This window comes from Coloeus monedula (genome assembly GCF_965178545.1).
Source record: "Coloeus monedula genome assembly, chromosome: Z".
NCBI lineage: Eukaryota > Metazoa > Chordata > Aves > Passeriformes > Corvidae > Coloeus > Coloeus monedula.
Window position 1 is genome coordinate 63,480,010 of NC_138822.1, and position 60,948 is coordinate 63,540,957.

At 39.8% G+C, this 60,948-nt stretch overlaps 1 protein-coding gene across 1 annotated transcript; it reads left to right on the plus strand.

Annotated features, from left to right (window-relative positions):
* Window positions 1-27,238: 27,238 nt before the first annotated feature.
* Window positions 27,239-55,825, plus strand: LOC309585160 (interleukin-6 receptor subunit beta-like; the record flags this gene model as incomplete). The annotated part of the gene is made up of 15 exons (XM_082301692.1): window positions 27,239-27,342; window positions 28,896-28,951; window positions 29,614-29,725; window positions 32,950-33,116; window positions 34,144-34,283; window positions 39,121-39,262; window positions 39,424-39,506; window positions 40,563-40,773; window positions 42,860-43,018; window positions 44,073-44,195; window positions 44,765-44,917; window positions 47,676-47,819; window positions 50,831-50,927; window positions 52,896-52,959; window positions 55,349-55,825. The coding sequence occupies 15 exons, from the start codon at window positions 27,239-27,241 to the stop codon at window positions 55,823-55,825; spliced, it is 2,232 nt and encodes a 743-aa protein (XP_082157818.1).
* Between the last annotated feature and the right edge of the window lie 5,123 nt (window positions 55,826-60,948).

The window sequence follows — 60,948 nt, forward strand, 5'->3', positions numbered from 1 at the left end:
AAATGGTTGTGTAAAACACAAGCACATTAGATTCTTCCAAAATCACCCACAAGCCACCACTGAAAAGAAAATGCAATTTCAAAATACAGACTTTGCTAGAGGACACCTGTACTGGGGATGACTGAAGGGGAGCAGTAAGTTTGAAAAGGAATAGAGAACAGCATAGTTGAAAGGTGAGAAGGGAACATGTGGAGGTGCAACACACTTTTAACAGCAGAATAAGCCATCTAGCTGATCTCTCAGGCAGAAACTGTTGAGGAACACTTGACTGCTCCAGGGCACTACATGTTCTCAGGGAGTAGCTGCAGCTAGAGAAGGGGAGCTCTCATATCAGTGACCATTGCTGTGGCTCAATTAAGATTTTTAGAAGAATTGCGTCTCTCTTCCTACAGCTGAGCTGCCATTGCCAGTTATCACACTACTGCAAACACACACTTGTCCTGTTGGCTCCTGCTGGCTGTGTGCTGGGATATGTGGTTAGACTGCTGAACAGTTCTTTCCAACGAGGGCAGAGCTAGAAAAATGCCACTATTAACTATAAACTGGCATAGCAGAGAGATATGAAGTATACATCAACTCAAAATAGATGAAGTATGGCTCTTAGATCAGATAAGTACATCAATGCCTCCTCACTGTACAAACACAGCCTGAGAGGAGGAACAATTTCTGAGGTGCATCTGTTTATAAAACTTCTCTAAGCAGCACTATTTTGTGTCAGGGTCCCTCCCCTGCCATGTAGCCCTGGCAGAGGGGCCCTGAGGGCACAGACACGGGGTTTCCCTGCCCCTGCTCAGCCTCGTTCCCATGGGTTGGTTTGTGTTCCCTGCGCGGGCAGAAGGACCCTCGGGTCCCGTGACTGAGCAGTTCCTCGGCAGAGCCCCGGCCATGCGGCTGGGGAAATAAACATCTCTCTGAAACAGCTATCAGGAATCTGTATGTATATATTTCTTTTCCACTGGACTCCTTGTTTGGTACATTGTGTTACAGTATCCCCACTGCAACAATTATGAACAATTCTACAGTATCTACCACATTGCTAGTTATATCCAAATCAGTTTTATAGCAGGTAATTCAGGTTCTTATAGTGGAGAGCTCAACAAAGGATTTAAAACCCACCCATGAAATCAGAGTACTTGGATGAATAGCAATATTGCTAGCATTTCCCAAAGTCATTAATTTAAAGCTATTTTGGTTATTTCTGTGTTGTAATACAGTCACAGAAGCGATGACAGAATTTGCATCAGCCATATGTAACTTCCTGGTCTTGTGTGGGTATGTAGTGGTTAAATCCTACGTCTCTGCCATGCTAGCTTACAAACACTGGGGTTATATTCCCTTAAACAGATGTGCAATTTTATGCTTGTTCATGCCTCTACTTAAGAGTACAGAATTCTATACAATATTGTTAAGTGCCGAGTTTTAACTTATTGGGACAAAACAGGGCTTCCAAAATTCACGAGCTGTTTCTGCCCTGCTCAACACTTGACAACTGGGCACCAATTTAATAAAGTTTCCCCATTGTCCTAGCATTTGACAACATCAACGCTCAAATGGTTTCTAGTTCTGTGGGAAATGCAGTCCCAAAGACTTCTCATAATTTTCAATGCTAAAATGGGGATGTAGCAACTTGCTCCTCTGTCCATGACCCTCTGCCTTAGGATTTGAAGGTCTTTTACCAAATGTATCTATAAAAACTTACTCTTCTTCCTTGCTTTCTGAAATTCACCTTCTTCTCCTTGTGTGCCTCTTTGGGCTGAGTTGCAAAATGCGGCTATGGAAAATAGAGTCCTTAGTTCTTTCTAAGGTTTTTTTTCAGGTTGTGGTACTACCATATTCTCTATTTGCAGATGCAATGGACTCTCCGGGGATTGCAGTATTTTCAAGTCTGTCTTGGTATTTTATTCAATAGGATAAAAGGTATTCACTGTTCCCTCACTTACCAATCTTGGAATCTCTTAGTAACCTCCAGTTCTTGGTGCAGACACTCCATTATATTAATACTACAGAAGACAGATTTAGTAGAAAATGTACTAAATCCTCCCCATACAACTTGTTTCAGCAATAGCTGTTCTTGCTGTCAGAGTCATGCGTATGCTTAAACTCCTTTGTTCACCTCATGCCTCTGTGCAGCAGTTCCATCTCCATCTGACAGTGTTTCCCTAATGCTCTCAAGACTATAGTTTCATCTTTCTGTAAAGTATGTATGCAAAGTGCTAGGCTTCAAAAGCCTTGTAGGTCACTTGAACACCTAGTGCAACTGAGTGCATATGGGTAAAGGATACTGGCAAATTACCAGGGCAAAAAGTGTAGTTGTGAGACTATGCTACACAGCCTAAAGCAAGATGCAATGTGGTACTGTTCATGAAGGAAAGATCTGTTTTACTTGGATATATTGTCTCTTGTGCTTCTACCCTGGAGATAGCTCATATTACTTAGCCACCATTTGCTTCGCTTAGTGGAGTTTATATTCCACGCTCCTGAGATTATGAAGATTTGGACATTTGAACACTGGTCTGAACAAAACACTATTCACAGAAGTTCGGATGCACAAACACACACTCATGAGTTCACAGTTCATGAGCACTTTATGCAGTTATTTACCCTGTACGCGGATTCAGAACAGGAAGATCCTGAAACAGGATCTATTATTTTCTTAGAAGAGTGTCAGATAGCCAACTGTCAGGTGAGTGATTTTTCTTAAAGTGTGTGTATCAGACGTGGAGAATGCTATTTCAAGTGTCTTGTTATCCTTGCCTAGTCATGGAAATGAAGCTGTAACAAGTCTTGGCAAGAACACAAGACTCCCCTGCTTGGAAAGGAAATGTAAACCTGGATTCAGTGGATTTGAAGAAGCCGCACAGACTTATAAAACTCCTACAACTGCTGCTTTGGCTTCACTTTGGAAATTACTAGTATGGCAGCAGCTCAGAGGAGCCCAGGCAGAGGACTAGACCCTACCATCAGGAGGGTCATGGAAGTAATGAACAGAGCAATTACTTCTTTATTTCCACCCTTGTGAAAAGGAAAGATCACAGTGAAAACAGGGAATGCTGTGCACAGAAATAACATTTGCAATGATAGGGTGTTTTTTAAACAGATCTAAGAGTTGCATGTGGATTCCTTTATTAAAAAGAACCAAATCCAAATCATCTTTTTTAAAAACTGTTTCATTGAAAATTATTAACATCTGCTTGTTACAATGGTTGGGTTTTTTCCGCATTGTGAGTCATATACAAGATATTTTATCTCCTTGTTATGTGATTTCCTACTTCAACCTGCTTTTAAAATTAGCTAACATAACAAGCTCCAGGATAAGTACTTGAACACAAGGTTTTATTTTTGCAGCTGAAAACTAATTTATAATAATACATACAAAATCTGCACCAGTTCACACTGCAGGGCCCTGGAAAATAGCATCTTCCAGAAATGCTAGCATAGTGCAGCTCTTGATATCTGGTAAATTTCATTGTGATTTTAAGTAGGAAATTCCCTATGGCTTTCTTAAAGAATATATATAATGAATACAAGACATTATTTACATAAGAATTTATTCTGCTCATAGAAGACATAGGTTTCAAAATTAGATTTGCCAATATAACTTCTTTCCTTCATTGCTAATCAGAGAATATCGCAGCCATTCCCTTCAATTTATTTAGCACAATGGTGGAGGAGGTAAGTTCTACTATGGAGTAATCTCTGCTCCACAGGATCAGTTAGGGAAATTCATTCAAGGGAAAGAAAGAAAGAAAAAAGGATTATACCATATGCACATAAATTAGAGATAAGATAAATACTGCTTACACTTGAGAATTTGCTAAACAGAATATGGTGCCCACTGACTTTTTTTTTTTTTGAGGTGTAAGCTAGGGTACATGCCACTGAAAGAATCTTCTTGGTTCATTAAGTAGAAGTGGCCAAAAATTATACAATATAATTTTATCTACCTTGTTATTCATCTTCAGACCCATACAGTTTAGTACCTTCATCAGTGACATAATGCATCAAAAGAAATATGACCAGCAGGTAAAAGGAGGTGATTTCTGTCCCTTTACTCTAGTGAAACCTCTCCTGGAGTTCTGAATCCAGCTCTGGGACTCCAGAACAGGAAACATGTGGACCTGTTGGAGCAGGTCCAGTGAAGGGCCACAAAAATGATCAGAGGACTGGAGCACCTTTCCTGTGAGGACAGGCTGAGAGACCTGGGGTTGTTCAGCCTGAAGAATGAAAGACTCTGGAAACACCTTCTGTGGCCTTCTGGTACTTAGCACAATGCTCGTAAGACAGATGGGGACAGGTTTTTTAGTAGAGCTTGTTGTGACAGGGCAAGGGGTAATGGTTTTAAATTAGAAGATGGTAGATTCAGACTAGATATTAAAAAAAAAAAACATTTTTATGAATGAGGGTGATGAAACACTGGACTGGGTTGTCCAGTAAGAGAGTGGATGCCCCATTCCTGGAAACATTCAAGGTCAGGTTGGATGAGGCTGTGAGCAATCTGACCTAGGTGAAGGTGTCCCTGCTCACTGTGACCCTTCCAACCCAACCCATTCTATGATTCTCTGGTTATGAGTCCATTTCTTTGCAGTCAAAGGTGAGATGACAGCTGCTTCAGGTACTAAAATCAACTGACCTATGGTTCCATGGAGGTCAGCTGTGGTGCCATATGAAACATTAGCAGAGTCATCCCAATACAAGTTCTGGTGTCAAGGCTACCTCAGCTTCCAAAAGCTCCGTTCAATAACTCAGTAATGAAATTTTAAGTTCAAAACTAATTCCATACATTTTCCACAAAGCACTTCAACATACACTGATATACTAACTTCAGAAGGACCTGAGCACATGTTTTTATGTCTCCTGAACACTCCTGCTTTGATCACAGGAAGTCCAGAGAATGTGGCTCAGGGTTGTTTGCAGTGTGAAACCTCTAAAGGCAGAATATGGCACAGCAATGATAGCAAGTTCAGCTGGTGCCACTTGTTTGTCTGAGGAAGTGTCAATGGTGAGATACTGCAATGAGATCTGAGCCACCAGACTGTGTGTCCCTGGAGAGGTGGCTCATGTGAGATAACTCTTTTCTAAGATGGTGAGTGTGGTATGTTTCACTCTTCCTAATATAGGCAAGCACAGAAGAAGGATTTAAAATCATCAGCATTTCTGGTGCACTCATTTGGTCAAGCAACATACTTAATTAAAATTCATGTGTTAAACTAGACTGCAGGTTTACTGAACTTTTACAAAAAATTGATTTTTTTTTTTCCCCTAGGTAGCAATTAAGAATTAGTGACTGGAGCCTACCTGTTACATGCTTTGTGATGTTTTTCTAGTATGTGTCTCTGAACTAATATTGCAGTGGTTTCTTATTACAAATTGATTTGCTTTGTTGCCAAGTACCCTATGAAAGGTACATGAATCAGCTACAGCATATCAAAAATATATTTTTAAATTTCCAGAGAAAGTGTAGAAGTTTAACAGGATAATATATTGTATAGTAGACATGGGGTTTTTAAAAAAGCAAATACCCGAATTTTTTTTATCTATTTAGATGGCACTGCAAGTTTTGTTCAAGTTACAACAAAAGTTGTGGAGGGAAAAGTGACCCTCCATGGATGTTTGTACTACAAAAACAATCATGATCTTTACAGAACATAGAGCAAGTTATTAATCTGATTCATCTGATCAATCTGATTCAAATTAAGAGATCTGACTATTAACCATATTTCTCTGACTGGATGAAAGTCAGGCAAAAAACTGTGACCTCAGAGAACTGAGATGAAGACACGTGTTCATCTTCCACAAAAGATGTCAAATTGTGCTGTACTATGAGATGTGCATTACCCTAAGCATCACTCAGGTAACCATCACTGCGTGCACACAAGGAACCTACTCATTCCCTGTCTCAGCTATTATTTCTGAGCAAGCTGTTGATTTAATACTACATGAAGAAAGCAAGACTAATATTCAGTAACTGTGATGTAAATTAGCTGAACCTTTATGAAAGTCTAATGATTGCAGAATCTCTTTTGTTTTATTCAAGAAATTGTCAATAACCCATCTACATAACAAAGCTGGGTTTTCAGTCCATTTGTGTCTGTCAGCTGGATAAGGTTGCAGGAACAAGCAGAACTGATCCATTCAAGTAATTGTGTCAAGGCACTTCCTTGACAGTGTTTTTCTGAATGTGGATTTTGCACAATAACTTTGTACACTGAATAAAACTGTAAATAGCAGTAATACATGAAGGCTCCTTTACTTGTTTGCAACACCTTGTTTTCATCTGTATTTGTCAAGGTTCAGGTGCCTGCTGGCACGCAAATATGGAAAACTACAGAAGACACTGGTCACATCCACAGCACTAATCCACAGGCAGCAATATGACTACACATGTAAAATATTCCATCTTTTTTTTACGAGTGAAAGAGCCATTGAGCCCAGAAATGTGCACAGGCTTAGCACTTTCTCAAGATCACATCACTCAGAGCTGTATCATTCTCTGTGCTGCTCAGCTGATGGCCTGTGAACTGCTGCCCTCCTGAAGCAGGTCAGGATGCACAGCTGCAAATTTTGTTTAGAAAAAAAGGCCAAAACATACACATTCCCATACAGTTAGCTGTTTTCAACTGTCTGCTGGTAAACATTTTAAAGAACAGATTCTCCAGTTCTTTCAGTACCTCATCAAGATGCTTGCAATTAAAATAATGAAATCATTATGCTTGCAATTAAAATAACAAAATCATTATGTTCTTGCAGCTAATGTCCTTCCATTTCCCTTTTTTGCAGGGCAAACTTTTCTTTCTCTTCAGCCAAATGCAACAAAGATAGTCTATGAGGGTTGGGGGATTTACATAGAAAATATTTCCTTTTAGCAGAGCAATTCAAGGGCAGATATTCTACTCTTTCACTGGTACCCAGAAGTCACCCTGTCAGTCCTTCAATATGTTGTGTTGTTTGGGAAGGTAGGATGTGGGTACCATATATGCAGGAGAAAGAGGACAAACAGCATCTGAGGCATAAAGAGGTAGAGGTACTTGAAGCAGAAGGAACACAAGAATTTGCACTTTTTAGAATAAATTAAGATCTTACACATATCTTATCTAACCTTGGAATTTGCACAGTTCAGGCATACAGCAGTTTGATGGGTCGGGTTCCTTGTGCAGATGTGTCACCTGTCAGGAATGGAGTTTTACAGCAGAAGCATCTTTGTTGTAGAGCAGGACGGTACCATGTGAGTCCCAAAAGGCATTGATGCTGATAAGGACTATTTCTCTGGATAAAGAAGGGATAAATCACACACAGAAGCAAAAACACATGTCAGTCTGAGACAACTCATCTGGTCACTGGGATGTGCTAACATCAATGGGAGAAGTTTCTCAGATGTTCTGATTGTGAAGCAGAAGGTCATATTTTGCTCTGAGGGCAACTTCAAAAGGAACAAAAATGCTGGTCTTTTTTTGTTCTTTCAGTAAAAGAAATGGGTTAAAACAGAAAAAAATATGAGTTTTCCACTAGAGAAATAACAGTGACAGTCAAGTGAAGCTTAGAAAGACAAATAATTCTGTTGGACAACTGTTTCTGTGGGTTTACAAAATATGACTCTGTATGTGGCTCTGAAAGCAGGAGCACAGGATGCTCTATTCAAACAAAGTGAGGCACGTACTGGTAGACAGAGGGGAGGAATTTCTTCTGAAATAAACTACACAGCTAGCAACTCAGCACTAGCTCTTTTTGTGACTGATTTTAGATTTAGCTTCGAAGTGTAAAAACATGTTTTGAATATCATCCAACAGATGCATGCATCATTTAAGTAAAACAAACAGATAATTTTTTTTTCAGGGTCACACTGTTCTGACTCCTAGCAACCACTAAGAAAGTATTAATTAAGCTGTAATCCATGGACAGGAACAGCCCAAAAAGCATCACAAAATTTTCCTTTTTTTAAATGAAAACCAGAAAACTAACACTACATACACATATTCCCATACAGCAGGTATATGGCCATGCCTGCTGGCAGGTATAGTCAATATTCAGCTTTCTCCCAGCATCTGAGGAATTCATTGGGGTTCATTCACCACTAAATATTCAAAAGCATCTCCAATTTTCCTCCAAAAACTAGAATTGATGGACAAAGGTATTTTCAAAGTTAATAATCTACCAAGAAAAAATACTGAAGACAACTAAAAGCTCATTTACCTTGCCTGAAAGAAAGTTGACATTTCAAGAGACCTATACAGTAACACAGCAATCCCATTGGCTTGCACTTTTGACTGTAACACAGCTTGGTACCAACACTGTAGGAAAGGAATGTTAAAGATTAGTTCCATACAGGCCCTTATGTTCTGGTTACTTTCTCAGCATCTGAGAAGCTGCAGACACATTACATTACACTCTCATTTGTTCTTTCACTCTCCTGCAAACCACCTAGCCTTTGTTGCAAACCACAGAAGAACAGACAGCATTTTACTCAAACTAAATACAAGCAAATACTCTAATCTTTTTGTAACCAAATAGCAAAGATAATAAACCAATCATCTTGCTTATTTACATTACATGCTTCTTGTATTTTTTCATTCACAAGTATAAATCTAAAATTATTTTAAGTAACATTAATGAAAAAAATTCCTTTGGTGTTTTGATCTGAGGTTCTGGAGAAAATATAAAATCGTGAATCTGCTTATTTTAGATTTTTTTGATATATGTAAAAATTAGGATATATATTTGGATAAGGATAAAAATTTTCACGAATGTATTTTCCAATTGGCAACAGTAGGTAAAGAAGTGTTTCCTATTAAAGATTTCCCTTCCATCTGACAGTCATGGTTTTGGTCGGGCTGATTTCTTTATTCTCTTTTTTTAGTGAAATTTCATTTCTTAAAATAACAGCCTTCTTTTTGAGACAACTGTGTTATCATTACTCTGGTAATCTCACTTTGAGATTTCACGGTATTCATTTGAATACCAATTCCAATCTGCCTTTTGATATTCCTCTTTTCCTTTATTCAAACAGGCTTCTGATTGCCCCAGCTCATCACTGAGGGGACTAATGCTGAAGAGAAAACCAGCTGATATCCCACGACATCATGCAGCAAAACACATGCTCCTCTCTATCAGCAGCAGCTACTACTGAGGAGGTTAGGAAGTGGTCGTAGCACCCCACTGTTAAAATCTCCTAGCTATTATCTGCGTACTATTTTTAATTTGTACTTTGTGTCAAAACACAATTTTTTAGAAAGGGAAACTGTAAATGTTTTCATATCTTAGGCCCCTCCGCACAAATATTGTTTGGAAACAGAAGATAATGCCTTTTTGTTTCCCTATTTGCAGCTGCTGGTTGCTGTCTTTTTAATGCAAAATGTTCATCTCCAAGCATGATTTTTTTCTATTTTACCAGCTGATGATATGTTTCATAGCTGTGTCTTTGATTTCACGGATTCTTTGTGATTTGGCTTAATAGGAGGCACTGTCATTTCACTATGAACTTTGAATAAACCTGTAGAAATGCTGCTCAAAAATTTATTTTCTATTTTGCTTCTTGTCTATTGTCAAAAACTTTGTTGATAACAACATATGCTCAGGAGTTCCTTTGTAGATTTTAAGGAAATTTTGTTCTCTTTATAGAAGTGCTGCATAGTGGGAACATGATATGCTTACTGTTGACTCCTTAAACCGTAGAAAGGAAAGAGGAAGAAAGTAATCTAGCACAGATTTAAGTAGTATCAGTTTCCTTGTGCTGTGCTTTTATCCCAGTTAGGATTCAGTCTCAGCAGGGGCTTATATTCAAAGAGAGGATACAGTTTACACAAAAATCTTCCATACTAGTATTGCTGTGCAGGGGTGAACAGCTCTCTTCACCCTTTCCTGTCTCATTGTAACTCCCTCTGCCATTAGAAACTCCTTCACAAACTTTCAACAGCATATAAAAAGTCACTGACAATAAAAATAAGGACTAAATTAATCTGCTTTGCACATTTCTTGATTACTTTCCTTTACCAAAGGAGTAGTATGGTGAGAAGTCATTTTAGGTTGCACTATGCACAGATGCTTGCCATGTACCTGTGAGCAGTGATGCCACACAGCAGGATGGGCTGACATGGGCACAGCTGCTCACCACAACAGCAAGTCCTCGCATTCTGCACTGGAGGATGTAATGGACACGTAGCAGCAATCAGTCTGTAGCAGTCATTTATGACACCCCAGTGTGTCATTTGGTGTATCCTTGTTTAAGTCAACCTCCCTGAGAAAGAAGAATTGTTAGGCATCAGAGCAAAGAGAAGAACATATTACAAAGCACTTGATAATGAACTTGGTTGTAATGTAGGCTGCTTATGGGGTTAGAATTTGCTTGTCTCTTTTACCTTATGTAAGATGTTAAAATTATTTTCTTCCCCTTTTTGAAGATGCATTAAAATACTACTTCTTGTCCATAATAAAGGGCTCAAATCTGCAAGTGTTCCTTGCCATAGAAGTCCATTCCAGGTGCAGGGGATCTCACTTCTATCAGTGCTTATGTGCAGCACTGGCCCACAAAGCTAATTAGCACAGCATGTAGCAAATGTTAGGCAAAGGCAATTGGAAGCCAATTTTCCTTTTAGATATGCTATTTTGCTTTTAACATATCTGCTGAGACAATTCCACATCAGTCCTTACACAGATATTTGATTTGTAGCATACCTCAACCCTATTCAGCGATGGAATACAAAGAAAAAAAAAAAAAAAGAAAAAGCCAACAGAAACAAGAGAAAGAAAAATAAACCAGGATATCCGCAGAAAAATAGAGGATGTCTCTATCCCTTACATGCAGAACCCAAGGAAGCGGAACTTCACCACATCCTTTCAATTATAGACTTTGAATTTAGAACCCATTTTTGTGAATTTAGCATTCACAGTTGCTATGGAAAATCTTTGATGCTCATCCAGGATAAGGAGCAGATGAAAACGAGAGTGTCACAACTCAAGTAATTTGATTGGAAGTTCACTGGGCCTGTGCTTTTTTTCCCTGTGTACCTGAAGACTATTGGTAATGCTTATGAGCACTGTGCAAATATTAACAAATCAGCTGAGGATTTCTGAGCTGTCTGGAAAATGACGAACAATGCAAATAAGCAGCAGGGGAGGTGGAAAATGCATGCAAATCAAACTATACCTTCTGGTCTACTGGTCCCAAGCCTCATTACCTTTGAAACTTCTGCTTGCACGTAAGCAGCACTTTAGCTTCTTTCTCTAATACGGAAGCAGGGTCTGCCGCCCATAATTTAATGAGCCTCAAGGAGATCAAAAGAAGCCGGTGAGAGAGATTTCAGTCATGATTTTTGTCATCTTACAATAATTTAGTTCTGTATTTGTTTATTTATGATGCCTTATAATTATTTTTCTTCCTGTTTTATAGATGTATTTTTGATGGATGCCTAGGAAGGAATAGCCCTACTGTTTATTTGAGGGATGAGGAAAAGCACTAATGCTCCTTCTGTGATTGAAGTAGTAGAAGGTACTGCTTACAATATACTGCTTTTCATCTTCAATACACTCTGCAAACATTCGTGTATTAAACCTTAAAACATGAGGTACATGAGATAAGTCATCTTCATTTTCTACATGGAAAAAAATGTGCCAGAAAGAATTTTACTGGTCTGTGCATGAGAAGACTACATTGAAGTTCAAAATTAATGTGTCTGAGTGGGGATGTGAGCACAGGCAAACTAAGCGATCAGAGCAATGAGAGGCTTACTCTTATCACCCCCTGTCAGAGAAAACAGTAATTATAAAATATGGGATTCTAGAAGGAGATTTTCTTCCTAAGAGGAGGAGAGCTTAAACTATTGGAATGTATGTATTTTTTAAAAATTACTTTTGGCAAAAAAGAAACTCAGAAAATATTCCTGTCATGTGACAAAGAACAAAAGATGAGCAGGTAATCTCAGCACAATTTCCTTGCATGCATATCAGTCATTACCAATAGACACAAATGCTACTTTTTCCCTTGCAGAGCTTTTTTCCTTCAGTAGGAATCGGTATTCACTTTTCACTTTGTTATTTCCTTTTTTCAGCACACACTTGCATCCTGCCTTTGGCACCAAATTGAAGAAACACAAATATCTTCAGAGCTTTCCCCAGGAAAAGCACTGCCAGCTTAAGGAAGCTCTGCCTTACAGAGCTCTGCCCAGGGCCATGCGTCAGTAGCTCCAGCAGAAATCCCTGTTACTGAGACATTTTGCACACACTAAAGGCAGATGTAGTTACATACTGTGTGCTGATAAATCCTGCTTTCTGGTTGTTCACAGTCACATCCTGACTCCATATCCTTCCTTTCTGAAGAAAGATCAGACAATAACTGAGGCAGGAAAGTGAGCAGAGTTGGCTTTAGGAGGTTGCTGGAAGACCTCTGATACACCTGTCAAAATCAGTTAGGCCACTGTACTCAAAATCTGCTTTGTCTCTGTGTCCTCCCTTACTGCTTAATGAAATCACAACTCAGCATGAGAGAGAAACCAAACTTACAAAAATGTTGGTCCCCCTCATGCTTGCTCTAAAATTTACAGGATGTTTGGACAAAGCTGTGTTTGCAGCTTCATTGGTAGCCTTAGTTTTAACACTTCTTTATGTGTTGTATGTACACATACAAAAGAATTCTAAAAGCAAATACAGTTGGGTCGGCTTTTACTTTGACTACATGAGATGCTGATGAAAATTCCACTGAGTGCAACCTCTCTGAGTCCAGATGGCAAGAAAACCAGAAAAAACACTGTCATTATTTTAATCCTGAGACAAAAATAGCTCCTCTCAAATGCAAACATGTAGAATTTAACAGCTTATACAGGCCAAGATTATTTCACCCATGCTCTATATATAAAAAAAAAATCCATTAAAATTGGAAAGCTGAAGGTTTATGTGTGCCACTTGGAAGCCAGGGATATTTCCCAAAACAAATGCAAATCTTGCTAAAAGCTAAAATGACCTCACACTTTGCTCACTGCAAAAAGGCATAGAAATAAAGCGGTGTATATAGGAAATATGCACAGTGCTTTCCCTTTGACGTACGTCTTGGGACCAGTACTGACAATCCTTGGAATTTAGTGACACCTAGTGGTATTTTCCTGAGTGGGAGAAGCTCTTTCAGTCTTGGTTTGTTAAATGTTACACGCCTATGTTAGAAGAATAGCTTCTCTGAATGCCCAGCGGCAGATTTCCTCCCTACCTTCCTTTTGCTCTCTGAATCTCTTGGGAAGCTGAGAGAGTCCACAAGGACTTCCAAGAGAGAATTATGCCTTTTACAAATGAAAGAATGGTTTCCTAAAGTATGGGAATGGGAGAAAAACATGTTCCATACATTGATTAAACCTCACTAGATGACTGGAAGAGAACTTCAGCATCGTCAGAAATCACTGTGCAGAGAAACAGCACATTCCTCCGAAGTCTGCTCTGGGACTCAAATGATGCTGGACTTTGGGTGTAAAACTATGGTCAGCCAGTACACGTCTTCAGGAAATTGCAACCGGCTGCTTTACAAGATTGCAGCGCTGATCTCTAATTTTTTAGAGAAGTTCTTTCATGTTTTGATGGTATTTTTCACTTGTGCTAGTCTTTTCTATGATCTTTGCCTCACGTAATATCCTGTTTCTGGCATCCGGTGGATGTGTAATTCATAAGAAAAATAATCTTCCTTGCCTGAATGAAGCTCCTTTTCCAGCAGGTGTCACTGTGAGGTAATAAACACAAAATCCAAGCCCCTCACCGAGATGTGGGGACACCCCTACCCCGGCTGGGTGAAGAGTCCATGGCTCACTGCCCTCAGAGCAAGGAATCTTGGCTGGCTCCTTGCCCCAACACATTCCACAGCCTGACAAAAAAAGTGTTTTTGAAGATACAGCCAAGGGGAGACTTGTTGGGTTTTCCACATCTGGGCCCTGCCCTTGGCCTCCAGCATCTCCCTGAGCATCGTGGATGGAGGGGACTACTCAAAATACATCATTGCTTTTGGCTGTGAAATACCTGGAGTTGTACACAGGATGAATCCTTGCAGGCTTAAGTAGCAAAGCCTACTTTTTCAATCTTGGGCTTCTGCAGTCATGAAATCCTTAATTTGACAGCTGTGGCACTGATTTTCCAAAGCAATAAGTCACTCAAGGCTGGGACTGTATAGCTGTCTGCCTAAGGACTGTGTGCCTGGCGTCAGAAAACCAGATTTGAAAATGTCAGCATAATTTCATTCATTGAATAATAATGAATAATTTCATTATTATTCATTTGTTGCAGCCAAATTTAAAAATTCCATTGGCTGCAGAACTCCAGCTCAGGTTTGATAGCTTTATTAATCTCCACAGTGGCTTTATGTTTTTGTTGTTGAAGCAATTCAGTAACTATGTGTCTGGGAAATTCAGTCATAATAGCCTTTATGAGCAATTCAATTATGTAAATTATTACATTATTGTTATACAATATAAACCACAAGTAGACTTAGATATAGAGATGGATGAGGAATTTTTGACAGCACTTTTTCTCTGAAAAATGTTAACACGTAAGAACATTTTGTGGAAGTGCACCAGCTTTGCCTAACCTTCCTTGAAAGGGGAGTGAAGGAGGACAGGAGCACAAAAACTAACAGTATCCAAAATCTGAAGAGGAAGACACCCTGCTGGCTCTGTATGACCTGCCTTCTACTTCAGCTCTTGGCTGTCACTCTTCAGAGTGCCCGGACTGTCAAGCTCCTCTGAGCTGGAATGTTCTTTCATTTTAGCTTTTTCATAAGAACTTTCAAAAAAAATTTTGATTGGTTATTAAAAACAGAGAACATTTCTGTGAGTTCAAATAATAACCTATTCATGTCTACTTAGAGAATAAATATGGTTTTATCTAAGGAAATACGTATTAGAAAAGTGTATCAGTTTGGATTTTTCTATTCCAAAAAATTATTTTCTAGTATTTTCTAGGGAAGATAAGATAAATGAAATATTTTTCCATAAAAAAAAAAACTACTTTCAAGAAGCTCTTCAACCTGTAGTATGTGGACACAGGGTTATACAAACTAGACTGCTGCAGATGAAAAATTTCAGACCAACATGAAGTGTTTAAACTATAACACGACTATTCAAAACACTACTATTTCCTGTAATCGGCACTGTGAATTATAGCCTGCTACATGCAAAGGTAGTTAAGTGGCTTTATGTACCAGCAGAAATTGGAATCCCACAGCTTCATTGTGCATTGTGCAGTGGCATTCTCAAACAAAAAAATTCTGGATCTTGTAAGTAACTTAGAAATGTCTCACTGTATTTATCCCTTTTGAAATGAGTTAATAACAATCAGGAAAATGTTGTTGGTTTGATTTGTACATTTAAAGCTACAGCAAATATCAAATCTTCCACCTTATGCCTGTGCTTTTACAAAGACAGCTATGGCTCCATCAAACTCCCTAGAGCCTCAAAAGAGATATTTCACCAAGAGTATCAGAATCTCCTTTAACTTTGAGATTTGCTCTTTAAAGCATGGAACGTGACGTGAGAGAAAATATTTCTGAGTCTTTTGATCTCTGAATATAAACTTCCTTGAGGTGAACAGACTAACTAGTACAGGATGCACATTAATAGCTTCTGGCTTGCACTATAATTTTCACTTTTTAAATTACTTGAATTGAAAAACCCCTCTCCTTTAAATAAGTTGTAAGAAAGTTATGTAAAGAAATGTGACCTTTCTTGGATTTTTTTCCCTCTGTTAACTGCTTCCTTTTTTGTGATAAGCTTATCCAGTACCATAAGTGAGAACTTGATGTACAAAGATGTACAAAGCCTACTCAACACTACTCAGAAACTTATCAGAGTTTCAGATCTGTGATGTGTGTCTTATTTTTTTCTTGCTCTTCATGATTCAGAAACTCAGTTAAGAAAAAAGGCATTACTGGATTTGTGTCACCATGAGGCACAGCCAAGTTAAAGCAGCCTTCACAGGCTTTGAATTCAGGTTTTGCATGGAAAAAATATTTAAGGGGAAGATAGAGGGACAAGATCTACATTCCACCCAAAGCAGCATCACTAGAGAAGAGCTGATAACCATACAACTATTCGAACTTTGGCAACAACAGCCCCAGCGCCATGACTAACTGGTATGCAGTGCCCGGACCATGGCTTTTTAGAACAAGCTGACAATACTCCCTTCCATTCGCCATGTCTTACTTGGGCCTTAAACAGAAACAGAGTAGGTTTAGATTGGATACTAGGAAGAAAGTCTTCACTGTGAGGGTGGTGAAACACTTGAATAGGTTGCCCAGAGAAGTTGTGGATGCTCCATCCCTGGAAGTGTTCAAGGCCAGGTTGGATGGGTCTTTGAGCAACCTGGACTAGTGGAAGGTGTCCCTGCCCATGGTAGGGAGGTTGGAACTAGATGGTCTTTAAGGTCCATTCCAACCCAAACCATTCTATGATTCTCTGACCATATGATTCTGATTCTGTGACCATGGACATATCTTAAGTCATATTTAGTGTTAATGCTGATGATTTCCTAGTCAGTGAAAAATCCTAGATACTTCAATAACCACAGATAGGAAAGGACCAAGGAAAACAGTGGCAGAGGGTCATCAAGAGCCATCAAGAGCTGTTACGAAATATTGAACATAAGTTAGATTTTGCATTTTGCTACCTGTCCATGCTTACTAAGAGATAGCATTAAAGGCCATTACACACAGTAAAAATCATTGAATTGTGAATGCCTCTTGTGCTATGCATGTGTGATGTCACTTGTAATGTAGTATAATAAAATTAAGGAAATCCAAACTTTCTTTATTGAGCTGTGTGATGGAATGATTGCATGAAAAGGTGCTTCAAATTCTTTTTATCATCTAGATAGTCTGTTGTGTTTAAAGAGAATATTGCTGACCTCTGAACAGTCATTAAACATGGAAGCAAAGGGTCATTGCCACAATGACTCCAAAGACAAGAGATTGAACATAAAGATGTCTTGCAAAATTGTATTCCTCTGCAATGAAAGGTGCTTCCTTTCCTTCTAGAAAGGAAGAACAAAAAGTCATTTGTAGATTCCTTTATAATTTTGCCTTCAAATTACTCCAAAATATAAAACAAACTAGATGCTCAAATGCTTTCTCACAAATAGCTCTCAGAGATGCACAGTTATGAAAAAAGCTTTCCCTAAGGAGTAGTACCTATCAAAACCAATCAGTTTTAAGGTGGAGACTGACCAGTTTACAAACATACTGATTGCAAATGCCTTCAACAGTACTGGAACTGGTAACTCAGAAGCCCCCTTCCTTCATTTAAGAACCTGAGACAAAAGGGATAAATTAAATAGAATTGTTCTCTGTTTATTGCACTATTGTTTCTTCCTGAATGAAAGAGTTCTTTCACTTTGTTTCACTTCTAGAAAACAGAACTTACAGCTAAGAATGGAACTAGTTCTCCTATTTCTTTTACTACCAAAGTGATGGTCACAGTAGGTTGGGTCAAATAAAGCAGTTTTTCTCTTCTGCATATCTTCTGCAAAACAAGGTCTTGTCAAAACAAGCCATCTCTGTCTTTCCTCCATTCAGAGTCTATGTGTCTCCTTCCCGCAGCAGAGCAAGCTCCTGTGGTAGGTGGGGCATGACACCACAAGGCTGTTTACATGACACAACACTTACAGACTGCCAGCAACTGCTTTTCCCAGATGTCAGGAGCAAGTCCCCTGTTCTTCAAGGCCCTGCTTTGATGAAAGACAGGATGTTATATAGAGGGACCAGACTGCATTCATATTTCTCTTATAACCCCAAAACCAAAGCAAATCTCTCAAACAAATGTATCTCAAGTATGAATGGCCCTTGTTCTGAAGCACTGCAAAGTATATGACTCCTGAGTGGCAGCATTTGCTTTGCCTATGTATGCAGCCATATGTGACAGAGAATCATATCCTTTAATACTTGCATTGTTATACTGGGAAAAGATATCTCTTTTCTGTGCTTATGCTTTATGTTCTGTATCAATCTACCTCTAAGTACTCAGAAAGAATGGAAAGATCAAATAAGAGACCCACATGCAGCCCAGCTCACTGCTCGCTGTTGCTCTTGGTTTGCCGATAGGCCAGGTCTGGGAGTTCAAAGCTATGATTAAGCATTTTCTCTTGAGTGCAGTTCCACACCATCTTGCATCAATCCCTTCTGTAACCTGGAAGGCCTGTCCTTCATATATTTCTCAGATCCTCGTCAAGTCCCCATATTGGTCAGCTACTCTTTCATTGCCAAGGGCCAGTGCCTGAGGAGGAAACTGAGGTCTAAACCATTGATCTCTATTCATTATGTAAATGAGGGAAAGGCCACAGAGATTAGATACAAATTTCCCAAACTTCAGGGTTGCTTATACCTTTGGCAGTTCAGTTTTACTCTTTGGCATGTCATTTCACTCTTAATATTATTCCCATTTTCCTGTCATGCTCCCTCCACAACTGTCCCAGGGTGAGGTTATGAAGACACTTTATTCTTTAACTGTCCTCTCAATGCCCAAGGACGCTGTTTCTCTAAGATGGACCTGGGGGACGGGGCCACGGGATCCGGGCACGGGGCAGTTGAACGGCTGAGGCCAACAGCTCAGGGGCTCTGGGGTTCGGCGGGGCTCGGGAGGGAGTGCGTGGGGAGCGCTGTGCCGCTCTTTGGGTTTCTTTTGTGTTCCGGTTAGCGGGAAAAAGGTAATGTTGGTTTGTCTTGTCTTTTTGCCTTCCCTTCCCTTCCACCCTTGCCTCACTGCCTCCCTTCTCTCCTTGCCAGTCCAGGGAGCCTGTGGGCTGGCCCCAGCAGGGCCGCAGGGTGGCCCCGGCTGGTCCGAGCCCGTGTCTCTGTTCCCTCTCTAGGCATTTGCTGTTTTTTGAGGGGTTTTTTTTCCCGTGTTTTACCTTGCTTTTGTTTGGTGTTATTAAGCAGTTTGTTTTTTTTCCACTTCTGCTTGCTGTGAGCCACTTGTCTTATTGGTGGAGGAAAAGGGGAGGCCCTTTTCCCTTTGGACAAAACACTCTGGAGTGAGTATCTCTAAAACTGAGACAACAACCTTTCCCTGCCTTGATGAAAGACGGGAACTTACATCATGGTAATTATGTAGACTTTCACTTTCATGCAGCCACTTTCAGCATGTCCCCTATCACATTGTTTTAAGGCTTATGCCGAGAACTCATTAAGTAAGTCTGTCACCATTTGACAGGTCTAAGCTCATTTTTTTTTCCTCAGAAAACAAGAAAATGTTTTAATTAAACATTCTCAACTGGTATGAGCTAAGAAAGTTTTGCATTCTTCAAAACAGGAGAGGGAAATTTGCAGAGGTCATTTTGGCGTTACGACATCATAAGGAATTATCAGTAGCTTTGCTTGAAGTGTTTCTTTTTTTGTTAAGACATCCCTTAGGATCTGTATGTTTCTTGATTTTTTAATCACAACTGTTGGGGTTTCAGTTCTCCTCCTGTTTTTTTTTTTTTTTCTTTTTCTCTTAAAGGAATTTTCTCCATACATGTTGCCAGGGGGACTAATTGCTGAGTGCTTAAGGAAAACAAAGGACCTGGCCATAGAAAGAGGGGGTGCATCTCTTTCACCTAGGTTTGTGGGCACTCAGTTCCCAGTTTGGACAGAGAGGAAGGCTGCTTCTTTGACTGCTTTCCTCCTACCAGAGAAACCCCAGGATCCCAAGTCCGCCTTCCCAGCTCCAGTTGGGAGTCGGGCTGTGGCCGCCCTGTCCCCGCCGTTGCTTCCAGCCTTCACTACTCTGTAGCCCCACCGCACCCTGCCTGCCCAGACCTCCGGGGAGTTCCCACCACATCTCCTGAGTTTGGATACATCTTGTCTGCCACCCAGGATTTGTGCTCGTCCCTGCTGTTCCAGCTTGCTGTTCCTGCTGTTCCCGAGGGTCCGGCCGGACACCGGGATCGGCTGCCCAGGGGTTTGTGGAGCCTTTGTCCCATCCCTTCCCGGGATCCCAGGCCGCCAGTGCCGCGTGCTCCCCGAGCTCGCTCCGGAGCGCCCCCTGCAGCCGCGGGGGAACCATCGCACCTGCCCTGCTCACCGGGAGCCGCCAGCGCCCCTGCCGGCTGCGAGCGGAACTGCACCCGAGGGGAAAGGGCCCGACAGCCGAGAAGGCTGGGACTGGGTTTGTGATTGTTTGCTGTTACTGCCAGAGTTATTGCTGTTTGTTTGACTGGTTATACACATACAGATATATAATAGTGAAGAACTGTTATTCCTGTTCCTCATATCTTTGCCTGAAAGTCCCTTGATTTCAAAATTATAATAAAGGGGGGGGGAGGGGTTGCATCTACCATTCCAAGGGAGGCTCCTGCCTTCCTTAGCAGACACCTGTCTTTCAAACCAAGACAACAGTACATTTTATTGATATTGTTTAAACAGCAGGGGATTGCCTGCACCTTTTTTTTAGGGTTCCTTCTGCAACAGCACCACAGAGATGGATCATGCTGCTGCATGGTGTCAGCCTGCAGATGCTTATGCTGCAAATGCCCCATGCCAGCCCTCCCTCTTCTCCGAGTCCTGGTGGTGCACTTGCAAACTTGGACCTCTCAGGGCCATTCCACTCCTCAGCATCCAATTCAGTGTCTGTGACAGGAAGTCCAAAAACTGTTAAAATTAAAAACACCTGCAAGTTTGGACCCAGGCTGTTACATTCCCTGGCTAACCACTGAAACACACTTCAACAACTCAGAAATGAAAGCACCCTTGGCCAAAGAGACATAAAATAGGGGCAACAGCCTAAACAGGTGTTTCTCTTTTCATTAGCAGCAAAATCTCAGAGAATCCAAACTGTACCCTGAGGTAACAGGGGAAATAGAACCTTTTTCATGTGATAATAGACTGAAAAAGAGTAACTTGTTTAAATCTAGAAAAACACAGGCTGGTAATCACTATGGGAGACAAAAGAAAATATTTTAGAGTAAAGAAGGAGCTCTCAACCAGGATTACTAAATTCAGGAGCAGTCTCTTGTATGAGATATAAGGTTAAAAAAAACTATCTACCCTTAAGATGGAACAAGTTCAGTTCACAAAAGAATTTTCAAGAAGTTTTACCCTTGCTAGCAGAGCAGAAACTTCAGGCAGCCATGACATATTACTGCAAGCCTAGGGTATTTTACCATGTCCTGCAGCTGTAGGGAGGAGAAGAGAAGATCCAGCAGGCAGGAATTGTGCAGCAAGATTGATTAATTTAATTATTTTACAAACTCTTTTATAGACTTTTTTTCTTCATAGTCTAATTGGACAAAGGATCAGCCACCCCTTGGGGTGATTGGCTAAAATCCTAAAACATCCATTGTCAAAATATTTTTCTACTGTACTATAAACAAGACTTCTCAAGGCTGCAGGTGTTTGACTGTTTATAGAACTCTGTTACCTCTTCTGTGAGAGAGAAAAGTCTCTCACGGGCTTAGAAATAGCAAGAAAATCCTTGCTAGCAGAATTTTTGTATTACAACGACACTCCTAGTATTTATGTGTTCCTAGCAGCAAATCTAAGATGGAGGCTAAGAGTGAACAGGAACATTCACACTGCATTACGAAAAAACCAAGAAATCTACAAGTTTACAGAGTTTATGGGCAGACAGGCAATAATTAAAAGAAGCCATATTCACAGTTATGCATGTAATCTATTGGCAGGCCAATGGATTAGAAGATGCAAAAATATTTAGCTCAGATCTGTATTCTTATGCAAGCCAACCATAAATCAGAATTTCTCAGCTGTCAGAAATATACCTTAACTACTAGGATAGTCACATGTTTCAGGTAGGAGCACTCTTTGGAGACTCCTGCTGTAATGTAATGCTTCAGATCAATAGTTAGAAACCTTAAATGAGATGTGGCTCACTAGATGCAAATCCTCATTCAAGAGATTTTTGTACATCAATTGTTATTGATATAAAGCAAGAATAATCTTGATGGGGAGTTCAAAACAGGCCCTGCCAAGATGTCCTAAACAACAGTGGTTAGTGTCATATGCAAGGCCCATCTGTAGTCAAACTTAGTTTGAGGGATCCCACCTTCTGGGCAATCGCTGGAATCACTGAGCTCTGGAATACAGAGGGGCTAATGAGAACCATGACACTGTTATCTCAGTTTGGCAAATCTAACCCCTCCCTGGCTTTCTATTCTATGCATGAAAGTCAAATAGCTATTTGTGAATTATTTTAAGATGACTGAAACAATTTTTGATAAATAATTGAATGAAAAAAATTGATATTAAAAAATATTTGATAAATAATTGAATGAAAAAAAAATTCCTCCAAGTTATCTATTGCATAATAATAGCTGAAGGAAAAATAAAATGACCAAGAGTAGTAAAGCCAAAGGTGAGTATACATGTAGACTCTCATAATTCAGTTAACCATAGTTACTGTTTTTAAATTACTTTGTTCCAAGCCAGGAAATACGCTTGAAAACATTTGAATTAGGAAAAGCTAATGACTTGGCAGACCGGTTATGCTGTATAAAATTCTGAGACAAAAATTATAATGGAGAAAATCTAAAACTAACAATGCAAATACATTCACTGTTACTAAAGTGGAAATGGTGGGATAAAATACCATGAACACAGAACACTACCCTGAAAAATTCACGTTTTGCCTTGTGCTAGGTGAGCTTCTTTGTACTGCTTTCCTGGACTTTCTCCAAACATGCCTTCTAGAATAGTTGGGTTTCACTGGCAAGCATTTATTTGTCCAGGATCAATCCCAGGGGAAAAAAGAAAAAGAAATGTAACTGAGATATTTATATCTCCTTGCCTCAGAGATTAAAAAAGCAGACATTAAGAAAAAGGGCCGAACAAAACCACATAATAACAAACAGTCCAGTCTTCCTGTAGACTTGAAAAAGATGAAGATTACACCCAAAACTGTGTATAGGAAGAGCACAGGCAAGCTTTTGTCAAATTCTCTTTTGTTCCACACCACATATCCCAAAATAACTCCCCTACAGCAGTTGCAAGCCCACTAGGTAAACCAAACAGGATAGTAGAGAAGAAGGCTTATATTCTTTGTCATCCACTTAGGTATTAAAAGCACTAATAAGCATTTAATAAAGTCTTGAAAGTTAAGGATGATCCTTGATTCTTCTCTTGGCTACACAGGAGGAGATAATGAAGGTAAATGGAAGCAGATTCTTAGACTGTATTTTCAGAGCAGTCAGAGACTACTAAAACTGATAAGTAAGATGTGGCCCAAGGTGATCTAGCAGAAGTAAAGGTCTTGTTTCCAAGTCAAATCCCAATACTAAAGACTCTGGTTCTAAATCACAATACTTAAGACACTGGTTCTGCACACAGCTCAGCCATCGTGTGTATGTTCAACTCTGTTTTCAAACTACTGGTGTGAGCTACCACAGAGATAATTTCCTCCCATGATCCCACAAACAAGCCTGTAGCACTAACTGTGATGCTGTAGTAAAGATAAGTTGACAGCCTCATCTGATCATACCACCTCAACTCTCATAAATATTCTAGCTGACACACTAGGCAAAACTCTGCATCACATCACTGTCAATGCTGTGGCACTGGTGAGACCCCAGATCTACTCTAGTATAACCAGAATTTAGTCGATATTTGTCTTAATTTTTTGTGTTTCTTCAAAGGAATCTTCACCCAAATATATAAATCTCTGGGAGTTTTTGCATTCTGTGTTGAGCGTCTAGTCTATTAAGGCACATTTATGCTTCATCTGTAATTGGAAGTTTTTAAACCTCCAGGGCAGATCTCTCATTGAAACTTTTGATGGCCTCTACCTAGCCAATGTGTTAGGGTAAAAAAATGTGATTTTCCTTAAGACAATACAGAATTGTTTGAAAGATAAGCTGTTTCATAATGTAACTTGAACACAGAAAGGATGAAAGTGTGCATAGTAGACACTCTCCCTAACATAACAAATTTCCCCCAGGGGGTGCAGCTGAAGGCTGAGTGGGAATTTTTCTTTCCCCAAAGATCATATGATATTTCTCATTGTATTCAGATATTCATGTATTTCTCTGGAAAACAAAGCCACACTGTAAAAACCTCTCAGGTCTTTTACAGAATTGGACATCTGCTTATTGGAAGCAGAGTTGTATGGGAAATAATTTGTGAAAAATAATGTGACTCTACATTAGATCCTAAACGAAATCCAAAAGAAAGATACAAGAGCTCAGCAGGGACTATTCAGTGGCAAAACCTGAATTTGAAATTGCTACAATATTGGATTTGTTACAATATGCCTGAAACAGATCACCTGTAGTCAGTTTGAACTGTTTATTGGAGAAACAGCAAGCTAGCAAAAACACATACTGATTCAACCAGGAGACAATGAAGACCTCACCAGTTTGCACTTCATACAAGGTGAGACTTCAAATAGAAATGCAATATTCATTTCCTGGTGCATTATCGCTGCAGTCTATATTCTGCTTCAGCTACCCACCAGGACCTGAGTGCACTTTAACAAGGTTGCTGGTTATACATAGCCCAAACTGTCTTGGAACATGTTTAGAACTCCAAATAAACAAGATTTCAGACCCTTTCTGGTTCATTAGCATTCATGGGCACATGGCTGACCTGCAAAACATGTAGTCAGAAGCTCATGGTTTGACCAATCTTCCTGTGATGAGCTACAAGAGCTGTAGCTCCACAGGAGAAGGGGGCCAGTGGCATTTTGCTGGCTGAGCCCACCTGTCTTCAGAGTTTGTTTTCCTTTTGAAGAGCTAGAGTTAACAGATAGTGTTGGGCAACAGAGAAGGATGCTGTGGGGTTTCTATTAATTTACATTATCTAATACAGTCTAAATGGAAAGGTTCATTTATTTCAAGACTGCATTCTGGGGAGACCAGGAGCCTGCCATCTCTTTTACTGCAGAGCTTATAAAAGGAAATGACAGGGGAAAGCACTCATGGAAAACCTTATCTAGAGTGATGCATAAACCTAGGTTTGAAAATACATTTAGGTCACAAATTAAATAAGGCTGGAAGTATCCTACAGTCATTCTGCGCTTTAAAGCATATCACAGAAGATGTCATAATTTATCCTCATCTGAATTAACAGGAAAACATCAGGCATTTACAATTCTGACAGAACTTCATGGTGAAAAAGCTGAAATATCAAACACTTGAAAAAGTGGTTCTATGCAAAATTTACCTCAAATATAATAATATATTTTTTGTTATACATTAAAAGGTTACTATAGTAACTTGATAGCTGAGCTATAGTTAAAAATTTGGCCCCACTCAAATGTGAAATTCCAGTTTTCAAGATTATATCTCCTCTGCTATTTGGACTGGTAATGTATTTTCTATGCTTGTTAGAATTAACTTTTTTCTTCAAACGACAGTGGCATTTATACTGAGACCTAGAGCTCTAGCAAAGATGATATGGACTTGCTTTATTGGGGTTCTTTTTCTCCAGTATGCTCTGTCCTAATTCTGTGCACACTAAATCCAGTCCTGCTCTTGATTGAGTTACTTATATGGTTTTCATTCAGGATAGGTTGTTTTGAATGTGATTATGCTGAGCACATCATTCTCCATCTCTTGACTTCTGCGCTATTCTGAGTCTATAGCTCTTCAACCCCACTGTCAAAATCTGCCACATATGACTTGCATTTTTACCTTACCAGTTTTTTCTTATGATCATCAATTGACCTTATCCTCTTGACTCTTCCTTTTTGGAAGCATTGTCAAGGCCAATTTTTGGATCTCTCAGATAATAGGGGCTGTGATCCTGCATGCACACATTGTATCCGCTACTCCTCGGCATTTTGGAGCTTACTCCCAAGCCCAATGAATTTATCACTAGGAAACCCCCTGCAGCACTCAGCAGAATTCCTTGATCACTTGCTTTTCATGACTGTGCCCTTCATAATATCTGATAAGACATGGTTGTTGCATTAGTCACCCACTCCTACTGCAGACCATGCTGAGAAGCATGTCTCTCTCTTTAGGAAAATGATTAATTTTAAACAGATGTCTTTTTCCTATTCAATACTCAACCTAAAACGGTTGCCAAGATAAGTTAATAATTTGCCTATCTCCAGGTGGGCCTGAATCTGATATCTGACAGCAGCTGTCTAAGCCCAGAAGGGAAATTTCGCACAGTAGCAAAATTTCCTGAAAATTTCCCTTTACTGTAACAGTAACAGTTGTAACAGTAACAGCTATTATGGTTCTGCTGGCTTCTGTGTTCAGAATGTTCACCAAATTAATGGTGATTTTTGTCTGCATTAGGGCCCCAGTGTAGGTACCAACAATGTAGATACAGCATCTTTGCAGTGGTGAAATTATATTGAAAGAGGAAAGCAGTTAGAAAGTGAAGATAGGTGTGGGTCTGTCAAGTATCCAAGAATTCATATTAGACTCAGTCAAACACCTTGACTTCCTTTTTACTGACATGAATATCTCTAATTTGCAGTGAGAAATTAGTTAGGGTTTTCAAAGGAGTTTGAAGTACCTATACAAGCTTAATTCAGTTTGCACTGCTGATCTTGCAGACACTGTCAAGAATCTAACTGTGAGCGCTTACAAAAACCAGGGTGGAGAGTTCCTGTTTTCCAGAAGGATTGTTAGGATTTTGTAAGTATAATTAATAACACAGAACTCAAATGTCTCTCACATTTTCATTAATAAACTTATTACTTGTGTTCAGTCAGTAGCAGTATAGGTGTTAGAATGAATAGGAAGTTTGAAGAGGAAGTGTGAAAAATAGACTGAAGACAGCGTAATGTTGATGGTAATCATTATGCTTCTTTACAGAGAAGATGAAGAACTTGCTGCTTGCAGCTATCCTTTTAACTGTTAGAGGTGAGTTTTCATATACTGCACAACTTGCTGCCGCTTATGAACAGTAAAAATTCTTAATGCTACTCAAGGATGAGGCCATATGAACAAAATCATGACCGAATTAAATTCTGTTTGTAGGAGAAGCAACCGGCAGCAACATTTTTACTATTTCTTTCGCGATTGTCTTGATCAACAACTTTTTTTTCTTTCTTTCTTTTTGTGCTGCCCAGACTCCTGCCGCTGCACAGACTTGGACTCTCCGTTCTGCCGGCAGCTGCCAGGTGGGTGGAATGCACGGGCCCGGCGCGGTGCTCGGGCTCCCGCGGCCGCGGCGGCTGCTGCGGGCCCCGCGCGGCCTCTGAGGGCTCCCGCCCGCCCCGCGCGCCGCCTGGCGGACGCCGCTCGCCGGAGCCCCCGGCGCTCGGAGGCATCGCCCCTAAGGAAACGCTCGCCTTTCCCAAAGGGAAAATCCGGCCGGGGCAGCACGGGCAGCTGTGTCTGCGTGATGGCAGGGGCTAACCCGCACGCTCTGAGTGAAAGCCCACCCAGCGCGTCGCAAATAGCCGCGGTTTCAAAAGACCACGGACCTGTCATGTTTATGTGTGACGGGTATCTGCTCTCCATTTAACTGAGAAATTACTGATGCTGGCAAAAAGGAACAGTGCTACACATTTTAATAGCGAGTATTACAAAGCAGTGGGTGGTCATCTGATGTACTTTGTGCTGGATTTATTGTAGGCAGAAACATCCTGCTTGCTAACAAACAGCAGAGATGACAGATTCTTGAGTACACAGTGACACTAGGCAAGATATCTGCAGGAGGACTATGTTTTTCTGAAATTAGCCATGGATAATTTTCTAGTCCTTGCAATTAACCTGCCAGACTATGCTCCACTAAATCATTAGTGAGAACACCAGATGCACAGGAAAAAAGCCAGAAAGGTCTTGACTGAAAAAAATTAAAGGTGAGGCTTTGGGGGTTTGGTTTGTTTGTTGGTTTGGGGGTTTTTTTAGTGGAGAAACTGAACTGCATTTTCTTTAGAACAAAGAATTTTGTCTTTCTTTGCATAGTCCTTGGAGCACAGTCATTATACAGCGATAGTATGCTAGGTCTGGGAAGAATTAATAATGTACATGTTAAGGTGGAGCAGTACAGTAAAACAAAGAAAGCATTAGAATAAAAATGAATGTGCATGCAGACACTAATATCCACAGACAGGACGAGAGAAAATGAAAGTTCATAAGATTCATTATATTCATCTGGAGAAAGTAATGTAGAACTTCAGTATCTTGGGAGTGGGGTGAGGCATTGGGGTGTTATTTGAGCTAATACACTATTTCCACACATGAAATCTACTATTTTTCATTGTCTGCTCTAATACCATAATCTCACAGAGAAAGACAGGGAGGGTTTGTAAAACTTTAAACCTGAGGAACAATACAACCTCTGTTCCTCTGTAAGCAAAGACAGATCTATAACATTGTAGACACCACATGGATCTGTGTTAATAGAACTGTTATTTCAAATAGTTTCAGGAGCAGTATATTACCCATGTATTGACATGAAGTATTACAGCAGTTCAAAAAGGTTTTGTTTTCAGGTGTTTCTTCAAAACAACAATAAACAAACACTAAGTAAGTGTAAGGTTTAATTCAGAGTAAAAAGGAGAAGAATGTGAGAACTGTTGCTGTTTTCCCTGCTGTTGACAGATACCATGTTCATGGGTGAGGAGGTCAAGATGTGGTTTGGTGGCCAGACTAGAAAAGCAAAGAATTCTGTAATTTTTCACATTGCTATGGAAACAAGGAAGGCATGATCTGCACCTTCCTGAAAGGAACCTGTACACACTTGAACTGATGCAGCATAACTTTATTAGAAAAGCATTATTTGTTTAATATGAGAAAAGAAGTGTCATAAGGTGAGGGTATTAAAGTCAGTGCTATACTCATTTGACACACTTTTTTCCCAAAAGATCTTTTAACTTGAATAGGCATCTGTCATCTCAATGATGAAAAGACTGCTGAGGATACTCTGTAAGTCAGGTTGTAGGAAGAAATTAGGAAAAGAGAACTGATCGTTTATCTCATAACCTAGGTTATGAGCTACCGTAACTATGCTACAACACTAACTCCAGACATACGCATATTTACTTATCACATAGCAATACATTCTTATTCAAGATTGATGGGCCTACTGGCAACTTGTTAAACCTAACAGGTATGAAGGATGTGTGACTCTACTTATCAGGAAAAATTCACCTTAAGCATCCCATGCCTGTTGACATCCTTGTCTACTTTTCTGAACAACAACAACAACAAAAAAAAAAACCTGAAAAAAAAGTCTTTCAGGTGGTACTTTGAAACACCATGACTGATTCTTCTGAACTAATAGTTCAGACACAAATGACACAAAGCAAAAGAAGAACAGTCATATTTTAGCATTACCATTTCTGATAAGACATTTTTGAAATACTGAAGTAAGCTTAACCGCTAAAGACAAAAAACAAGTTCTTTTAATAATGTTATCAGTGTTTAATTTCACATCAGCTGAAAAAAGGGTATGTTCAGATGCAAAATAAGCCTCATACCTCTCTTTAAAAAATTAGTAACAAGAAATTTTGTACATAAACTTATGCTCCTCCTGTTTTATAATGCAGTATTTATAGAGCAGGCAGCATAAAAGTAATATTGGTTTTATCCAGCAATACTGTGTTGTTCTGAACTTCAGGTAGTGATGGCTGATGGTTTTGATGCAATTCTGGGGTCTAGTCGATCAGTTCTAGCCTGGTTTGTATTTGGTTTTGTTGCTCACAGTCCTTTGAGTCAGTTAATGGTTGTCTGTGATAGGTCTTTTGCAGTGCACATATTTTCATCTTCCAGATTGGGACAATGAATTGGTGTGCTACAAAGAACTAAGTGGGGATCTAACCTGTACCTGGCTGCCCTTACCTAGTGCTCCAAATACAGTTAATTATACCATATACTTAAAATGGTAAGTCTGAAAAGTAATCTCAGAAAACAAAAAGCTCTTATTGCTGTTAGATGTGATTCCCATCTGCCAGAGTTTTGCTCCAGTATATTTCATCATGTTATAAGTTGTTACACAATGCTGGTCAATATCTTTCATCATTTCTAATCAATACCTATTGATTTGTGACAGCTTGGTAAGAGAATGGTAGGTTGATCTTGGCTAGACATCACAAAAGCTGTTCTATCCCTCCCCTCCTCAGCCCAACAGAAAATACTACAAAGGTGCATGAGTTGAGATAAGGACGGGAATAGATCACTCAGCAATTACCATCATGGGCAAAGCAGACCTGACTTTGGAAAATGATTTTAATTTATTAACATTCAAATCAGAGTAGAGTAATGAGAAATACAGCTACAACTTGAAACACCTTCTTCCTTCCTCCCTGCCCCTCCTCATGCTTTCCTTCTTACTGGGCTTAACTTTTCTTCTGAATTCTCTACCTCCTCCACCCCAGTATTGTGGGTGGACAGGAAATAGGGTTGTGTTCAGTCCATCACATGTTGTGTCTGTCACTTCTTTCTCTTCTGACTCCTCTGCTGGTCCAGCATAGGGATGCTCTCACAGGAGACAGTCCATCATGAACTTCTCCAACATGAATTCTTCTCATTGTGCTGCAGCTCTTCATGAACTGCTCCAGTGTAGGTCCCTTCCGTGGGGTTCTGGCCCTTCAAGAAGAGCCTGCTCCAAAGCAGGTCCCTAATGGGGTTATAAGCCCTGCCAGCAAACCTGCTCCAGCGTGGGCTTCTCTCTGCTGCTCTCACATATTCTCGTTCCTTTCTGCCAGCTGCTGTTGCGCAGCAGCTTTTACCTTGTTTTAAATACATTATCCCAGAGGCACTACCATCATGGCTGATGGGCTCAGCCTTGGTCAGCAGTGGGTTTGTCCTGTAGCCAGCCTGGCTTCGTTGGACATGGTGAAAGCTTATTGCAGCTTCTCACAGAAGCCACCTCTATAGCAACCTGCTCCCCTGCTCCCAAAACCCAATACAAAGTCATTATGCATCTTACCATGCCTCCAGCACACTCTTTAAAACATTATTGCCAAAGATCACCTTAATGAATTACCTTTATTTGCAACTATTGACTTTCATTGTCTATTCAACACAGACGTATTCAATGTAAAAAAAAAAATAATTAAAACACACAAACATAAACAGATACTTTTAAGCTTTTATTTTATGCATTATGTACTTTGCTATAGCATGTACCCAAGGAGATGTCAGATGTGGCATACCTTCTGGTAATTCTGAATTGTCAAGTAGTGATTTAACAGATGGAATGAACTTGTAGCGTTAATCTTGGGCTGATTACCTCAAATACAGTGTCTTCAGTTGCAGCTGCATTACAAAATTCAATTTCCTCATTTTATATCTAGATGTTTGGAAATTCCCATGAGATTAGGGGCATGTTCAGAAACAGAGATGTGAGATCAGAAGACATGATCTTTGCCATGAGACAATATCGTGGGGTACATAGGCTGCAACAGTGTATGCCGTTGGTATATTCTGATATTCATTGCTGATTATTTTGCCGCAAAACCACCCCTTGTCATTAAAAATGAGCTGTGGTTAGAAGTATCTCCTAAAGCTAAGAAAATATCACTACACTGGGAAATTCCCCAGGGTGATCATCTTCATTGCAGAGGAGCAAAGCAACCACCTCAAGGCTGAGCTTACTCCCCCCAGTATCTTCAGTATTTTCTCATGGAGGTAGCAGCAGGCACCAGCTTGCAAGAAGCACCAAATCCCACTGCATTTGCTGTCTTGCCTCTTGGGACTTTAAAGAGTCACAATTTTTTGGAAGGGCAGAAACATCTGTGAAACAGCTCTGTTTCTGTAGAGATGTTATCAGATAAAATACATGTAAGCTAGTTGCTCTTAAAGTCCTAAGCCAAAACCAGACTGTGCTGTTCCCAGGCTGCAGGGTTGATGTCATGAACAGACAAGGCAGAAAAAAAGAATGAAAGAGGAGGTCAGTGGGGGAAGAGGGAGAAAATTCCCTGGCAGAGATGTTGATGTTTCCAAGTCAGAGTCAGGACTTTAACCTCAGTTTCCTGGGCTTCCACCCGGTGGTCTTGAAGACAAACTTCCAATCTCCTCCTCTATTGTGTTAAAAGAAAAAAAAAACAAAAACCCACACTTGAAAGGACTTTTAGCTTGCCTAGAAGAGGGCTTCACCCCTTCCTGCATGTAACATCAGTTTGACGTTGTAATTGTTCCTTGTCCTTGCTCCTTATGACTTAGTTGTCAGGAAGAAAAATATTAAAGATAAACACTCCCACAGAAAAGTTCCAACCAAGAATTCAAAATCATGCTTTGAAATTTTAATTGCTGATTCACAGCTAGTCTGAAGCAGAAGACAGGAAAACCTTCAAGTAGTTTTTTTCAGTTATTAAATTTTGATGTGTGTAACTTAATACTTGAAATGCATAGCTAGGCAATTAATATGCTAGCCCATCTCTTTAAGAACATTGAACTTGCACAATTTTAACCTTGGAAAAATTTGTCCTGTGTGTGGCAGAGACAAAATGAGAGAGACAGAGAAAAAAAAATAGGCAGCAAAGTTGTATGTAAGGCATTAAAACTCTTGGACTTCCTGTGTTGTGTGCATTAGGTATACCAGGAGAAATCTACACGGCTGAGGACTCAGGTGACATTTAAATATCTCTGTCAAACTCTGATGCTTTGCAGGAACAGAAGTCAGAAGACAGGCATAGAACTCATAAGAGGTTTTTCATAACTTTATGGTAATTTAGATTCATGTAACCGGGAAATTTTGCTGTTCAAAAGGAATTTGTGTGCCCCTGAGATAGGTGGCAAGGCTTTATGAAGTAATTTCTAACCTAATTTTATTCCTTCAAAATGCCCTATATATCCCACTGTAAGTACAAAAGAAGGTCATATGCATCTTGTTGTATCATGCTACACCTTACAAGTTTAAGGAATTCAACAGTTCTCCACCACACAACGCAAGGATTTGCATGTTTAAATTTGCTAGAGTTACTGGGGTGCTGGAATTAATCTTGCTGTTTCAAGCTGCTCAAGGTGAACCTTCAAGTTTCCGGATGTGGAATTACATGTAGAAGTATCTGGAGAACTATCAATTGCTGTAATGTTGCTTTCTTGGGCAGGGGAGGAACTATAATCCAATTAAATGTTTTTCATTCTGCTTCCTTTTCTCTGAAGGAACAAGATACGAAAACTTTTTCAACGAAACACATCATTGCCTTCCATCACAATAGAACGAAAGAATCTCTACATTGAGAGATTTGCATCCATTTGGATAGCAGTGAATTATGCCCATGACACCTGTGCAAAAGGAAAGAACATTTCAGTTTTACCAAGCAAAGCAGGTACAGCATCTTCACAAGTTGTGTTACTGCAGTGCTCAGCTAAAACTGTAGTCTTTAAATATTATTTCCGAAATTTCAGCTCCCAAAATACTCTCATTATTTTTACTGATTCAGAGACCTAAAATGCAGTTTGACTTCCTTAAATGAAATAGTAACAGAAGTCTATCAGCTTTTACAGGAGGAGGGTTTTACTTTAAATATTTTGCTGGAATATTTAATATTCATACCCAGAAAAATATATAGTAATATTTGTGTACTTAACCAGCTTTTTGTGCTCTCTTCGATGTTTTTCTGAATTTCTTTATATTGGTTTCCAAAGAGCAGATTGACTCAGCACTGTGCACCTAAAGAATCCATGATATAGGGCATTAGAATTTTGAGAAACCTTTTCAAAATTCAACTGTTTTCTAAGGCCATTTACCTATTACACAGTGCTACAAGGAAGATATGAAAAAAGCAGCCCTATTTACTATTTCCTTTAGATGTTTGTTTAAAGATTCCCTACCTATCTGGTCACTGAAATAATGTTAAAAGCTTCCCAAAACTTCACCTGCTCAGACTAATCATGGTCCAAGAAAAACCACTGTTTCCCACTGCTGGGTGTTACTACCAGTACAACCCAAATTATCACTATGACCTTTACTGGAGACTTTTGGCCACCTTGTGTTTATTGAAGAGAAAGATGAAAATATATTTGCAATTACTGAAATTTAAAGATATTCTGGATATTTTTAATACAATTCATGATTACAGGTATTTTTGACATTTTGATTAGTAACTGCTTAGAAAAAGAATGTTCCTGAAATCAGTAGAAGCATTCACAAAAGAAAGGCAAGAGGAACAACTGTATTTTGCTGATACCATAAAGATTTAGTAATTATTCATTTCCAGGGTTTTTTGAGGTCTTACAGTGTTCAGTATCCCGTGCCAAGTCTTTCAATTTTTATAGACCACACTTGACAGACATAATTACCAAAGCTTTCCTGCTTCTCTCACATTTTTAACAGCTGTATATCCCCCATTTTAGGAAAGTGCTTGTCACCATCTAACATAAATGCTTATCAGATCACAAACCAATTGATAATAAATTGGGACCTGCCCACAGTTCATACATCATATGAGCTGAGATACAGAGAGGCAATCACAGAAGCCACTCCATGGACACTGGTAAGTACTTCCAGATGACAATCACGTGAGAACGTAAGGTTCTGCCTCAGTATCTCCACATATTACGTGCAGCACAAGGATTGCAAGGCAGCCCAGCAAGGAGTCACTTGGTAGGCAGATCCCATTAAGGCACTTTAGTTTGGTTCTAACAAATCGTGAAATGTTTGTGAAAGAAGGAATAATAGTTTTAAACAGAGTAAAATAGAACAGCATGTCATCAGGTTCATTAATGTACCAGTGAGACATTACAAATGCTATTGATGCAAAAGCTGAATATCAGAAATGCCATGCAAACTCAGATCCAAATTTTACTTTCAGTGATTTACAATATTACTCTTTAGCTGGTGACATTGCATTTTCAAACAGATTAGAGATCAGGTTGCTTTAAGGTAATATTTCATACCTTACACACCTTTGTGTCAATATTCCAGATTTTCTTCTTTGAAAAGAGGAGAAATAATTTCTCTGCAATACAATCATAGAATCATAGAATTGTTTGTGTTGGAAGGGACCTTGAAGATCATCTAGCTCCAACCAGCCCTGCCATGTGCAGGGCCACTCTGTACTAGACCAGGTTGCCTCATCCAAACTGGCCTTGAACACTTCCAGGAATGGAGCGTCCACAACTTCCCCGGGCAACCTGTTCCAGTGCCTCACCACCCTCATAGTAAAGATTTTTTTCCTAAAATCTAATCTAAACCTACTCTCTTTCAGGTTACAGCCATTTCCCCTTGTCTTGTCTCTACATCCTCTTGTGAATAGTCTTGCCCCATCTTTCCTGTAAGTTGTCTTCAGGCACTGGAAGGCAACATTTAGGTCTCCCCAAGACCTTCTCTTTTCCAGACTGAACAATCCCAACTCTCCCAGCCTTTTCTCACAGGAGAGGTACTCCATCCCACTGATCAATTCGGTGGCCCTCCTTTGGATTCATTCCAACAGGTCCATGTCCTGCCTGTGCTGGGGACCTTGTCCCTAAAAACTGGAAAATTCTCCATCAAATTTGTTAGGTTAGAAAGTCAACATTACTTCATTAGCAGTGCTGAAATCCATGGGTAATTCTCTTCAAAGCATGCATGCTCAGTAACCTAAGAGACCAGGTTATATTCCTGAAACTATTGTATTTTCACCACATTTCCTGAATACATGTATATATGCTAATTATTTCCACTTGTTTGGGTACGGTTCCAGATCTTCTGATGAATCTTTTCTCCTTGGGAGTATCTCAAACATGTCATCAGGTCATAGTGTACTTCTCTTATCATTCTTTGTTCTGACACACAATCCTTGTTCTCAAAACTGAGATACTAGTTAGTACATATTAATCACTGATAGAAGTAAACAAGAAAGCATTAGTTGGAACAAGTTTATTAGTCACAGATGTAGAGAGTTAGCACAAGGCCACATTAATCTCTGTTATTTGTACTAAGCACTCTATGTACAAAATTAAGCACTAACAATGAATATAGGGGTCATACTCTATTGTGCTAAAGTTAAAAAAGTTTTCCAGCATCTTCCTCCACTGCTGCATAGACATCTTACAGGACTGTTCTGTAACCACCCCAGAGCTGGATGCAGCACTGCAGGTGGGGTCTCAGCAGAGCAGAGCAGAGGGGCAGAATCCCCTCCCTGGCCCTACTGCCCATGCTGCTTTGGATGCAGCCCAGGACACGTTTGGCTCTCTGGGCTCTGAGTGCCCATGGCTGGGTCATGTCCAGCCTCTCATCCACCAGCACCCCCAAGTCCTTCTGGGCAGGGCTGCTCTGATCTGTCCATCCCCCAGCCTGTGCTGATACCAGGGTTGCTCTGACCCAGGTGCAGCACCTTGCACTTGGTCTTGTTAAACCTCATGAGGTTCCCATGGTCCACCTCTGGAGCCTGTCCAGGTCCCTCTGGATGGCATCCTAACCTTCAGAAGTGCCAACAGCACCACTAAGTTTGGGGTCATCTGCAAATTTGCAGAAGGTGCACTTGACCCCTCTATGCCATTAATGAAGATATTAAATAACACTGGTCACATCCACTACGGACCCCTGATGAACACCACTTGTCGCTGATGTCCACTGGGATTCTGAACCAATGACTGCTACTCTCTGGGTGCGACCATCCAACGACGTCCTGATCCATGTAACAGTTTACCCATCAAATCCATCACTGTCCAATTTGGAGACAAGGATGTTGTGGCATACAAGATCAGTTCCAGATGCCTTTTAGGGCATGCAATATGGCACAGCAACAGGGCAGTACAAAACTAGAGGGAATAAGTAAGAGATGGAAAATGAGTCATAATTTCAGTAATGTCTGCATGTAGCAGCAATGACTGCTTATCCTGCCCCTTCCCATCCAGCATATCAAGCCAAAGCTTCTCCAGCAGGCAGGCACATATGCATGATTTGTATCAGTTCCTGAAATTGTCTGTTTTTCAAGCTCTGTTATTTATATATATGTTAATCAAGTTTTAAATATGTGTTTATCAAGTACAACAGAACCCCAAGAAGAAAACTGTATAAATAGCAACAGTTCCCACTTCTTGGGAAACTCTGCTCACCTCGAAGCCTCTTTGCTTCCTTTTTACTACAAAAATCTCCCTTGTTCTGCCTTTTATCTCAGAAGACTATTCCTACTTCTCTTACAGCTGACTGCCAGTTTGTTTAGCCACTTCAGAAGATGTACTTTGAGGGGCCCATGTAAGAAAGGTTTCACCTCAGTACAAAGAATGTGCAGGTCTTGCAAAGGTCCCCTTGTTCACTTGCATACAATTCCTAGACCATCCTAGGACAGCCAGTTACCCAAGCATAGCCCATCCAGCAGTGCAATAGGTAGGTAACAATGTGCAGACTGTCTGGCACATGGCATGTGGAAGAACAGAGGGTTAAGAGCACTACAGATGCACATTCTGCAGGTTCTGGAGACAGGGGAGATTGAAGATTCACATGAGTACTATGAAGGACTAGTAGAGATAGCCACACTTGGTGATACGAATGACTGAAGACTACAGGTCATAAATATTCATTATCTCCCAGGTCCCAGCTAATCCTATGAATTTAGGCTGTAATCTCTTTCTAATCATGTGGACATAGGCTACACTTGCAGCTGAGTAAGTGAGTATGGCCACACATGCACAGAAGATGTATAAAGCTAGTGTTTATCAAGAGTAGGATAAATGTACTTTATGTACATTTAATGTAATTTAACATTTGGGTTTTAAATCCTTTCCACTTCCCTCTTGTTCTATAGAGATTTGGTGTCTTTCTGTAGTATTGTCCTTAGTTTTGCAACCTTAGCAAAATTATATGAAATTGTCATGGTCAGAACAATACCCTTCACTCATAAGAAGGAAGTAGCAATATGTTTACTGATATAAAACAGAAATCTAGCAAAGTTTGATAGTAAATGTGACAGGCATTTAACAAGAGTAGATGGCAAGGAGCACTTGATTACTTCATAGAGAATAGAGTCAGACAGAACTGTTAGGGAGACTTTTTAATTGGGTCATGATGCTTAGAAAGGCTCCCCTTGCATTCTAAAATTCTTCTCAGAGCCCCTGTAAGTCTAGTTACTTCCAGATCCAGACTTAGTCCCAGACTTGGTCAACAGTTTATGTCTGAAGGATTGTATGTGCACAATCAATCCTTTGTATCACTTAAATAAGGTTTAAAATTTTCAGTGTACTAATTTCCAAGTCACTTACCAAGTATCTGATGAGACAAAAATTCTCTCAACCTTGAGGAGTAGCCTTAAGAGGCATCCCTACTCAAGAGATACTGTTGTATAGCCCACTGCTGTGCGGGAGAGCTCAAGAGGCTGTGGGCTATCCACTATTTAAGGGGTAAGATGAGTCACTTAAAGACATATACATGCTCACTTCAGATATTAATTTCTTCCAAAGTTGACTTGAACCTTAACCAGCACTATGGTTAGGTGGATGAACTGCTCAAATTAGCCGTTGTCTTTCATGTTATCTGTCTGCCCTGAATCAACTTTGAGATGGGTGATGGTCCAGACACATTGGTTATGTCTGCTGATTGTGGTTATCACTCGAGCAGGATTACATGAAATAAAGGGCAGGATGGAAGGGAAGCGGAGGGGAGGGAGGTGAGCACACTGCCACAGAAGTTAATTAAGTAACTTATTAATTAGAAAATAAAGTACTGCAGAAATTGAAAGAGAAGAGTTGGTCACCATACAGTGGGGCTTTGTTTTTTTAGGGGGGGTTTAGGAAAAAGTTTAAGCAATAACAACCATTTTCTATTGTATTTTCTCTTATTTTCTCTGTATTTTTCAGCTCAGGGTTTTTCTTAGACATGGGTGATGTCTTTGTTTGAAGAAAAACTCCATTCCCTGTACAGTTACTGAGACTCCAGTGCCGTCATCAGCTGCAGATGCACATCACTTCTGCAGTGCCAAGGCACAGGAAGACACACTTTCAATTCAGTCATGCTCTTTAAGACATCAGTCATGAGGATCTATTTAGACATAATGATACTTCTAAAAATAAGGACTTTTTAAAATATTTAATTTTCCCTTGAGTTCTTGTTCTTGAGAATGTCACTAAGGCTCAGAGTTAAGTAAATTTTTGGTTTTCAGTATATGTCATGTCTAACTGATTTTAAAAGTAATATTTAGACCAGGTTACTTATTGTCCTGAGTGAGCAGAACAAGTTCATGAAAAAGAGGGTGTTGCCTTGAAAGAATGAAAATACCTTGACTAAAATGCGTAATAATTCCTATTTGATGACAGGAACCTCTACTTTCAGCTGAGTCAGAAGACCAGTCTTAGGCTGAGAAAACAATTAATGTAAGACTATTACTGCTGCTACATAAATGATCTTTTTTTTAGGTGCCTCTAGAAAGCAATGTTGTCAATGTCACCATTTCAAATGTAAATACTAAGTCTTCATACATTGTTCAGCTCAGATGTGTAACCAAGGATGGTCTCAACTGTGTTTGCATTTGGAGCAAAGAGATTTTGGTCCCTCACAGTAAGTGAAATGTAGCTTCATCCTACTGGTTGTAACTATGAATGTAAGTGCTTTTCCAATTTTTGTGCCATATGGAATAGCATTTTTAGATACTGTTGAAAATATGAACATCAGAATGACTCATTTGAGTGCACATCTCCATCTTTTACCATGTTTACCAGAACTCGTGAACAAGCCAAGAATATCATATAATGTAACCACACAAAACTCTCCCGGAAGAAGAAGTGTTCTTCTGAAGTGGGAGGTAAGGTTCACTCTGAGTCTGGGTACCTTCTGTTATGTATATGCTATTTATTTAATACATTGCAGGGAAAAACAGGCTTTCTCATTGTATTGAGACTACACTTGATATGCAAAAGACATTGGATATTGTACACTTGCTGCAGAATTCATTGCATCTATATGCTAGCGATTCAGGTGCTAGAAACCTACAAGGAAAAACTACATCCATTTATGATCTTGAAAAATCACTAAAACTTCCCTTCTTTTCCAGGGAAAAACATGTTTTCATTTTAAGAGCTTCCAGTTTTTTCTGAAATTCCTCGCAAGACATTACTAAATGTCTTCCTGTCTATGTTACTCCAAAAGTATCCAATTATTTCATTAAGATAACCCAGCCTCACAGCTTCGTGGTATCTACACACTATAAATTTTGTGCCAGAAATAACAGACAATCTTGATATCAGAAATAATCCTTGAAGAATTCACAGGCCTTCGTGTATTAAGTTTCTGCCTATATTGCAGCAATTTCCATTTCTGTGCACTGCATTTTCCAATCTCTTATTAAGATTAGTACAGTAAAATAATGAGTGAACCACCACCAGAAATTTCTACCAATGGATGTTTAACAGGTTCCAAATTTGTAGCATAATTACTAGCATTTCTCTTTAAAGAGACTAGATACCTAACCAAGCCCGAGTAGATGAGGGTACCCAGAGGCATAAATTTCAATTAAACACCTCTCATTTACTTTCAAGTTCCTAATAATGAGGGATATGTTCCAGTGAAATGTAGAGAATGTTACAGCTGCTTCACTGCTGTTATTGCTAATTGCATACACGTAACAGTGATCTCAATTAAGGAAAATTCTTAATCCTGTACTAAAATCCTCTCAATTTAAGCATGCTGTTTATTTTAAGGAAATGCTTTGCTTCAGTGATTCCTAATGACCTAATTAAAACAGTATGATTTTATCCCCATTATTGGAGGCTCCATTTTGTTTATACAATTAAATAGTTCTTGATTTTCTGCACGGGACATAACAGCATTTATAGAATAATAATGTTTTTCCTCTTGCTAGGTAGCACAAAATGAGAACGTCCTTGGATATTTCGTTAATGTGGAAAGAATACCCAACAGCTGCAGCCACTCACCAAATCGCATCTCTCTCAAAGAGGGAAAAATTCTTGTAAATCTCTCCATGGCTTACTATAGAGTTAATATTTCTGCCTATAATGAAGCAGGAGAATCTCCACAAGCCATCTATATTGTCCCAGAATTCTATGGAACAGGTACTTACCTTATCATTCATTCACCAGAGTGGTTGGGAAGTTTTATGACCAATCTCCAAGGCTACTTTTAGACATACTTTGGGATAGGTGAAAGCATTCTCTTGAATATTTTTTAGGCTGATATTTTTACATACTGGGAGTCAGAATTGTTTCTTAAGAAGATACTTTGGTAGAAGTTAAGAGATAGTAATTTAATATTTAGTTTAGCACTTATTGTTTCTTAAGCTAGAGAAAGTACCATGTGCTGGATGTACTTCAGAAAATGGTTTATGGACTGTCCTCAACATCAAGTAGATGTCATGGTTTAAAAAAAATTTCACAGAACTATGTGCAAGTCTAAGTTTTTGAGGTAAATAACTATTAAGAGACCTGGTACTGTCCTTTATTTCATTATTACTCTAAATGGCACATAGGAGAAGGAACAGATAGGATGTACATGTCACTTTCTAATGAACATGTAAGCTTTGTAATGCCTAAACAGTCTTTTCTTTTAAAAAATAAACCTAACAATGTTTTCCTTATAATATAAGCTAGATTCATGTGTTATAATCTTGAGGTATATTTATTGCAATATAAGAAGAACCTCTCTTACAAAGTAAGATTTTTTTTTTTAATTAAGCTATAGCATTCACAAGCAAAGATGTGTGCAAGTACCCTTGCTGAGCTTCAGATAGCTGCAAATGACTGCTTATCCAGAATTCTCTAACACGCCCCTCATTCTCTTCTCCTTTGTCCTGCTAAGAGGTAAAAGCTTGATTTTGCCCTTACATTTCAGTCCCTTAGCTCTCTTCTGATAAAATATATCAACCGTTTCAAGCCACCTTTTGACTGACAATGTTGTCTACTGAACCTCTGAGCCTGTATTTCATGGCTCTCTCCACATGTTTCTATATGACTGTACTTCAGTGCAACTTCTCTGTATCTATCATGAATTACTGAGAAGATACTTAATGTGCATTAAGTCCATTCTCAAGATAAATTCCTTCTCAGCATACACAACTTTTCCTCAGCTAGTACAGCCATTTTCTTTACAGAATCATAGAATCAATTAATTTGGAAAAGACCTCTGAGATCGTTGAGTCCAATCTGTGATCTAACACCACCTTGTCCATAAGAGCGTGGCACTAAAGTGACACATCCAGTCTTTTAAATATTTTCAGGGACAGTGACTCCACCACCTCCCTGGGCAGCCCATTCCAATACCTAATCACTCTTTCTGTGAAGAAATTCTTCCTAATGTTGAGCCTAAACCTCCCCTGGCACAGCTTGAGACTGTGCCTCTTGTCCTATTGCTAATGTCTTGGGGGAAGAGACTGACCCCCACCTGGCTACAGCCTCCTTTCAGGCAGTTGCAGAGACTGATAAAGTCTCCCCTGAGCCTCCTTTTCTCCAGGCTAAACAACCGCAGCCCTTTCAAACAACCCCAGCAACCCCAGTTCCCTTGGACAACCACAGCTCCCTCAAAATTAATTTGCCTTTCTTGGATTGCTTTCCAGACAGTAGATAAAACAGAGAGCATGTATATCTGCCACAAGTTCCACTTCTTGTCTCAAAATGGCAGGTTGCTCTTCTCCCTCCTTAGTGTCAGTAAGAAGATCTTTCCTAGTTTGGTAGCCTGTCTTTTACAATGTCAAAATCTTCATGATCCTTTCCGAAAATGCAGGATATATGAAATATAAAATTATCTAGCTATGATTCATTGTTCTCCTCCTCCCCTACCCAGGCAAGCACTATCTCACAGTTGCTCTGTGTATAGCAGTTACTAGCGGCTCACAGGAACTTATTTAGCAACACCAGACTTCCTCTTCCTGAGGCTTGGAACAGCCATTTAATTTCCAGCAATCAGAAACAAGGAAAAGTCATGAACAGCAATCAACACTGTAGCCCCCAGACACCATTGCATTGTAAATGCTCAGTTTCCTGTATTGAAATACTGGTGTAAACCTTACTATGGTAAGTGGGTCACTTGCAATGATAACTACTTAATGAATAACCTCCAAAGACAGAGCAAAATGGATAAAGAAAAACCATAGGGGAGAAAACTACTTTTCTGTTTATTAACCTTTAATTGTATATTTGTTCACAGACTTGCCTGGTCAAATCCATGTCAAAAGCCAGGGAACCAATGCAGTTGTCACATGGACTCCAGAATACAATCCAAAATGTTTTGTGGTTGACTGGGGCACTGGTAAAGAGGATATGCACATGAAAATAGTAACTGCGGCTACCGGAAATTTCACACTAGGTAACAGCAACCACTGCACCTCCTATGGAGGCACCCTTTCATCTCTTGGTTATTTTTGGTTGGGCAGAGTAGAATTTTCATTCTGTTTTTAAGGGCAAACTGAAGATCCATCCAGATAAGTGCAACTCTTAATATTTGTCCAGTATTGAGTCATCATCTAATGCTTAGCAACATTAAGGCAGATAAAAAGCAGAGTTTTCATTAGGATTCTTCTGGATACTGTTGGGCAAGAAATTCAGCTAAGCTGCTGGTACAATGTCTCTCCTTGCCCACATTCCAGGCACACCTGGTTTTACTGGCTTTAAAAAAAACTTCCATCTTGTACCTAGGTAAGCTTGTCTTTCAATACAAACTGCTCTATTAAACAGACTCTCTAAGATTAATTTCTATTTTTATCCCAATGTCTGTATTTGTCAAAGCTGAAGTTCTCAAGTCCAGTATTCCGCTTACCAAGCTAGGCATGATGGGCTTCAGTCAGGGATTTCTTTATGGAACAGACATTGAAAATCTTTATTAAAGTCATGTAGGTGGCCTCTTGCAAAAGCCATTCAGGACTGGTTTTTATGTACAGTAGAGAACATTTAGCTTCAGAGTTCTACAAAGTCTTCTAGAGAGTTCACTGTTTACCTTGGTTCTTCTGCAACATCTGCAGTGCCACATTATATCTAGGTTTTTTGCTTGTTTATATATTCTAGCTGAGTGGGAAATATCTATCCCTGAATTAAGATAACTACAGCCATTTTAGTTCCCAATTTCTCCTTCAGCAGCTAAAGCCTCCCATAGGGAGACTATAAACAGATCAGTCATCTTTTAAAAGAAAACCCATGTTATGTCCTGTTCTGATTTTGAAATAGTTAGCATTAAGCATCCAGAGACACTGAAGAAGGATGTACATATTTTGTACTCAATATAAAGCACTATACAATTATACTATGCTTAGAGTCTCAGAAAGCAAGAACTATACAGAAAAACTATGAAGTTGTTGTCTTTCCTCTACTTCTTTGTAATTTATAACTTTTCAGTAAACCCTGACATACCTTTATTTGTTTTCCAGACAATTTTCAACCATATAAATTGTACAAAATAATGGTACATGCATCTGATGTGTGTCAGTGTGAAAGTTTCCTAAGACATGAAATGACTTTTGGAGTGACCCACTTCTACTCCGTTGAAGGAGGTATTCCTCCCCTTTGAACAACCTCACCCATTATATTTCTTCTTGTTTCCTATCTGCAGCAATAAAAGGGAGGCTACACAAAATTTCTTTTCCAGGTGACTGAACAGCATTCTCCAGTTAGCATTGCCTTTAGGCTTAGCAGTTATGTCCTAGCAGTGAATTACCTGAATGCTGTTCCTTACTGACAAGTCCACAGAAATATTTATTACATGTGACATTACCAGAAATAACAGGAAGAGGGTCTCACACCCATGAGGCTCAAATTTAAATTAAATCAGATTTTCCAATCCCAATTTCATAGTGTTTTATATTGCAAATTGAAAGGAGTATGACTGTCACTATTGGAGTAAAATATTCATAATGAGACAGTCACAATTTCTGCCTTTTTTGGTATTGTTTAAGGTGAGGGGCTTTTACTCTATGGGATTTTGCCTTTCTCTTGCATCCTTTACGTTGTATTTATGGGATCTAGAATCCGACAAGAAAGTGTCTTGGAAGCAGCTAGGTTTCAGTCTTGTATGTCTACTGCACAGGTATTGATGCAGAACTCAAATATCTGTTTTTTTAAGTTCCTAGGACAGGTCCTGCTCATGTGACAATTCTGAATATCACAAAGCATTCTGCAGTTGTGAAGTGGACTGAAATACCTGCAGAAGACCGTTTGGGCTTTCTCCAGGGATACAGGATCAGTTACACAGATTCATCAAGGCAGAAGTCTCCGGGTAAGTCACCATTGCCAGAAAAAAGCAGCAGCTCAGAGTTAAGAAAGAAAAGTTTAATTCAGACCATTAAGTATACTGAGTTATTTATGCTTTCTGTGCAAACTGAGTGCTCTGCTCTCAAAGGTCAGCTCCTGGTTAGACTTTTAGTGCTCTAGATGCTCCCATGAACACTTAGAATTTTCCAGATATTATCTCAAATTAAATATTGCTACTTCCTTAAAAATTAATTTACAGCAGAATTCTCTAGTAACACTTAAAGGAAGACATACAGTATTTCTGAAGTATTAAGATTTCAGTCACAACACCTTTATGTTTCATCGCAACTCATCCGAGCTTGAGTCTGAGCCTTTGTATAGGATGTAAGAAATTATATATTTCATTTTTCAACTCAATTAGCAGTTTGTAATTCTTACCGGTTTCCAAAGACACCACTATAAATTTACTTTTAGAAACATTTTCTTAAACTGGTAGTTTTTACGTTTAATTTTGGACTTGATGACCTCAAAGGTCTTTTTCAACCTTAACAAACTACAAATGATGGTACAAACCTTAACAAATGATGAAACTTCTACACATTGGAATAAATGAATAGCTGTGAATTCAAACCACTTGAGTTTTCAATTAAAAAAATCCCCATACTTCTTTTGATAAGCATTTTCTTTCTGCTCTATAGTGGAAAGTCTCTTTGCCATAAGTAATAACACATTATCTTTGTACATACTGACTTTCAAATAAAATTGTAGACATGCTAGAGAAGACAAAGAGCATCTAAGACAAAGGGAGAGAGTAAGAGTTCTGTAATTCATGTTGACCTATGCCTTTGCAGAGCCATAGTCTTCTGGAAACTCTATTCCACTTCAAATACCTATCTGAAAGCACAAGAGGAGCCAGAATGGGAACATCCAGGACTGAACCTAATTTCTTTTTTTTTCCTCTGCCTTAACCAGTCAATACAGCAGTGACATGACACCCAATTGCCATGTTTTCCAGGCAGGGAGTATAATTCTATTGGAGAATTTGGGGGAAGAAAGTCCATAGGCTACAGCACCACACCTACTTCTGTGAACATCTTAAATCCACAGTGACAAACTTGAAAAGTAATTTCTGCCCCAGTAAAAACATCCTTACAACATGGTTGCATGTACATTATTCTGGCCAAGGGAAAAATCCCTGCACCATCAGAAAAGAAAGGCTGAGCTGAAAGCCCCACAAAGCAGGTAAAGCAGAATGCACAGCCCTGTTCCTGTACTGAATGATGAGTAATAGTATTAGCATAAATCAAGCTGAACAACTACTTGAGTGAGACTAAAGCTTTGATAAGGGCTAGTCCTAATGTTAACTGTTACAATCAACATAAAAACAATGCTTCAGCATGTTAGATATATTTTCCTCTCATGAAGTGTACACAGCCTTCTGTATTCTTCACCAGTGATGGTTTGACCCTGGCTGGGTACCAGAGCAACTGGAAGCCAGACCCACTCTGTCCCCTCTGCAAGTGGACAGGGGAGAGAAAAGAAAACATTCACGGGTTGAGATAAGGACTAGAAGAGATCTCAGATTACTCTATGGACAAAACAGACTTGGCTTGGGGAAATTAATGGACTTTAATGCCAGTGAAATTCAGAGTAGGATAATGACAAGTAAAACAGATCTTTAAAACACCTTTCTCCACCACTCCCGCCTTCCCAGGCTCTACCTCTTCCCCATCAGCAGCACAGGGAGACACAGACTGGGGCTTGTGGTCAGTTTATCACAGATTGTTTCTGCCACTGTTCAGGGAGAAGAGTCTTCCTGCTCCAGTGTGGGTGCCTCCCATGGGAGACAGCTCTCTGTGAACTTCTCCAGTGTGAGTCCATCCCATGGGTTAGAGGTCTTCATGAACTGCTCCAGCATTCACAGTGTTCACTTCTTACAGGGTGTAGTCCTTCAGCCTGCCTCAGCATGGATCTCCCACAGGGTCACAAGTCCTACTGGGAAACCTGCTTCAGCATGGGCTTTTCTCTACATGGGTTTGCAGGTCCCTGCCAGGACCCTGCTCCAGCACAGGCCTCCCACAGGTTCACAACCCACTCTCAGGCCTCCTCTGCTCTGGCCTGGGTCTCCTCCACAGGTTGCAGGTGGATCTCTGCATCCCCAGGCACCTCCATGGGTTCAGGGCCACAGCTGCCTCGCCATGAACCATGAACCATAAACCACGTGCTGCAGGGGAACCTCAGCTGCAGCACCTGGAGCACTTCCTGCCCCTCCTCTCCAGGCCTTGGTGTCTGCAGGGCTGTTCCTCTCACATATTCTCACCCCGCTCTTCTCTGGCTACAATTACTTTTGCACAATAACTTTCTTTTCCTTTTAAATCTGTTATCACGGAGGCATTACCACCCTTTCTAATTGGCTCAGCCTTGGCCAGCAGCACATCTGTCCTGGGGCCAGCTGGAACTGGATCTGTTGGACATGGGCATCTTCTGGCAGCTTCTCACAGAAGCTGCCCCTGTAGCCCCCCTGCTACCAAAACGTGGCCATGCAAACCCAATACAGCTTTGGTGTGTTAAAAGCTCATGCTTCTTACCTCTGCATTTAAAATGTACATAAATATTTTGGAGAAATCTGGTATCCATCCAAAGAACATCTGCACAGTGTGGTTTCCTCCAGATGAGGACTAGGGCATTGAAATTTTGCCTCTTCCCCAGTCAGCAACACTGATACATGCTCAGTCATGAGAGTTCATCTAATCATCTCCTCCCCAAACCCTCCTGTATTTCAGCTCTTACTCTCAACTCTTCTACCACAACTTACCATCTCACCGGACTGAAGGAAAAGACCACTTATCGTGTACAGATTTCAGGATTCACTAGTGCTGGAGAAGGACCTCTGACTCTTTCACAACCTTTCAGCACTCCAAAATATGGTACTCTGGAATCTCTATGCATCTGCATTACTCAGCATGAATCCTTGCTTTATGCTCACTCTGTGCTTACTCACAAGGTTTATTAGTCAATCCTCAGTTGCTGAGAGCAAATACAGAAAATTGTTCCTCTGTAAGAGGTAAACTTTTATCACAGAACAACTCTGCCTGTATTTCATTACCTAGTATACAGGGAAGATTTAGCTAGGGTTCTTCATTTCTGAGACCTTTTCTGACCTTGTGCTAGCTATGTGCACATATCTTTATCTATTGACAGTTACTGTCATAGATTTCAGCAGTTTAAATTCTGCCTGACTAGTAAAGTTCAATCATCTGCTCTTGGCAAAATCCTGAGCAATCACATAAAACTGGCTTCCTGAGCCATTAACTGTAAAATTTAAAAATTAAGTATCTTTCAATTGCTCCTATGTGGGTGAAAACTAATCAAAGTGGTTTTTGCTTTGTTATAATTTAAGTACATTTTAAGTAACAGGTCCTTTAGCTCGCTGGCAAAAGTTTTCTTGTCTCAGAGGTGCCTGGAAAGGCTAATACCAATACAATTACATTTAAAAAGTCTAAAGAACTTAAAATCATGTAGGGTTGACTAAACTTAGTCTTTCAAACATTTTTCACACTTCACCAGTTAAAGTAAAACTAACACTGCAACAGACTTATTTTTGTTTGACCACAGGTTCTCTTAATGAATCTTTCTAAATAGAAAAAGAAAAGAACATGCTAAGATGCTATCAGTAACCTGTAGAATTCAGAGACAATAGTATGAAAATGCTTTCTTCCCACAAAAACTTCTGTGTGTTAAGTGAAGGAGGTATAAAATCAAACAACTGAATAGTCAAAAGTGTGAAGCAGAAAAAAAAAATGAGAAATTTAAAATATTTCTTGAAATCAACAATGATTTCACCCCTCCTCCCCCCTACTGAAAACTTTCTCCTGTCAATACAAAATATTAAAGTGGAGCTTTTCTGCAGGACTCTATTCCACTCATCCTACCAAATATATATTTAGAGAGGGTTCAATTGTTCAGTAACAAAAGTAACAAAAGTAACAAAAGTAACAAAAGTAACAAAAGTAACAAAAGTGCAAAGTGAGATTAATACAATGTTTTAAAAATTCAAGTAATTACAGTGAATTTAAACATTACATTTACTATTTTTCCTCTCCCCCAATATTTCACAGGTCACTTAATCCATTAGGAGAATCTCAGGTTTCTTTGCTATAAAAGCCTTTTTCAGCAACAAGGCAATACACAGCTTTCTAAATTAGTTTTTACTACTAGGTAGTTGTTTGGTTTAAAAAAAAAAAAAAAAAGAGACATTTTTGTTGGGGGATGGGTAGGAAAAGAAAAACAAGTGGCTTTTAGCAAATATGGTTTGTCAATATCAGTAACACAATCATGAACTGGCCACACTTTCCCGGCACTATTTTTAAACTTTTGATGTATCCGTCTATAAAAAAGACCTCTACACCGACTCAGTCTTAACATCACAATCAGTTTTGGTTCCAGTGTTAGCAGCAGTGTTACTGCCTGAGCACTTTATCAACCTTCATTAACCTCTCAAACACTTTCTCCTCTTTAGGCAGGTGGGATATTGATAGAAAGTATCTCAAGCAAGTATTAACAGAGGCAATAGGAGACATAGGTTTGCACCAAGGATTGACAAGTGGCTGATTACAGATAAAGTGGTCTTAATGTTCTTAGAAAGTAAAGCACGGACACTAACCAAATACACAAAACATATTATTGCTATGAGGACCATGCATGATCTCACAAAAATCCCAACCAAATAAAACAAACAAACAAAACCCAAACAAAACCAACCAGCCAAAAAATCCCCAAAACCCTACTAATAAATCCTGAAAGAGATTAGAAGCCACTTTCGCTCAAATAGTTTCTTGTCAAGTCAGACATGCATGAGGGTCCTGACCTACTAAAATCAACTGGAGCTCACGTAACAGCATGGGGTGAAAAAGTATACTTGACAGGTTGGAGAGAAGGGCAGAGAAGAGCAGTCAGAAACTCAGCAAAGGCAAATGCCAGGTCCTGCACCTGGGGAGGAACAAGCCCAGGCACCAGCACAGGCTGGGGCTGACCTGCTGGGGGGCAGCTCTGCAGAGAAGGACCTGCGGGTCCTGGTGGACACCAAGCTGTCCATGAACCTGCAGAGTGTCCTGGTGGCCAAGGAGGCCAATGGTATCCTGGGGGGCACTAGGAAGGGCATTGCCAGCAGGTCATGGAAGGCGATCCTGCCCCTGTACTCAGCTCTGGTGAGGCCTCACCTGGAGAGCTGTGTCCAGTTCTGGGCTCCTCAGGACAAGAGAGACATGGAGCTCTTGGACCAGGACCAGTGGAGGGCTGCAAAGGTGTTTAGGGAACTGGAGCACCTTACTAATGAGGAACGGCTGAGGGAGCTGGGCCTTTTTATCCTGGAGTAGAGGCAACAGAGAGGGGATCTTACCAATGTATACAAATACACTAAGGGCAAGTGTCAGGAGGATGGGGCCAGACTCTTTTCTGTAATGCCCAATGACACAACAAGAGGCAATGATCATAAACTTAGACACAGGGATTTCCACCTGAACATGAGGAAGAGCTTCTTTACTGTGAGGGCGATGGAGCACAAGAACAGATTGGCCAGAGAGGATGGGGAGTCTTCTTCCCTAGAGATATTCAAAACCTGCCTGGATGCCATCCTGTATCACCTGCTCTAGGTGAACCTGCTTTAGCAGGGGGTTAGAACAGGTGATCTTCGGAGATCCCTTCTAATCCCCACTGTTCTGTGACTCTATGATACCTAGATATCTTAAGAATACAAACCTGAAAAGCTCATACTCCCCTGAAAATACCAGGTCTAGTTTTAACTAGATTTTACTTAAATTCCAGAACAAGTGTAAAGTTGGCTTTGACTTCTGTTTGAAATACTTCTCTCATGAAGTTAATAAGGCCTTTCTGTACTTAAACACCATAAATCTGATTCTATCTTTCTGTTTCCCATCAGATAAAGGAGAATTTGAAGGTTTTGTGATTGGCCTTTGTTTCAGCATGATACTCATTCTGGTTTTTGCACCTCTCATTTGCTCTCTAGTGCTTAAAAGGTAAGAACAGAATATTGGCTGGAGTTGTTAGCAGCACTCTTGTTTTGCTTAGATCTGGGCTTCATAGCACTGAGCCTTTTTTGTCATTAAAGGCAACACAACTCAAAAAACACACAACATAAAAGCCACTGTACTCATTGCACAGTGAGAGCAATTACAAGTCACTATATGCTGATTAAAATAGTAAAAAGAGTTTGTCAAAAATCTATCATCTTTAGCTTTTGATTCCATTATCTAACTACCTCCTGTCACAAACACCCTTAGAAAGAGCCAGGACCATTTCTCACAGTGGGAAATATGCTCTATATGTAGATAAAGCATGCATTTAATGGTTTTTATCTAACATGTTTCTTGCAAACACATTTAGATATTAAATGTATAAAGTATGCATACAAGCACATAATGAGAAAGAGTAATATATGAATGAGTAGGAGCAAGACAGAAAAACAAGGGTGCCTGTAAGATGTGAAAGTGGTCCTCTTATTTTAGGAGGAATTGTTTCCCACAATAATAAAGTATTCACCCCCACATAATAATCTGAGGCACAATATTGCAGCATACACTACGACTTAAAGAAAATGGTTTGCATAGTAATGGATTCTAGTATTAATTTTTTGACAAACTTAATTGCATACAGCCAGTCATGTTACTATTTAGTGTCCTAGAACACTACCCTCCCTTTTTCCCCTCTTCACACAGCACCAGCCTCAGAAGCTGAAAGCGCAGCAGCTAAAGGACAGATGGTGCAACCTGTGGCTTGAAAGCCATGAAAACCACAGCATGACATAGCCTGCTTTAGCTTAAACTCCTGTCCTTGCCTCTGGGAAACATACTCCCCATGAACCCTCCTGTGCTCTTACCTTTTCAGATTGTACTTTGAGTTCCACTGTGTCTGATACAGTAGTTTTGACAAGAACTTCTGAGACCTACACCAAAGTTTTGACCTAGAGCAAACTTAATTGTGTTAAACTAAGACCACACTACATTGTCTGCGCCCAATAGGAAAGAAAATGAAAAAAACCCCTACAAAACAAACAGGCAGCACACAGGAACCCAGCACAGCACTACAAAAGAGTGCTTAGATTTGTAAATTTGTAGTAATACTGAACATTTTTAACTGAGATGGAGGGTTCAGCAAAACGCTTATCTCAATAGCCTTCTTGATTTGTAAAAAACGAGCCAGCCAGTGAGCCAAACACCTATCTTCACAGGATCAGCAAGAGATCCAGTAACTTTACAGCTACATTCTTCACCTCAAACCACAGCCTAAGCAGACGCGAAGTATCCTAAAGCTAATGAAATCTAGATTTAATTTCAAAACTGAAAAATGTTGAAGTCAACACTAAGGCTGAGTGATGGACTACTTAAACTATCAGCCTCTCTTAATGCTGTGTTGAGGCTTTTTTAATGGAGGTGAGATGCTGTATGTAATAGCTCCCAGAACGAACCAAACACAAAACAATCCGGAAAGAGCAGGAGCTGTGTTGCCCCCTTAGAGCTTCTTCCAGACCACCAGTGCCATTGCACATGGGCTGAACGAAGCAGTATCTTGCTCTTTGTATTTAACGGAAAGGAAGCCCAGGAGCAAATACTGAAACAAACTTTGTCCTAGTTGTCCCAAAGCCCTCAAGGAAGATAGAGGTTTTTTGGAAATGATAACTAATTAGATGTATAGAAATACTAGATGTATAGATTAAATGTATAGAAAGAGACAACTTGGCCAGCACTTTCACAGTTCCTTTGTCATTGAACCAAGATGCTAATCATCATTAACTCAGCATTTCAGTGTCGACTACCGAGTTTGTTCTTCAGCTTCTAATTAGCATTATGCTTAAAAATCTCTGTAGGACACCTTTTTTTTATGGTCACAAAAATATTAATATGTTATATAGGAACAGTAATTAATTTAAATGCATAGGAAACGTCAGTCATTTAACCTGATGATAAATTTAAAATACTTCTTTACAGGCTGAAAATATCATACTGGCCCAGTGTACCAAGCCCAAGAAACAGCAGTGCACTCCAAGATATGGCAAGTACTCTTCTGATAGCATGAAAAAATACACAGGGGAGATCTTTGATTAATCTATAATGCTAGTCATTTGTTCTTTCATACTTCACTCCAGAAGATGTCTAATATCAACAGCGGGAAAGCCAGAGTAATATTCAAAACACAGGATAGGGGATGGTTGTTATTTAGGCATAGACTGTATATTCTTTTAAATTTAATAAAGGTCTCAGACTTTTCTGAGTACATTGTAGAGCATTTTTAAAGGCATGGTTCTTAAAAGAACAAATCAAAGCTGAATGGGGGTAGATGGAGGCTAAAGAGAGAAATTCAGTGTTTATATCCAGTCAGTTTTCACCAACTCAAACGGATTATTAAGTTCAAGTTATTCAAAATACAAAGTAATGAATTGTGGCCTAATTCCAGAGAAGTCTCATGACAGAGGGCATGTGACGTGGTGTTTTCTGAAGTCTGCTCCTCACTCCTCAGTCCCTGCTTGCCTCCAAAGCAATCCCGGGACTCTGGCTGGCAGCTGGTGGTTGGCTGAGGAGCACCTACTGGTCAACAGGCACCAAGGTTCAGCAGCATCCTCACATCTTGCCCACAGCTTTCTCATATGTTTTGATAAGTATACCTTAATTTCAGCACTAAAAAAGCAGGGAAATCAGCTGTTAGGAAAAAATAAAGCTGTTAGAAGCAGCTGCTGGAGACCACATTATCCACCTCTGCCTATTAGTGGACTTGTTTGTATCTTTGCCTTCTTGCCTTCCCCCTTTTAATAAGATTTCTGTGGCAGTTTTGGTGACATCTGATACTAAAAGTTCTCGTCTTAGAACACCTACGTTTATCTCTTAAGTCTCAGACCACCTACCACTGTGTTTTTGGAGCAGGGACTAGTACTGCTTCCCTTCTTAAATCTCTTTTTCTGGAAGGCCTGACCTTAATTTGGCACTTGTCAATCTAGTAGTTTCTCTCATGATCTTTAACAAGCAGACTTCTATCTAGTCAAATTTCAGGCATTGGCTAGTAGGTATCTACAAGCCAGACACTGACCAAAACTGGGATACAGAGTGAAGTAATCAGAAACAAAATTTCAGAAGACCCTGATAGTCTGCTCTAGTAATCAAAAGTTTTGCTGAATATCAGCATTGCTTCCTGTGACACAGCAAGTATGGATTTTCATATTCTGGATCAGGACTTCCTCACTTTCTTTCTTCCTTTCTTCCACCTAAATGTAGATAAAGAAGTGATGAGTTCAGAGCTATTATCAGGTAGTCATTTTGCAGTGAAGAATTGCAAGTGAAATACACTGAGGTTGCATGCTACAGAAAGGACAAATAGGTTTTATGAACCACAGTGCCACTTTGACACAAAATATTTAAAAGCAAAATATATAAATTTAAAATGCCTTTAACTTTTCCTTCAGAGAGAAAGCAACTGTCTAAGAAAATGAAGTCTGTGTTAACCACACCTGGTAAAGAATACTGTAATGTTGATAACATGTCAGACACAGAAATGCCAGATACCAGATAATGGCTTGGGAGAAAGCAGAAAAAGCACTATGTCAGGAGACAGTACAATAAACAGGTTACCAGATACATTGTCAAGAAGTAATTTGGTATTCTAAACAAATAATGAGCTGTGGAGAAAGGCATTCCCCAAATGGGCACTGCAAAACAGAAGCAGGGAGCAAATCTTGCTACATTCTGTATGTTTATTCTATCGCATTACAAGAGAAAAATACAGATATCTGATGTGGTATTGCTGAGATTTCAAAGAGCAGCATTCTTATTTCCCAGTCAGATCACAAATTGTAAGAAGAAGGAAATAAAAAACAATACACACTTACTTATTTCTTGCAAAAAATATTTAGAGCAATGGGTGGGGCAGGGAGAAGGAAAGAAAAAAACCTAATAGCTATGCCAGCCTGCCCATAATTTTAAAAGCATTATGGCAAACGTGGGCAAACCCAGAACAATCTAAGTGGAAAATAAGAAAACTTGGTGTTACCACCTGTTCTCCATTTAACCATCCAGAATTTGCAAAAACTTGTTACCCCAGGTATACTCGGATCACAACATGGCATGAAGTTTAATAACAAACTGTGTGCAGCAGCTGACAGGTTAATCTCGTCTGGCTGCTGTTACTGCCTTTTTATAGTGACATATTTGCTAAATTTTTTGAAAGCTGTTGTTCTCAGAACAGCACATCATGAGACTTGCATTTTATCATCACTACTTTTGGTCCCAAGTAAACATAGAAGCAAGAAAAACTTTACTTAAATACTTTGGGGCAGGAGAAGAGGATCCCCTAAAATAGGGAAAAAAGTATTTTCACTCATATTTCTAAAACCAAAAATGAGATAAAATGAATTAATTAGCATATTAATCTTTTTCCTTGCTTTGTCTCACAGACTAACTGGAAACCCATTTCAAAGTCACTGCTTCAGGCCCTGTCAGACAATGATACCACCAGCCTTTTTGTCATAGACCATGAGTCAAAGGCTCCTCTGATGCTAGACCTCTTCACAGATGGTGGACAAGGCAGCAAGCGTGACACTTGCCAGTCAGAAAATCCTAGCAATAACATAGACATGAGTCTGAGGCATGAAGAAATCCCTGCAGAAGCAGTTACAAGTGAAGAAGACATCATTTCCATTGAAGTACCACTCTTGAGTGACTACACCAGCATGGAGTTCAGCCAGAAAGCCCTGATGAGTCTGACAGTGAGCATGCCTGAAAGAGCTGCTCCTCCTCACCTGGAAATGGAACTAAGCAGTAAGCCAGCACAAACTGTGCATAAGGTTTTGTTTGCTTCCCAGGACTACCTCAAACAAAGCCAGGTAGTACTTTTGCCATCTGGACCAACTTTCATGGGACAAGTCAATTAAAACTGAAGCATCTTCATAATTTTCCTTACCATAAAATCAAGTTCCAACACTTCTGATGCCTCAGTGGAGGCACTAGGACCAAATAAGATAGTGAGCTTGTGACAATAGTTATCTCCACTACAGTAAGTTTCCTTGGTGAAATAGGTTGATTATATGATTAGATTAACTATTTCACCTCAGTCATTCAGTGGAAAGTCCTACCATCTTCACACAGGCAAAACTTTCAGGGACTCATATGAAAAATCTTTCAGTAAAGTACCTCTTGCTTGGTATTTTGTTCCAAGGCACACAGGAGCCATTCAAGGCTTCCACTCTAAGCACGGTATCCTTGTAGATATCAGGAGAATTCTCTACTCACTATGATCAACTAAAGATCTGAATTTCAGATCTCATAAGTTCTTCAGCAAAAAAATTTCACCGAGTATCTACCACTCCAAAGAGGCTCTCCAGTTGATCAAAGGTGGCCAGAGAAATTAGTCCAAGTCTTTCAAATTAGGAATCAAAAATCATGTTTATTGGTCTATGTAAAACACCATTAGTACTTTACATCCTAGAACTTTACTTATTGTACATAAATAGTGCTGTGTAAGTGAAGATGATAATGTTTCATTAACAGTATTGGAGTTGTTACTTTTATTAAATTAAGGTTATTTCCTCTTACAATTACCTACAAATTCAGATAAAACCCCATTCATATTCTGTGATGAGCTGTAGCTGCAGATCTGTTTTCACACTGCATGGAATGTAAATAACTGTAACACAGACTTCAGGAGATGAACAGATAGCTCTATTAGCCATCCCTCAAAAGATTGCATGGAAGAGGAACCACTGGAATACAGGGGGTAAAAGTGTGTTCCTCAATGTGCTTTCTATGCGACTCCATCAGGTATCTCCACAATGCAAGGAGTCTGAACCATTTTCAGCCTTACAAGAGTTTCTCAGTCATGAACTCTGCAGGCATGAATGGTCTGCACTTATTGTAGAAAACCCAGTTTATTGTTGTTGTCTAAAGTTTAAGGAGCATTTTATTAGAATTGCTTTGTGGAGAAAGAAATTGGTCAACTGTACCGTAAGTACCAGAGAATCCATAGATGGACTTTTTTTTAAATTCTACCTGTTGTAACTGCTAGATTTAGCTTAGCACGCTGTAGCTCCTGAGAGCTCAGCAGGGGTTACCCAGGCCAATGCGACCCGGTCACATCCCGCAGTCCATTTCGGATGGCCCCGCGATACTGCTCTGGTCAGCTATCAGCGTTACAACAGTGATGACAGAGGAGGCGAGAAGGGTCTCTCATGAGACCTGAGATGGCTTTAATCACATCTTGTCCTGGTGACCCTCAGAGCCAGAGAGACCTCGTAGTCTGGTGCAGGATGGTTTTGTCAGGGTCTCAGGGGCGGTCCCTGGGCAGGGTTGGGGTACAGGAACCAATAGGGAGAGCCTGAGGGAGTGGCCAGGAGTAGGGGCAGGGGAGAGCAGGAAGGGGAGTGCAGCATTGCAAAAGCAGCGGGTTAACAGGCTACCACATCTCTCATTAAAAGTGAAGGACAATTGACATTCACACAAATATTTCCATGCATACTAGGCAGTATGAATTGTAGAACAGCCATGCTTGCAAAAACTCAGAGAAATTCCATATCCCCCACTTCACTGATTTAGTGAGAATCCATAACAAAACCTGGTTTATTCATTTTCCTTATTTATATTCACTCTCTCTTTAACTACATCTCTCTATATCTGTTAAGACTGCCAGGAATAAACCTGTATTTCACTGTGGGTTATGCACCGGTTTTTTTCTTAGCACTCAAAATTCACTGTTCCCCCACAAAGCAATATGCGCTCATGGTTGTTAAATCTTCTAATTGAAACAAGGGATAAGAGGAGCACTCCCCAGAGATCACACAAGTTTGGAGAGTCTTTTAAATATCTTTCTACTTTTTTTAAACTTCAATCTGGTGACCTCACCTGATTTGAATTTAAGAGAATGCAAATGATCCTGCTATTAGTGCAGTTATTTTTACTTGTAATATCTAGTAGTGGTGTTGAAGAGCTGTTCCAGACAATGAAGTCCTGATATACAATCATTATCAAGTAGTCATAATTTGTCCATTTCCAAAATATAAGAATTATCTATGTTCCTTACTTACAGTATTTCTTTCATTTCTGGTCAAAGAAACTTATTTTCCGGGTGCAGTTTGTACCTTCAATAGCTTTACTCATCCCTGTAAACAATTAATTCTTATTTTCTTACTCTGCACCTACCAAACCAATACATATTATTCTGTTATGGATAAAGTATGTATAAAGTAAGTAAGGAGAACCAAACCAAAGACTTGCAAGCAGTTTCAGTATATGAAGCAGGCTTATAGATGAAACTCAATAGACAGCTTGGGCTTTTAACCTGGTGATTATTAACTCCACTGTACTAGCCATTGTCTGACATCTCGCTAAAGAAAATTCGTGTAACAGGACAGGAGAATTGTATTAGAAGCACCCATGGATATTAAATAGAAGAGATAGATGTATTCTACTTTCAGTTATAAAGCTCACAATATATGCAATTCTTAACTGATCTCATTAAAGCAGTATTTGTACAATAGCTGTAAACAGTACATTTGGGAGAATAAGAGATACATGAAAAATCCTGGTGGAGATTAGATATAAATGACGAACTCATCCCATCATGATGAGTTCTTGAGAGCAAAGAAAGAAGCTTTTATATGGAGAGAAATAGAAGAGTACACTTGCTAAATATTTTAGTGCAGCCAAAAAGGAGGCTTAGGTCGAATAATGTACTTACTCAGGGACACAGGATTAGGAGACACACTGCTCAGTTCTTCAGGTTAGGGAAAAATATCTTTCTGTGGTATGTTTTTTTGGTTGGCTCTTCCGTGGAGATTTTTAGTTCAGTTGGAAGGGTCCTACAACAGTCATCTAGTTGTACTCTGACTTCTTCAGGCAGTTTAAAGAAATGTGTGCATATACTGGTGTATAGCGACTGCGGAAGCCTTCCTCTACAAATAAACATGTTCATTCCATGTGCCATAGTACTGTTCAAGTGGTTTGTGTAGTGTTCTTAGCTTCAATATCCTTAGCTTCAATGTATGTTATGCTGAGTGAAATTGCAGATATGAAGGCTCAGGACCTTGCACAAAAGGCAAGATATTTTATAATTAAAATTTTGCTTTCTTTTCACATTCATCATAGCTCTGGATGGTCTGGATGATCATTAGTGAGAATTTAGACACGGTAAAAGCTTAGACAACTGTAGGCCTGGAGGCACATCAGCACATCACATCGGCATATGCACATCAGCATAGTGATTTATAGCAGGGGATATTATACTGCAAGGTTACACTGCTTTAGCATTCTGTATCTACAGAGAAAGGAAAGTAATAGTCTAATATAGCACAAAGCTAGGTTAGTACTTTTTCTGGCAGCCAGAGTAGATGGTTTTGCTTGCATGGACATGAAGATTTTTTAATTATTTTAAATTTTTTTATTCATATTTTTTATTTAGTGCTTAAAAGTCAGACTACAGTCCAGTAGTTAGCACTGAAAAGTCCCACAGTGTGTCAGAGACAAAACAAACAAGTACTCATCCTGGAACAGGAGATTGGAGCAACCACAGTATTGTAGAGGTTGACTCTGTATTAGTTAACAAATGAATAATAATGTCTACCAAATATCTACAAATTCCCCCAGAATCTAAGCATTAGAGGTACTGTGACAACCCTTAAAGCCACTTTTATGCCACAATAGTATCTGCAGTCGTGCAGAGTCCTCTGGAAAGAAAACACAGGGGCATCCTGTCAACCCAAGTCAACTGCAGTTACTGCTACAAAAAACATAAAATAATGTAGCAATTCAGGAAAGACCTCTAGCTCCAGAAGACACCCATCTTGGAGCTCTTGACTCTGTGTCACAAGCTCTTGGTTTGCCTGTTTCTCTTTCTCTTGATGGCACTCTAGGTCTGCTGCCTGAATGATGTTAAATGTGTTCCGGTACAATGTTGATGGAATCTGTATGAACCTGGATAATAAAACTTGTGACAGCTTACACCACTCATTTCTGAGCACTGTTTATACAAGACTGCTGCCAAGACAGATCATTCCATGCCAGTGGTGTTGGGATGGGAATAATCTTATCCTCACACCTGTTTCAATTCTATAGCAGAACCACCAGTCTGATTAATAAAACTTAGAACAGCCTGCTGTGCTAGAAATGGTCATTCCCATTATTCATCCTCAGAGACCCCTCCAGTGCTTCACAGAATCACAGGATCACTGAGGTTGGAAAAGGCCTTTAGGATTGAGACCAACTGAAAACCTAATACTTCCAAGCCCACCACTAAACCATGTCCTTAAGCGCCTCCAGAGATGGTGACTTAACCAGTTCCCTGGGCAGCCTGTTCCAAGGCTTGACAAATCCTCCTGTGAAGAAATGTTTCCAAGTATTCAATCTAAACCTCCCCTGGTGCAACTTGGGGCCATTTCCTCTAATCCTCTCACTTGTTACCTGTGAGAATGTACTGGCACTCACCTTGCGGGTTCTTCGGGAGCTTGGGGTTCAGTCTGGACTGGGCGTAGATGGATGGTGATGGGAGACGCGTGGTGACGAGAGATCTCTGAAGTCAGATCTTGGAACATGCGGTTTATTGCAAAGGGCGTGGGTACAGGGGCACTGCTTAGAGCTGCAGCTGGCAGCTCTGAGCAGGCCCAAGAGAGCAAGAGAGTAAGCGAGTAAGTAAAGAGAGAGAGGGAGAGGAATGAGGGTGAAGAAGTAGTGAGAGAGAATGTGTGTAGAGTGTAGTAAGAGTGAATAGTAAGAGAGAATAGTAAGAGTGTCTGAAGTCCTGGTTACAATACAATAAATCATCTTCTGTACTGAATATTCTAATTGTCACTAACCAATCTAATACAAGATACAGATCCTATAGCATTTACATACAGCCTATAAGAGTTCTTATATTACCATAGAGTGTTACATCTTAACTTCTAAAAACTACTCTTTGGACCCCTTCTGCTGAGCTAGTAGGGTCTGCTCTGACCCTTGGACCTGCCTGCAAGCAGAGGGTATTGTTCAATCAAGAGGGGATTACCTTCAGTCGGTCATACCATTGTTT